The sequence below is a fragment of the Mus caroli genome, unplaced genomic scaffold (assembly GCF_978045245.1).
Source record: "Mus caroli unplaced genomic scaffold, Mus_caroli_1 scaffold_13, whole genome shotgun sequence".
NCBI lineage: Eukaryota > Metazoa > Chordata > Mammalia > Rodentia > Muridae > Mus > Mus caroli.
In genome coordinates this window covers 48,741,770-48,813,858 of record NW_028227268.1, presented here as the reverse complement: position 1 = coordinate 48,813,858, position 72,089 = coordinate 48,741,770, and the positions used below count along the sequence as shown (strand labels likewise).

The following is a 72,089-nucleotide window of genomic DNA, read 5'->3' as shown; positions in this document are numbered from 1 at the left end:
GGTTAACTTCCACAATGTCAGCAACTGACAAAGGGAGAGCTTGGAGTGTATGAAACCTGTGTGATGAAACAAGAATCAGATGCTCACATCATGGTCATTGGCCATAACTCCAAAAATAAAACTATCCATATCTCCATTAAAAATACATTTGTGTCATACCATCCCCCAGGGGATGGATGTGTCCTGGCTTTTTATGTTCTGAGAAAATTGGGAATTGTGACAGAGGAAAAGCAGAGGTCAGATAAGGACAAGTTGCTGAGAAACAAGTACATCGGTGTATGGAGATAGGTCAGGTGAATGAGTGTCTTAGGGTTTTATTGCTGTAAACAGACACCATGACCAAAGCAACTCTTATAGAGACAACATTTAACTGAAGCTGGCTTATTTGTTTAAAGGTTCAGTCCATTATCATCAAGGTGAGAATATGGCAGCATCCAGGCAGGCATGGTGTAGGAGGAGCTGAGAGTTCTACATCTTCATCTGAATGCTGCTAGCAGAATACTGGCTTCCAATCAGCTATGATGAGGGTATTAAAACTCACATCCAGTGACATACCTGCTCCAATATGGCCACATCTTCTAATAGTGCCACTCCCTGGGTCAAACATATACAAACCATTACATTCTACTCCCTGGCCCCCATATGCTTATTCAAACATGAGTCTATGGGGAGCATACCTAAAGATAGCATAATGCAAAATACATTTAGTCCAACTTCAAGAGTCCCCATAATCTATAGCAGTCTCAACAATGTTAATTTCCAAGTTTAAGGTCTCTTCTGACATTCATACAGTCACTTAACTGTAATTCCCAAAGCAAGACAGGAAACCATCTGTGCAAATTCCCAACTCTGCATCTCCATTTCCGATGTGAAAGTGGTCTTCAGATCATCAACTCTTTTTTCATCTTTGTTAAATACAACAAAGTTCTTTCTCCTGGGATGGTTCCACTCCCTGTTAGAAATTTTCCTCAGCAAATAGCTCTTGGTTCTGGCATCTGGAACATCTTGAGGACTCCAAGGCAACTTCAACATTACATTTTCTTGTTCCATCATCTGGAATCCACACATGATCTTTTGGGCTCCTCCAAAGGGCTGTTATCACTTCTCTAGCTCTGCCCTCTGTTTCACTCCAAGCTTAGGTTGATCCACTCCACTCTCATTGCTGATCTTGGTGATCATCCCATGGTATTGCCATCTTCAATATACTGGGGACTTCCACTTCAACTGGGCTTCACCAATAGCCTTTCATGGGCTCTCTTCATGGTGCCAAGCCTCAAATCCTTTGTATGACTCCTTCAGTCCTTGGTCATCAACTGCAACAGAGGATGCAACTTCTTCATTGGCATTCCATGGCTTCTCACAATGCCAAGCTTCAGCTGCTTTTCATAACTCCTTCCTGCCTTCAAAACCAGTATCACAAAGGTGACTCTTATGCATTATCAAGTACAGCTGGAGCAAGAGGTACAATATCTGGAACACAGCTTCTTTGTGCTCTCAGAAAACACTTCCCAGAATATTTCCCCTAAGTGGTGATGGTCTCTCTCTCTTTTAAAAATTAATTTATATATTTATTTATTTACACTCCATATTTTATCCCCCCCCCCAGTCCACTCTCCAACTGTTCCACATCCCATACCTCCTCTCCAACCCCTATCTCCACATGGATGTCCCCAGACCCATCCCACCTGAAATCTAAACCTGCTAGGTCCCTCAGTCTCTTGATTATTAGCTGAATCATCTCTGACCGTAGACAGACCAGGAAGTCCTCTACTGTATGTGTGATGGGGGCCTAATATCAGCTGGTGTATGCTATCTTTTTGGTCATCTAGTGTTTGAGAGATCTCAGGGGTTCAGATTAATTGAGGCTGCTGGACCTCCTACAGGGTTGCCCTTCTCCTCAGCTTCTTTAAGCCTTTCCCTAACTCAACAAAAAGTGTCAGCTACTTCTGTCCATTAGTCGGGTTCAAATATCTGCATCTTTCACCTGATTGTTGGGTCTTTAGGAGTGCAGACATCTTAGGTCCCTTTTATTCTTTTTTATTAGATATATACTTTATTTACATTTCAAATGTTATCCCCTTTCCTATTTTCCCCTCTGAAAATCCTCTATCCCCGCCCTTTCCATGCTCCCCAATCCACACACACCCATTTCTGGTCCTGGTATTCTGCTATGCTGGGACCTAGATTCTTCACAGGACCAAGGGATTCTCCTCCCATTGATGACTGACTAGGCCATCCTCTGCTACATATATAGCTAGAGCCAAAAGTTCCACCATACGTTTTTTTGTTTTTTGTTTTGTTTTGTTTTTTGTTTTTTGTTTTTTTGTTTTTTTGTTTTTTTGATTTGTGGTATAGTTCCAAGGAGCTCTGGGAGTACTGATTACTTCATATTGATGTTCTATGGGGATTCAGTCCCCTTCAGCTTCCTAGGTATTTCTCTGGCTCCTTCATTGGGGACCTTGAACAGATGACTGTGAGCTACATTCAACAGATGACTGTGAGCATCCACTACTGTATTTTCCAGGCACTGGCAGAGCCTCACAGGAGACAGCTATATCAGGCTCCTGTCAGCAGGCTCTTCTTGGCATCTGCCTAGTAACTGGGTTTGGTGGTTGTTTACAGGGTGGATCCCCAAGTGGGGCATTCTATGGATGGTTGTACCTTCAGGATCTGATCCGAACTTAGTCTCTGTAACTTTTTCCATAGGTATTTTGTTCCCATTCTAAGAAGGAACAAAGTATCCACACTTTGGTCTTCCATCTTCTTGAGTTTCATGTGTTTTGCAAATTGTATCTTGGGTATTCTAAGTTTCTGGGCTAGTATCCACTTATCAGTGAGTGCATATCATATGTGTTCTTTTATGATTGGGTTGCCTCACTCAGGATGATATCCTCCACATACATCCATTTGCCTAAGAATTTCATAAATTCATTGTTTTTAATAGCCTGGGTAGTACTCCATTGTGTAAATGTACCACATTTTCTATATCCATTCTTCTGTTGAGGGAGATCTGGGTTCTTTCCAGCTTCCAACTATTATAAATAGGGCTGTTATGAACATAGTGGAGCATGTGTCCTTATTACACGTTGGAACATCTTCTGGGAATATACCCATGAGAGGTATTGCTTGATCTTCCAGTAGTACTCTGTCCAATTTTCTGAGGAACTGTCAAAACGATATCCAGAGTGTTTGCACAAGCTTGCACTCCCACCAGCAATTGAGAACTGTTCTTCTTTCGCCAAAACCACTCCAGCATCAGCTGTTACCTGAATTTTTTATCTGATTGGTATGAGGTGGAATCTCAGGGTTGTTTTGATTTGCATTTCCCTGATGATTAAGGATGTTGAACATTTTTTCAGGTGCTCCTCAGCCATTTGGTATTCCAGAGTTGAGATTTTTTTTAAGCTCTGAGCCCCATTTTTTAATGTGTTATTTGATTTTCTGGAGTCCACCTTCTTCAGTTCTTTATATATATTGGGTATTAGTCCCCTATCTGCATTAGGATTGGTAAAGATCCTTTCCCAATCTGTTGGTGGCCTTTGTGCCTTATTGACTGTGTCTTTTCCCTTACAGAAGCTTTGCAATTTTATGAGGTCCCATTTGTCAATTCTCAATCTTACAGCACAAGCCATTGATGTTCTATTCAGGAATTTGTCCCCTGTGCCCATATCTTCGAGGCTCTTCCCCACTTTCTCTTCTATAATTTCAGTGTCTCCGGTTTTATGTGGAGTTCCTTGATACAGTTAGATTTGTCTTTGGTACAAGGAGATAAGAATGGATCAATTTGCATTCTTCTACATGATAACCACCAGTTGTGCCAGCACCATTTGTTGAAAATGCTGTCTTTTTTCCACTGGATGGTTTTAGCTCCCTTGTCAAAGATGAAGTGACCACAGGTGTGTGGGTTCATTTCTGGGTCTTCAATACTATTCCATTGGTCTACCTGTCTGTCAGTATACCAGTAGCATGCAGTTTTTATCACAATTGCTCTGTATTACAGAATAATGTCAGGCATGGTGATTCCACCAGAGGTTCTTTTATCCTTGAGAAGAGTTTTTCCTATCCTAGGTTTTTTGTTATTCCGGATGAATTTGCAAATTGCACTTTCTAATTCGTGGAAGAATTGAGTTGGAATTTGATGGGGATTGCATTGAATCTATAGATTGCTTTTGGCAAGATAGCCATTTTTGCTATATTGATCCTGCCAAGCCATGAGCATGGAAGATCTTTCCATATTCTGAGATCTTCTTTGATTTCTTTCCTCAGAGACTTGAAGTTCTTATCATACAGATCTTTCACTTCCTTAGTTAGAGTCACGCCAAGGTATTTAATATTATTTGTGACTATTGTGACTATTGTGAAGGGTGTTTCCCTATATTCTTTCTCAGCCTGTTTATCCTTTGTGCAGAGAAAGGCCATTGATTTGTTTGAGTTAATATTATATCCAGCTATTTCACTGAAGCTGTTTATCAGGTTTAGGAATTCTCTGGTGGAATTTTTAGGGTCACTTATATATACTATCATCATCTGCAAATAATATTTTTACTTCTTCCTTTCCAATTTGTATCCACTCGACCTCCTTTTGTTGTCAAATTGCTCTGGCTAGTAATTCAAGTACTATATTGAATATACAGGGAGAAAGTGGGCAGCCTTGTCTAGTCCCTGATTTTAGTGGGATTGTTTTCAGCTTCTTTCCATTTACTTTGACGTTGGCTACTGGTTTGATATACATTGTTTTTATTATGTTTAGGTATGGTCCTTGAATTCCTGATCTTTCTAAAACTTTTATCATGAATGGGTGTTGGATTTTGTCAAATGCTCTCTCAGGATCTAATGAGATGATAGTGTGGTTTTTGTCTTTGAGTTTGTTTATGTAGTGGATTACATTGATGGATTTCCATATATTAAACCATCCCTGCATCCCTGGAATGAAGCCTACTTGGTCAGGATGGATGATTGTTTTGATGTGTTCTTGGATTCGGTTAGTGGGAATTTTATTGAGATTTTTGCATCAATATTCATAAGGGAAATTGATCTGAAGTTCTCTCTTTGTTGGGTCTTTATGTGGTTTAGATATCAGAGTAATTGTGGCTTCGTAGAGTGAATTGAGTACAGTACCTTCTGTTTCTATTTTGTGGAATAGTTTAAGAAGAACTGGAATTAGATCTTCTTTGAAGGTCTGATAGAACTCTGCACTAAACCCATCTTGTCCTGGGCTTGTTTTGGTTGGGAGACTATTAATGACTGCTTCTATTTCGTTAGGGGATATAGGACTGTTTAGGTCATTAATCTGATCCTGATTTAACTTTGGTACCTGGTATATGTCTAGAAATTTGTCCATTTCATCCAGGAAGTTTTTACCATTGATGAGTATGAAGTGCTTCTCCTTGTCTTTTTTGATAACTTTGGAATGGAAGTCCATTTTATTCAATATTAGAATGGCTACCCCTGCTTGTTTCTTTGGACCATTTGCTTGGAAAATTGTTTTCTAGCCTTTTACTCTGAGGTAGTGTCTTTGTTCCTGAGGTGGATTTCCTATAAGCAACAACATGTTGAGTCCTGTGTATGTCGCCAGTCCATTAGTCTATGTCTTTTCATTGGGGAATTGAGTCCATTGATATTAAGAGATATTAAGGAAAAGTAATTGTTACTTCATGGTATTTTTGTTGTTAGAGTTGGGGTTCTGCTCTTGCAGCTATGTTGTGTTATGTTTGTTGAAGGATTACTTTCTTGCTTTTTCTAGGGTGTCAGTCATTTCCCTCCTTGTGTTGGATTTTTCCCGTTATTATCCTTTGAAGGGCTGGATTCATGGAAACATATTGTGTGAATCTTGCTTTGTCATGGAATACTTTGGTTTTTCAATTTATGATAATTGAGAGGTTTGCTGGGTATAATATCCTGTGCTGGCATTTGTGTTCTCTTAGGACTTTTATAACATCTGTCCAGGATCTTCTGGATTTCATACTCTGCTGAGAAGTCTGTTTTAATTTTGATAGCTTTGTCTTTATATGTCCCTTGACCCTTTTTCCTTACTGCTTTTAATATTCTATCTTTACTTAGTGCATTTGTTGTTCTGATTATTATATGTCGGGAGGAATTTCCTTTCTGGTCCAGTCTTTTTGGAGTTCTGTAGGCTTCTTGTATGTTCATGGGCATCTCTTTCTTTAGGTTAGGGAAGTTTTCTTGTATAATTTTGTTGAAGATATTTACTGGCCCTTTAAGTTGAAAATCTTCATTCTCATCTATACCTATTATCTGTACATTTGGTCTTCTCATTGTGTCCTGGATTTCCTGGATGTTTTGAGTTAAGATCCTTTTGCATTTTCCATTTTCTTTGATTGTTGTGTCCATGGTTTCTATGGAATCTTCTGCACCTGAGATTCTCTCTTCCATCTCTTGTATTCTGTTGCTGATGCTCACATCTATGGTTCCTGATTTCTTTCTTAGAATTTCATTCTCCAGAGTTGTCTCCCTTTGTGATTTCTTTATTGTTTCTACTTCCATTTTTAGATCCTGGATGGCTTATTCAATTCTTTAACCTGTTTGGTGGTGTTTTCTTGTAACTCTTTAAGGGATTTTTGTGTTTCCTCTTTAAAGGTTTCTAGCTGTTTATCTGTGTTTTCCTGTATTTCTTTAAGAGAGTTATTTGTTTCCTTCTTAAAGTCCTCCATCATGGTCATGAGAATTGACTTTAGATCCATATCTTGCTTTTCTGGTGTGATAGTCTATCCGGGAGTTGCTATGGTGGAAATATTTCGTTCTGGTGCTGCCATGTAACCTTGGTTTCTGTTGCTTCTTTTCTTACTCTTGCCTACTGCCATCTAATTATCCCAATTACTTGCTGTCCTCAATATATCTGATTGGAGCCTGTCCTTCCTATAATCCCAGTTGATTCAGGACACCTCAGAGTCCAGCTTTCTCTGGGATTCTGTGATTCTGGGCTCCTGTGAACCTGAGATTCTGGATTTGTCAGAGTTCTTGGCAGTCAAGCCTCTGAGTCTCTGACATCCTGGTGTGACCAAGTTCCTGTTATCCTGGGATCCTGGAATCCTAAGATCCTGGGTGTGCTACAGCTCCTGGAAGTAGTGTCTCCTGTGGGGACCGTGGGGCTGTCTGGTGTGTTCGAAACCAAGGTATACCAGCACTGATCAGAAGGAACCCAAGCTGCTGGTTAGGCAGGACTCCCTTGTCCTTGCTCCTGCTTTCACAGACCCATCACAGTTGGTTTGCAACAGATGTTGTGTTCCACTCACCAGTGATCCTAAGATCATATGGAGAGTCCTCTGGGGACCATGGGACCATCCACTGAGTTTGTGCCCACAGTCCCTAGGTCCCTTTTTTGTGAGTGCTCCACAACCTCAGTAATAGTGTTAGGCCCTAGGACAACCCCTTGAGCTGGATCCCATTTTGGGCCTGACGGCTGAACCTTCTTTTCCTCAGGCTCCTCTCCATTTTCATCCCTGTGGCATGGTAGGGCATCATTTGGGTATATGCCCAAGAGTGGTATAACTGAGTCTTCAGGTAGATTTATTTCCAATTTTCTGAGGAACCTCCAGATTGATTTCCAGAGTGGTTGTATCAGTTTGCAAACCCACCAGCAATTGAGGAGTGTTCTTCTTTCTCCATATCCTCTCCAACATGTCATCTGAGGTTTTGATCCTTCTTCTTAGGTATCTTAGTCAGGGTTTCTATTCCTGCACAAACATCATGACCAAGAAGCAAGTTGAGGAGGAAAGGGTTTATTTGGCTTACACTTCCATACTGGTGTTCATCACTAAGGAAGTCAGGACTGAAACTCAAGCAGGTCAGAAAGCAGGAGCTGATGCAGAGGCCATGGAGGAATGTTCTTTACTGGCTTGCTTTCTCTGGCTTGCTCAGCCTGCTCTCTTATAGAACCCAAGACTACCAGTCCAGAGATGGTCCCACCCACAAGGGGCGTTTCCCCCTTGATCACTAATTGAGATGCCTTACAGTTGCATCTCATGGAGGCATTTCCTCAACTGAAGCTCCTTTCTCTGTGATAACCCCAGCTGTGTCAAGTTGACACAAAACTAGCCAGTCCATTAGGCTTCATATGGTCTATGAATTGAATATTGGGTATTCTGAACTTTTGGGCTAATAGCTACTTATTAGTGAGTATATACTGTGTTTGTTCCTTTGTGACTGAGTCATCTCACGCAGGATGATATTCTCAAGTTTCACCCATTTGCTTGCAAATTTCATGAAGTTGTTGTTTTTAATATCTGAGTAGTATTCCACTGTGTAAATGTACCACATTTTTCTGTGTCCATTCCTCTGTTGAGGGACATCTGGGTTCTTTCTAGCTTCTGGCTATTATATACAAGGCTTCTATGAACATAGTAGAGCATGTGTCCTTATTACATGTTGGACCATCTTCTGGGTTTATGCCCAGGAGGGGTATAGCTCAGGTAGTACTATGACAAATTTTCTGAGGAACCACAAGACTGAAAGTGGTACTACCAACTTACAATTCCACCAGCATTGGAAGAGTGTTCCCCTTTCTCCACATCCTCGCCAACATCTGCTGTCAAGCTGAGTTTTTCATTTTAGATATTCTGACTGGTATGAGAATAGTTTTTGCTATCCTGGGTTTTTTTTTAATTCCAAATGAATTTGAGAATTGCTCTTTCTAACTCAATGGTAGGCATAATGCTGGAGTTTTTAAACCTTTTAGTGTGTCTTCACCTTTGGAACATTAGTAAACTTTGAATAGATCTCCTATAAAAAAAAAAAAAAAAAAAAAAAAAAAAAAAAACCTTGTTCCTTATTTCAAGACATGAGCGCCCATTTATAAAGTTGAATATCAGCTTCAAAAACAGAGCCACTGTTTTCAAAAAATCTCAGGTGAGTTCTAGAACCTTTTCCATGAGAGAGTCTTATCTTCTATTCAGGTCATGAATTGTGGGAGCTTTAAGAGCTGTGGATATGATTGAGTAGTGAGGCAAATCTACCTCATTTATAAAGGTAATGCAGGGACCTGCACAAGCATTCACCATAAGAAAGAAGACAAATCAATGCAGGGGATAGAATTACTAAACTGCTGTTGTTACATCAAGGGCAAATCACCTCCAATAAAAATAACAGGACTTTTTAGGAGCACTGGAAATTGTGTTCTGGCAAACAATGGTTGTAAGAATTGGTAAATTGTCAGGAATAAGACAAAGTATCTGACAGATTAACTCTATGGAACCAGAAGAGCAAACATTGAGTCTTTAGACCTTATTTCAAAGAATAAGGAAAAAGTTAAGGTGAGTAGCCTGAAGAGATAAATAAGTTGGGAGAATGGTTACCATACGAACATGAGATTCTGAATTCAGTCCATAGAACACACATGAAAATTGTATATGATGGTACACATCTATAATGCCACCATTGAGCAGGTAGAGAAAACAGTATACTGAGTTCACAGCTATGCAGGCCTTCACTACTTTATGGGTTCTACTCCAATGAGAGGCCCTATCTCAGTATGAAGAAAGTTGGACATCACCTGAGGAATGAACCCCAGATCCTCTCCTGATCTGTATAGGCATGTGCACACAAGTGCACGCACACATGTTCGAATTTTCACACATGTACACACACACTCAAAGGATTGCATGAAAATAAAACTGTTGTATATATAAAACAATATGGTGAAGGCACAACATATTAATTGAGAAAAGTCATACTAAGATTAAAAGAAAAAAAAACAGGAAAATCACAGACCAATAAATCTTCATGGTGAACACATATGCAAAATAATTCTAACCAGTATACTAGGAAAGTGAGTGGCCAAACAATGACTGGTCTAACTTGAGGCTAAAGCTAGAAGTGGAAGCTCATGCCAGAAACTACCTGATGGCCAGCAGCTGAAAACAGGATGGCTCACAGACCTAGGATAAAGCCAAACATGACTGAAAAAAAATTAAAGTAAATAAAATGATTAATAATGAGATTCTGCTATACTCATGGATTCATCATCAAAGAGGCTTCCTCTAGCATTTGAAGGAAACTGATGCAGAAATTCAAAGCCAAACATTAGGCCAAGATCAGGGAACTCCATAGGAGAGTGAAAGGAAGAATTATAGGAAATCCAGGGGTCAAAGATTCCACAAGAAAATGACCTACATAATCAATTATGCTGGGCTCATAGGCAATCACAGAAACAAACTACAAATGTAGAGTCTGCATTGGTCTGTTCTAGATCCTCTACATACATGCTGTGGTTGTTTATCTTGAAGATTTTGTGGGACTCCTAACCGTGGGAAGGGGTGTTTCTGATCCTCTTGCCTGCACTTTGGTCTCTTTCCGTCATACTCCATGCCTTGTTCAGTCTTGATATGATGGTTTATGGCTAGGCTTATTGCACCTTGTTATGGGCTTAGATTTTTCAAAACTTACTTTCCTAAAGTTTCTCAAACTCTTTGACTACCCTTTTAGACTTCCCTCCAAAGGTAGGAGAGAGAAGATGGAAACTAGAACAAGGGGAGGTGGACCTGTTTAGAAGTAGTTCTCTAGGGTGATTCTAATCACAGTTTGCTAGGATACAACAATCCAGTTCAAAAGCTTCACTAAACATGAACCAACAATGTGGCACAATACAGTAGAACCCACCAGGTCTCCACTGAAATGGCACATGTCAGTGGACATTTGGTGGGATTCCTAACCGTGGGAAGGGGTGTGGAATGACAAAAACAAAACAAAACAAAACAAAACAAAACAAAACAAAACAAAACAAACAAACAAACAGAAGGCAGCAGTTCTCTGTCATGCTTCTCTTAAGGAAATGAAGATCAGTGAAGTGCTAGTTATGTAAGCACCCTGTCACTGTCCATTGAGTCCCACTTATATTCTCTCCAAATATCACATGTCCTCCCACAAGGGTCTTGCCTCAACAAAACACCACATGAGTATGCATCACATGATACAAACAGAAACTTACACTTCATATCCCCTTTTTGTTTAAAATTTGTCCTTTACCCTAACATTAATAATCTATCTATAATAAAAATAATGATAAGAACCATAAAAGTATAACTTTACATCATACTTTAAATCAACAGCTTATGTACAATTTAGTCTAATATTACAACCTTAAATTTCTATTAATACACAATAATTGACACAAAACAACCTTGAATTCCTATCAGTAGAGAGTAATTCAAACAAAACAAACATATTTCTAACAATATACAACAATTTAAACATACCACTTCAGATGATAACAGCAATAACACATTAAACAACTAAAACCATTTATCCCAACTTAAGGGATCAGAATGACTGTATTGTTATAATTACTTCATGCTGAATTGAGCAAAGAGTTTCTGTTTGGGGCACAAGGGAAAAACTGGTTAGATTGAAGCAGGGGGTTTGAGGGGAAAACTTGCTGTAGCATTTGCTGCCCAGTCTGTTTTTATCCAGCTTATGTGTTGTCTGCGTAGTCTTTGTGTTGTCTGTCTAGCCTATGAGTTGTTAATCCAGTCTATGTTAGGAAAGCTAAACCCTTATGTGGATGATAGACTCATAAATGTATGGAATGGATCTTTGATCACAATGGGATCTGTCATTGCCATTAGATATAGAAGCATTTCTATATTTTAAACTGTTTTGCACATAAAGAGGAAAGTAGCTTAACTTACATATTGTCTGTATTGTTTCTGATAATTCTACTATACCATGACTGTGGGATTTAAGAGTTTAGTAATGAAAATAGCCAGTGCTATCATAATTACATGGAAACAATAATAATAATAAATATCTTAAAATAATATTCAATAAATGTACAGTTTTAAATTCTATGAGCTATTGTTAATGTGTGTGTGTGTGTGTGTGTGTGTGTGTGTGTGTGTGTGTGTGTGTTTAGAAGTGCTTACATATATCACTGAACAGGATAGGACATCATAATTGAATAAACAAACTAAAGAATAAAAGAAGACTATGTGGGAACAGAAAAAGTTCAAGATATGCATGCTTCCATTGAAGATCACACTGAGGCTCAAGTGGCAATGTTCTCTCATGTACTGGCTGGTTTTGTGTGTCAACTTGACACAAGCCGGAGTTATCACAGAGAAAGGGGCTTCAGTTGAGGAAGTGCCTCCATGAGATCCAGCTGTGGGGCATTTTCTCATTTTATCATCAAGAGGGGAGGGCCCATTGTGGGTGGTATCATTCCTGGGCTGGTAGTCTTAGGTTCTATAAGAGAGCAAGCTGAGCAAGCCAGTAAGAAACATCCCTTCATGGCCTCTGCATCAGCTTCTGCTTCCTGACCTGATTAAGTTACAGTCCTGGCTTCCCATGGTGATGAATAGCAATGTGGGAAATGCAAGCTGAATAAACCCTTTCCTCCCCAATTTGCTTCTTAGCCATGATGTTTCCTGCAGGAATAGAAACCCTGACTAAGATGCCCCAGCAGTGAGAAGCACTAGAGGCAGGATTGTATTCACATGGAGATGGTGTGTGTGTGTGTGTGTGTGTGTGTGTGTGTGAACGTTGCTCCTCCATGTAATATGGGAAGTCATTGTACCACACATTCTTCAGTCTCTGAAACAGAACCTTCTATATCTCCTTGAAATTATCACAAGAGTAAAGAAAGCAATATACTATAAATGGATTGTTTACAAGGTCACATATAAAACATACATGAGGTATTAGCAGCTTCTAGCTCTCTTCCTTCTTTCCTTCATCTTTGAGAAGTAAATTAAATTGAATGGTGCCTGGTTACTGATGAATTTCGAATATTAAGGTAAAAGTTATTTTTTAAAAATGCCATTGTTGAACAAAACAATCCTCCCCCCGGATTTGCTCAGGGTCAAGAATAGTCAAAAGAATAACATGATTTGGAAAAGAATTAAAGGAACTAGGGAAAAAATATGTCAAACTCACTGAGGGGAAATCTGTAGAAGGAAGTTGGGTTGTGGAGATATTTGACTGTTATTGGATGCAATAAATTCATTACTTAAATGACTTTAACTGAAACATCAGTGAACATTAAAGCCAGGCTAAAAATAATAAAAGGTTACCATAACTGAAGAGAAAAAGAGATTATAATAGACAGTACCTCGTTCTCTCTTCATTTCCAAATTGTTTATTCAAGGTAAGGCAAAAGATGTTGCCAGATATCAAAAATAATCTTTTCTACTTTGACTTCTGCATCAAACTTTTTCTCTTTCACATACTCAACAGTTACATAGCATGGACTTCCTTGTAGGTCCTATGATGATGGATAATATCTGATATAAAATATTAATATCAATACATTTATTAGATAAAGTTAAGTAACAATCTCAAATGTCACCATTACAGAGAGATTTTCTTACTGCCAATTATTCTTATTAGGGCTCTCTTCATGTCTCTGTTCCTCAGGCTGTAGATGAAGGGGTTCAGCATGGGAGTCACCACTGTGTACATCATAGCCATGGCAGACCCCTTTAGACTGAAATTATTACCTGATGGACATAAGTAGAGACCAATAATTGTCCCATAGAACAGAGACACCACAGACAGATGAGAGCCACAGGTAGAGAAGACTTTGTGGATGCCTTGAGTAGATGGAACCTTAAGAGTAGAGGAGATGATCCTTGCATAGGATATAACAATGAGCAGGAATGGAATAACAATGATGAGCCCTCCCATGATAAGTATCATCAAATCATTAACATAAGTGTCTGAGCAGGCCAGCTTTAAGAGAACAAATATGTCACAGAAAAAGTTGAGAAGCACATTGTTCTCACAAAAAGACAGTCTTACTGTGAGCAGAATTTGCATTGTGGCATGTGATGTCGTCAGTATCCACAACAGTAGCACTAGACAAGTGCAGACCTTAGGACTCATGATGCTAGTGTAATGCAGAGGGAAGCAGATGGCCACATAGCGGTCATAGGCCATGGCCACAAGAAGAAAGCTTTCCATATCTCCAAAAACCATAAAGAAGAATATTTGTGCCAGGCAACCTCCATAGGGGATGGATGGGTCCTGACTCTGCATATTCTGTAGCAATTTGGGCATTGTGACAGAGGAAAAGCAGAGGTCAGAGAAAGACAAGTTGCTGAGAAACAAGTACATTGGTGTGTGGAGATGGGAGTCCAGTTGAATGAGGACAATGATTAGCAGGTTTCCCAAGATGGTGGTGAGGTACATGGCCAGGAACAGGGCATAGAATAGGTGTTGGTACTCTGGAGGGATTGGCAGGCCAAGGAGGAGGAACTGGGTGATGACAGTTTTGTTGTTCATTACCCTTCTTCTTCTTCTTCTTCTTCTTCTTCTTCTTCTTCTTCTTCTTCTTCTTCTTCTTCTTCTTCTTCTTCTTCTTCTTCTTCTTCTACTCCTCCTCCTCCTCCTCCTCCTCCTCCTCCTCCTCCTCCTCCTCCTTCTTCTTCTTCTTCTTCTTCTTCTTCTTCTTCTTCTTCTTCTTCTTCTTCTTCTTCTTCTTCTTCTTCTTCTTCTTCTTCTACTTCTCCTTCTTCTCCTCCTCCTCCTCCTCCTCCTTCTTCTTCTTCTACTTCTCCTTCTCCTCCTCCTCCTCCTCCTCCTCCTCCTCCTCCTCCTCCTCCTTCTTCTTCTTCTTCTTCTTCTTCTTCTTCTTCTTCTTCTTCTTCTTCTTCTTCTTCTTCTTCTTCTTCTTCTTCTTCTTCTTCTTCTACTTCTCCTTCTTCTCCTCCTCCTCCTCCTCCTCCTCCTCCTCCTCCTTCTTCTTCTTCTACTTCTCCTTCTCCTCCTCCTCCTCCTCCTCCTCCTCCTCCTCCTCCTCCTCCTCCTCCTCCTCCTCCTCCTCCTCCTTCTTCTTCTTCTTCTTCTTCTTCTTCTTCTTCTTCTTCTTCTGTATACTAATGAGAAAATATCAAGATCTCTTAAACTTTAAAATAAGTACATATCTAAGATATATGTTCTACAACAATGGATGTGAGAGGTCATAATAGCCATGATCACTGTAAACATTACAATCATTAATTATTTTTCTCAACTTATCTTTTACAAGTTTTTATTTCCCATCATTTCCAAGACGCTTCTATGCCATTTCTATAAAGTTTCAAAATGGACTAGTGATTTTTCTCCTATTTCCTGCTCTCCCTGGGTAACTAGATTGTTTATTTACAATTCATTCTATGTTATTTTGTATATTGATGTTCTTGAAGAATTTGTATAAGATTTATCATCATAATTTTATACAAATTCCAAGAAAATCTCACATGCTCCAATGTGTTATATTACCATTTCAAATTCATACTTACATGTCCCTGTAACATGTATTTCTGCTCCACTGTTAAATAATCATCTTCTATTTTGTTGCTTGTGTGACAGGTATCAGAAGCTCAAAAACCCCAAGTGAAATTCATGTCTTCATTTTGTTGTCTCCCAAAGTATTTCTCACTCTTCCACCTCTCCAGTCTGATAGAGTTAAAAGGAACAATTTCAGTTTTAAGTCAGAGCTATGTGAATTTTAATCCATTCATTCTTTTTCATACACTGAACTGCTGTCATGCATTACTCAGTTACTCCTCCATTGTCCTATTTCATCTATTTCTCTATGGGAGATTATATTAGTATATGAGGATCATATCTTGTCATTACTGAATGCAGAAGCAGACTCAGTTCATGTCCATATTCTGATGTCTCCTGACTCTTCTTTATCATGCTTCATTTACACTGTGGAATTCAAACAGAGGAGTTCCTTCACCTCTTTTTTAAATTTATTTTCAGATTATCACTGTTGCTATGAGTATAAGGACAAAGCTCCTCTCAGAGACACATTGTTCTTTCACTATCTCACAGGTTCCAGCGTTACATCTCACGTTTCCAAAAGCTTTTTTTCTCCTCATTTAATTCTCCAGTTGATCTCCTTATGTCCCACAGTTTTTTTAGTTGCTCCTTCACCCTTCTCCTGCCTTTAGCTCCCTGCTTTGTTTTTCCTTCAACCAGCCATTCTCATATATCAGGTTTATTGCTTATCACATAGTCAGCTAAATTTATTGTGTATCTCTATACTACATAAGGCATTCATCTATGTTCCCTAAAAACTATATGTATTCCACACAATTAATACTTCAGTCACTGCTTTAAGCTATCTTCATACCAGTTGTAAACTATATGTAGGAAAGATCACTTGTGCCTTCAATATGGTTCTTTACACTCATTCTTAATCTCCAACTAGGATCAATGTTCATCATGATGCTGGTCATGATACATAATTTGGCCAGTGAACATTTCTTATCTGCTTCTCAAACTAACAGTTTGCTTTAACTTCAAATGTAGAAACATTCCCATTTAAATAGAAAGTCGTGAATACTTAGAAATAAATTCTAAACTCCATACTGTTTGTCAGAAATCTAATGCACTTCTGAAGTGTCAGGGTTAATCATTTGCAATCTCAGTAATACTGCAGACTACAAATAATACCCCTATGTTTGAATCCACAGGCTATCATAGATATTGGTCTAGAATGCAGATAGAATTAACCATTTTATGAATTATTAAAAAAAGAAGCAACAAGTTACTTTGGAATTTTCACTTGAGTTATACCTCGATGTCTGTACTGTACATGATGGTGAATTTATACATCAAGTGTGTTAAACACTATTACTAATTTGGAAAAATCCTGGATGCTGTACAGATAATCTCTGAATGGACTGCACATACATTAGCAAAAATTTATGAACATGAACACATAAAGGTAACCATCATCTTCCGAAGGATATAGTTCAGTGTTTAAGACCCCACAAATGAAAGTATACTAATCAATCCTTTAGTACTACAGCACTGAGCTCTACCTCACAGGGCTGTTCCTGTGTGGAAATGGTATGCTATAGAGAGAAAAAAGGACATAATGAGTGATTGGAATGAATACATCAATAGGAATGGGCTACATGATGAACATGAAACAAATACTAGCATGGTATGTAAGAAGTCTTGGATGACAGAGAAAAGAAGAAAGTTATCGTACCTGGAAAACTGCCATACACAACACAGGAATTCCAACTGGCAGCAAGACACCTGCCTATTTTCCTGACTGTACCTAGCTCTGCTGAAGCTGAGTTCATTTCTGGTTCATGACCCTGCTCACCTTTATTTTATTTGCAGACACAGGACTAGCAGCCTCTGTATTCATCACCTATGTGCATCATCTCTACTCACACCCCACCTCTGCTGCCCTGCATCCCAGAGGAGTACAGATTTGATATAACTCATTAAAAGACATAATAATTGCCCAGGACCTTTCTGGGACCAATTTACCTCAGAGATCTGTAGTGGAAACCAATTTTACTCATTGATTATTGTAGTAGTAGATCTTCCCAAACTAGACACACAACATGTATTTATAATAATTGAGCTGTGTTTTCATTGCCAGAGCAAATTTGGATTGGAGATTTACTGCAGCAAAATGGCATCCAATGTAGTGATTTGAATTTAACTAACCTAAGATAAAAATTCATATTGTTAGGCTGTAGCAATATGGATTTGAAGCTGACTGGGTTTGAGGGGCCTACAGAGAATGGCAGAGAGGCATCTACACCATAGAGAGTCTTTCTGTGTTTGCTTCCCTGTATCCTACCCTCCCCACCCTGCTTCCACCACCTCCAAACAAGGACACTGACAATGTGGGTCTTTTTACAGTCAATTTCTCCCTGTGAATAAACAATTGGGAGACAAAGGTACAAAGGGCTCCATACCAGGTAATTCCTTGATATAAAGAGGGAAATATAACCTTTTGATACTTAAAGATGATATAAAGATATACTGCTCTAATAAGTCTTACAGGATACTCATGTTCTCTCTGTCTAACATGGGTTCCACAGGAATTTTGGGTTTAAATCCTGGTTTGACAACCTGCATCTTATAAACAGGTATAGTACTTAAAGATGGGAAATTTCACCTCTGGTTCATAACTAGATAGGGAATATTAGTCACTGACTCCAAGTAGAGAGAGCAGTGATAATCACGGGCTATGAACAGGTACTAATTAATTAATAGAAGTCTGTGGCTCCTGGTAGAGAGCACAACAGATAGATCATATAACATTATGGCTGCTCTAGGAAGATAGCTTAATAATTAACAATTAACAGGAATTTTGGGTTGAAATCCTGGTTTGACAACCTGCCTCTTATAAGCAGGTATAGAAAGGAAAGGAAAGGAAAGGAAAGGAAAGGAAAGGAAAGGAAAGGAAAGGAAAGGAAAGGAAAGGAAAGGAAAGGAAAGGAAAGGAAAGGAAAGGAAAGGAAAGGAAAAAAGAAGTGTGAATCAATTGTTTTAAAGATTGTATGATAAAGTCTGCAGGAGACTCATATTCTGTCTAACATAGGCTTCACTGGAATTTTGGGTTAATATCCAGACATAACAAATTAGAAAGGCCTAAATAAGCTAAAATGTATGTGATTTTGAGTATTGTGGCTTTTTTATTTTTCCTCTGGGACAGAGGGCAAGCTGGTTACTAGCTGAAGGATAAGCTGATTTGGGGAAAAGGTTTTGTCTTTGTGTTTTTGGAAAAAGTGATTAAGGTATCTACACTTTCCAGAGTTTTATGGATCAGATTTGATAGAGGGAGACCCCCTGAAGAACAGATTCCAGAATCAAACAAAAAGGTTTTCTTGATGATACTAAAATTTTGTTTTGAAATTTATATATTACAGAATATACAGCATTGGGCAATTTCATCATCAGACACACTGAACTGACCTGTCACAACTTCTGCTGTCTTGGATTTGCATCTAGATCCAGACAGGACACAGACATCAGAGACTAATACAATCATTGGTATGGCCTTCTTAAGGCCAACCAACTCCCCCATTTCCCTACCCTTCCCCCTCCCTTCAAAAATATCTCAATGCCCATATTCAGCTTGAAGAAGTTATGAAGAGTTGTTGTCCCAGTTCCCTAAGATTTGGGGCTGAGGAGGGTTATTATAGGTTGTCTTTGATACTAAAAATTTTGAAGTACAGGGCTTGGACCCAGTCCTTTTACTGATGAAATTATAAACAGATCTGAGATGTTCAAGCCTGTGAGTTATGGATAAAATAAGAAACTCATGGCTCTGAGTTTATTGTTAGGGTGTTTTCAGTTATTTTAATCAGATATGACTGAGATAGGAAACAGAGAACAGTCCAGATTACTTAACATAGATAGTTGGTTTTCAAAAATGTCAGAAGTTCACAGAATATGACATTTAATGTTATTTATTCACTTGTTATTGAGACTAGTCTGCTCCTGAAAGCTTTCCCTATCTTGGATTCAAAGAAGAAACTGAGCATCTTTGAGTTACTCCAGTTGTGGCTAAACAGCCACTAGGCAAGAGTTGCCTCATTTCATCTACAGACATAATATGTCCAATGAAAGGATACAATTACAGGTTAAGACAGCTTGAATCTGCCGAGACAGAGGCTAGTCCTTAATATTCCTGTTTCTCTAAGTCTGTCAGATGACCCTGGCCAGTAGGGTGAAGAAAAATGCTCCAACGTGTTGAAGTAAGGGACTGTCCAAGTGTTCAGCGGTCTCTATAAATTGGGCTAAGTTGTGGAAGCCATTAGGCTTCCTTTATATTTTCAGTTAATATCAGTCATTCTTGGATTTCTGATGGGGTTGAAAAACTACATAGTCCCTAGCCAACCCAGGCATTTTATTTTGAGAGGAATAGATTTGAGAGGATGGTTTTCAGATGGCATTCAATCTAAAGCCAAGACATAGCCAGGTGTAGAACTATATATATAGTCTTTTAAGTAAGGATAGATGACAGAGGTTCTATTTAATTAACAAAAACGATGAACTGAGTGTTAGGTCACTTGTACTTTATAAACTACAAAATAGTAATAGTTATGTTCAATTGTATCTGAGATAAAATAGTCTTTTAATTGGACAGAAAGGGGGGAAGTGTTGTGGGTAGCCCTGGGACTAAGTATATTTGATGTTCATTCCATTCTCCTGTGAAGGGCTGCAAACAAGGAATGAGTCAGCACTCACATGATTTCCTGTAAACCTGCTTCCCACCTTAATTTGTAAAATAAAGGAAAGCTGATGATTGGGCAAATAAAGGAAAGGTGGAGCAGAAGGTGGGGAGAGAGAGAAGAAGGAGAAAATGGAAGCTGGAGAGGTTGCAAAGGAGGAGGGAGAAGAAGAAAAGTGGAACAGCAGCACATGGCCTGGAGAAACTGCAAGTTCTAAGGGGCCTCATAGTTGGAGAAGATAGTAATGTAGTGGTGGATCTGCCCAATCTAGGTGCACAGCATGTATTCATATTGAGTTGTGTTTTCATTGCTGGGGCATATTTGGGTTGAAGATTTTTGCAACAGATTACTATTCGCTACACTTAAAAGAAAGAAGAATTTAAATAACAACAAACAGCAATAATAATAAATAGCAGCAACACGACAGCCAGCCATGGGAAGATACATATGCATTCCATGTTCGGTAACCATTATGGCTTCTGTTGACCAGAGTTGATTTTGTTAGCAGGAAAAGGGAAGAAGGGTGACTGAACCCCCCCCTCCCTTATTATCAGGAATTTTCTAATTATTAATGACTCAAAATGTTTTACAAAACAAAAATTTTCACAAGACACCGTCAGTAGTTTTTATATTTTTTGGATGTGAGCCTCGCCTTTACCTGCTGAGCCATCTTTCTAGTCCATCCAATAGTAGTTCTTAAGCACAATAAGACCATAGAAAACCCCACACACTGGGAAGCTTCCAAGGACTGCATCTCAATGCAACATGGTGAACTACCTGAAATAAGGCTCAAACAGATATACATCCTTCTTGAAAAATTTAAACTTCATCATTCAACCTTCTATGTGTGTCAATGTGTGAAAAAGCAGGAATATGGCAAACAGGGGGCATGTTTAAGATTTCTGCAAGCCAATAGAAAGGCAGCCCATGTTTCCATGCTGTTTAATCATTTTGTTTCTTACCAGTCTATGAAAATATTAATTGTACCTCTGACACCATTATCCAACACCTCACCATAGATGTGAGATTACTTTATAATTCCATGTTGTATGAGTTCAACATTTATCACAAGGCCATTGATGGCATTTGTAATTCCTTCCTTCATTATAATTTCCTAAACTTGGCTGTCACTGGTTGTATGAATTTCTGTATATAATAATGAAACACAAATATTCAAACCCCAGGTACTATTGCTCTTTATTGATCTAAACTGGTTCTTCGAGATGACTAACTTTCCCTTTCAATTATTTTTTGTTGATTAACTTTTGTTTATAAATGTGGATATAGGAAGTGTAATATAAGAATGTGTTCAGACCTTTAGACACAGTGCTAACTGCTCAGTCTGTATAGAACAACCAAATTTTCTTGCCTGTAAATTAGTTTTAATTACGCAAGAAGAATGATACCATGTACTCTGAGTTTTGATTGACATGAGAAACAAAAGTGATTGGATGGTAGACTAAAGTTACAACTTGAGTTGCAAAGAACTATGATCTTCATTACATGATTGTAAATAAATCACTGTAGTATTTTCTTTTTGTTTGGTTGGTTTTTTATTGGACATTTTCTTTATTTACATTTCAAATGTTATCCCCTTTCCTCACCCGCCCCCTCCTGGAAACACCCTATCCCATCCTTCCTCCCCCTGCTTCTATGGGGTGTTCCTCCACACTCCCACACAATTCCACCTCCACATCCTCAGTTCACATACTCTGGGGCATATATTGAGCTTTCATAGGATTAAGGACCTCTCCTCCCATTAATGCCTGACGAGGTCATCCTCTGCTACATATGCAGCTGAAAGCATGTGTACTCCTTGGTTGATGGCTTAGTCCCTAGGAGCTCTTGGGGGACTGTCTGGTTAATATTGTTACTATTCCTGTGTGTTTGCAACCCCTTCAACTCCTTAGGTTCTTTTTCTAACTCCTTTTTCATGACCCTGTGCTCAGTCCAATGGCTGACTGCGAACATCCACCTCTGTATTTGTAAGGCTCTGGCAGGGCCTCTCAGGAGACAATCATATCAGGCTCCTTTCAGCATGCACTTCTTGGCATCCACAATAGTATCTGGGTTTGATAATTGTACATGGGATGGATAGTCTCTGGATGGCCTTTCCTTTAGTCTCTGATCTACACTTTATCTCCATATTGGCTCTTGTATTTTGTTCTCCTTCTAAGAAACACCCATTCTTTGGTCTTCCTTCTTGAGCAGCATATGATCTGAGAATTGTATCTTGGTTATTTGGAGGTTTTGGGCTAACATTCACTCATCAGTGAGTGCATACCTTGTGTTTTCTTTTGTGATTGGGTTACCTCACTCAGGATGATATTTTCTAGTTCTATCCATTTGCCTAAGAATTTCATGAATTCATCATTTTTTAATAGCTAAGTAGTATTCCACATGTAAATATACCACATTTTCTGTATCCATTTCTCCATTGAAGGACATCTGGGTTCTTTCTAGCTCCTGGCTATTATAAATAAGGCTGCACTGAACATGGTGGAGCATTCAAAGCATTTGCATTGCAGTTTCAAACCCATAATCTCCCAAAGGATTTCTGTGTACATTCACACAAACTGTTGCCTCCAACTATCCATAGGCAATTCCACTCTAATTTATGCTCTTACAGCTTTTCCTATTCTTGGCATTTCATTTGGATATAAACTCTTCATTATAGGCTTATACTTTTCTTTTTTAAATTTTGTTATGTTTGTTTTGGTTTCTGTTTTTTTTTTCCTCTTTTTTTATTGGATATTTTACTTATTTACATTTTATATGTTATCCTCTTTCCCAGTTTCCCTTTGGAAACCCCATATCCCATCCCACTCCCCCTGCATCTATGAGGGTGCTCCCCCATCCACCTATACCTGTCACCCTGCCCTGGCATTCTTGTACACTGGGGCATTGAGCCTTTATGGGACCAAGGGCCTCTCCTCCCACTGATGCCCAACAAGGCCTACCTCTGCTACATATGCAACTGAAGCCATGGGTCCCTCCATGTGTACTCTTTGGTTGGTAGTTTAGTCACTGGAAGCTCTGTGAGATCTGGTTGGTTGATATTGTTGTTCTTCCTATAGGGTTACAAACCCATTCATCTCCTTCAGTCCTTTCCCTAAATCCTCCAATGGAGCCTCTGTGCTCAGTCTAATGTTCAAGGATCAGCACCTGTATTTGTCAGGCTCTGGCACAGCCTCTCAGGAGACAGCCATATCAGGCTCCTTTCAGCAAGCACTTCTTGGCATCCACAATAGTGTCTAGATTTGGTGTCTGTATATGGGATGGATCCCCAGCTAGTGCAGTCTCTGGATAGCCTTTCCTTCAGTCTTTGCTCCACACTTTGTTTCCATATTTCCTCCTGTGAATATTTTGTTACCCCTTCTAAGAAAGACTGAAGCATCCACACTTAGGTCTTCCTTCTTCTTGAGCTTCCTGTGGTCTGTGAATTGTATCTTGGGTATTCTGAACTTTTGGGCTAATATTCACTTAACAGTGAGTGCAAACCATGTGTGTTATTTTGTGGACTGAGTTTCCTCATTCAGAATGATATTTTCTAGTTCCATCCATCTGCCTACAAATTTCATGAATTCATTGTTTTTAATAGCTGAGTAGTACTCCATTGTATAAATATACCACATTTTCTGCATCCATTCCTCTGTCGAAGGACATCTGGGTTCTTTCCACTTCTGGCTATTATAAATAAGGCTTCTATAAACATAGTGAAGCATGTGTCCTTATATTATGTTGGAACATCTTTAGGCTATATGCCCAGGGGTGGTATAGCTGGGTCCTCAGGTAGTACTATGTCCAATTTTCTGAGGAACCTCCAGACTGATTTTCAGACTGGTTATACCAACTTGCAATCCCACTAGCAATGGAAGAGTGTTCCTCTTTCTCCACATCCTCGCCAGCATCTGCTGTCACCTGAGTTTTTGATCTTAGTCATTTTGGTGTGATGTGGAATCTCAAGGTTCTTTTGATTTGCATTTTGATGAATAAGGATGTTCAGCATTTCTTTAGTTGCTTCTCAGCCATTCAAAATTCCTCAGTTGAAAATTCTTTGTTTAGGTCTGTACCCCCATTCTTAATAGGGTCATTTGGTTCTCAGGAGTCTGACTTCTTGAGTTCTTTGTATATATTGGATATTAGCCCTCTATCTGATGTAATATTGTTAAGGATAAGGGTTCTCAAATGTTTTAACATTCCCTCTAGCCCACCATCCACCAGTGGAAAGGAAAGATGAATAGAGCAAAGGAGGATGTGGACCTGTTTATAAATAGTTATTTGGAGCAAATACAATCTGGCTTGTCAGGGTATCAGCACACACCAATCAGCAGTGTCAGGTCAATTTATTTACAAATGTCATTCACAAATCAGCAACAGCGGTTGATCCAGAGAGAAACCTCAAGGCTCTGCCAATTTCCTGAGTCTACAGAAGCCACAAAAAAGCCATCAGAACAACATATGTATTTTCTTGGTGCATTTCTCTCTATAAAGTCATGGCAAAGGATACCAAGCAAAGAATGGTACAACATGCCAGTACCACAATGACTTTAGTGAAGATCAGCATCAGCAAATTCCAATGATGACCAGCAAACAATGATATGGGATAGCAATACAATACAGCAGTGTCCACTGCATGTTGGGTTAAATTTATATTCTTTCCAAACATGTGTTCTCTCAAGTGCCTACTCTAACAAAATATCATAAGCCTTTTCTCAGGCTGTTTCAAGGAAAGAAAAAAAACACATGTCTGTTCCCAGTACAGCATTCTCCCACATGTCTGCTTCAGCAAAAACTCTCTAAAGACAGATTTCAGAAAAATATCAAATAACACAATCGAGTGTCCAAAGAAACAGAAATTTCCACTTCACTTCATGGTTAGCTTCTTCCTTTTAGCATGTTGTCAGGATATGCCTGTATAGTTCTTGTGACAATGATTGACTTTTTATTCTTAAATAATATGTCATTGTACAGATGTGCTGTGGTTATTTACATAGTGATTCGTTGTTGGTTCTTTCTACTTAGAGACAAAGATAAGTAGCATTTCTGTGAATATTAATATACAACCATTTGTTTGAATGATTGTATGTATGTACCTAGTCATATGATAATTATGCATTGAAAGGAGATTTTGTCATTTTAATTTTTAGCTAAATTTAAATGAAAAATTATTCTTATTTATATTAGCCTACAAGGGAGTTCAATTCTTTAGGACATTTTTATTTCTACTTAGTTTGTTAACCATCTACTCTATGCCCTTTTCATCCCAATGATCTGCTCCCCATTTCTTCATTAAACCTGCTGGAATTAGGTATTCACGCTTACACTTTCAAATTACATGTATTCTGTTACCCTTGTACATGTCTCCCAAAGGTCTCTATTTTCCCCTTCTCATGAGCCATTTTTATTCTTTTCTTTTACATACAGTCACTCATGAATACAAATATGTAAAGATTATTAATGGGGTTAGAGAGATGTTTCAGTGCTTAAGAGTACTTGTTAGTCCAGAGTCATTTTAGATCACTAATAGGACAGCTCATAAACATTTATAACCGCAATTCTGGGAAATCCAACACCCTCTTTTGATCTCTGTAGGCACTAGTAATACATGTGTTGCACTATTTACATGCATAAAGGTACAAAGTCTTATACACTCAGAATGAAAATAAAAGGCTCTTTCATATTAATGGTTTGAATTATGCTACTTAGGTGAAATTATTAGGTGTCATAGGTTCTTTTCCAAGCTCCAGAACTTTGCCACCACCAGGTAGTTGGCTCCACAGATACATGTACAACACAACTTTTGTACCTGAGTTAATTCCATGCACATAGGTACATATTTTTACTTCATTAATGATATTTATCTAAGATGAATAAACTTCCTTTTAATAGCAAGTAGAGCATCAATAAACATCGGCATGCAAGTAGTACTGGAGAAGATGTAAGATGTAAAATCTCAGAATTTGAGACCAGCAGCAGTAGAGCTAACTCTCTCCTTGTTTCTTTGCCTGCTTTTGGGTTCTTAACCAGGACCCCAACTAAGTGATAGTCACATAGCACAGCATTAGTAATAAAAACTGCATGGTATTTGTATAGAGACAGACAGGTTTACCAATGAAATAGAATTGAAGACACACAAATATACCCACAGACCTATGGACATTTGACCTTTGACAAAGAAGCCAAAACCATACAGTAGGAAAAAGAAAGCATCTTCAATAAATGGTGCTGGTCTAACTGGTGGTCTGCATATAGAAGAGTACAAACTGATCCATATCTACCACCCTCTACAAAGTTGAAAAACCAAATGAATCAAAGACCTCCACCTAAAACCTGATACACTGAATCAAATAGAAGAGAAAATGGGAAAGAGCCCTGAATGCATTAGCACAGGGAAAATTTTCCTGAATACAACATCAATGACTCAGGCTCTAAGTTATGAGACCTTATAAAACTGAAAAGTTTCTGTAAGGCAAAGGAAGCTGTCAATAGAAAAGAATGGCAACCTAGATATTGGGTGAAGATATTCACTAACCCTTTATTCGATTGAGGGCTAATAGCCAAAGAACTCAAGAAGTTAGATTCCCAAAAAATAACCTAATTTAAAAATATGGTACAGAACTAAATAGAGAAATCTCAACAGAGGGATCTTGAATGGCTGAGAAGCACTTTAAAAATGTTCAACCTCCTTAGTCATCAGGAAAATGCAAATCAAAATGACCCTGACATTCCACCTTATACCATTCAGAATGGTATCAAAAACTCAAGTGACTGCACGTGCTGGAAAGAATGTGGAAAAATAACAGAGGTCCTGTACACTCTGGAAATCAATCTGACAGTTCCTTAGAAAACTAGACATAGTTCTACCTCAAGAACCAGCTTTTCTGCTCCTGGGCATATACCCAAAAGATGGTCCACCATACAACAACAAATACACATGATCTGCTATATTTATAGCAGCTTTGTTTGTAATAGCCAGAATCTGAAAATAACCCAATTATCCCTCAGCTGAATATTGGATACAGAAAATGGGGTTCATTTACACAATGGAATACTATTCAGCTATTAAAACAAGGGACATCATGAATTTTTTTGGCAAATAAATGGAACTAGAAAATATCATCCCGAGTGAGGTAACCCAGACCCAAAAGTACATGTACTCCATGATAAATAGATATTAGCCAAAAAGTTCAGAATATCCATGAAACAACTCACAGACCATAGGAAGATTAACAAGAAAGAAGGCCCATGTATGGATATCTCAAACCCACTTAGACTAGGGACCAAAATATTCATGAGATGCAGAGGGAGGGAGGAACCAGGGTGGAAGAGGGAAGGGAGGATGGGGAAAGGGGGCCAGACTCAGGTATGAGGGAGACAGGAGGGCACAGGGAGGACCTCTAGAAAGTCCTAGAGTTTGAGATTTGAGAGGATACCAGGATTCAATGGGGATGAGATTAGCTGAAATGCCCATAAATGAGGAGATGGAACCTGAAGACCAACTCCAGTAGGTAAACATGGCCCCCAGTTGAGGCAAGGGACCACTTACCCATCTTCAAAATTTATAACCCATATTTATTCCTGTCAAAAAGAAATGCAGGGACAAAAATGGAGCAGAGACTGAAAGAAAGGCCATGCAATGACCAGCCAAAATTGGGATTCATCCCATACATGCACACCAAACCCTGACACTATTAATGAGGGCATATTGTGCTTTCAGACCGGAGTATGGCATGACTTTCCTCTGAGAGGTTGTACCAGCAGCTGACTGAGACACATGCTTGATACTTTGAGTCAACCATTTAATTGATATCAGAAACCCATATGGAAGATTTAGGGAAAGGACTGAAGGAGCTGAGGGGGAATTGCAACCCCATAAGAAGAACAACAGTGTCAACTAATCCAGACCCTCAGAGCTCCCAGAGACTAAGCCAAAACCAAGGAACATACATGGGCTGATCTATGCCCCTGGGAACATATGTAGCAGAGGACTGCCTTGTCCAGTCGCAATGGGAGAAGATGCACTCAATCTTGTGGAAACTTGATACCTAGGGAAGAGGGATGCTGGTGTGGGTAAGGAGGGGTGGGTGGTCAGGTGGGGGAGCACCCTCTCAAAGGTGGAGAGTGAGGGGGTGAAAAACTCAGGGACAGAGGACCAGGAAAGAGGCAACTTTTGGGGTTATTTGGGCACTTTACTCTACTTTTTGTTTGTTTTCTTTAAAGGTATTTTTAAAAGGCTTTAATTAATTGTTTAATATGTGCATTACAGAAAACAAAACACAAGAAGGCAAAAACAAAGTCAACCAGTCACAAGCATCTCAGTCCAATGTGTCACTCTAGATCCTGCAAGCATACATATACTTAGGTAATTGAGATTATACAGTATGTACCATGCTTTTGCCACATTGTAACTATTTACCAACTAAAAACCCCATGCTACACAAGGATTTTGATAAACAAGAATATACCATGCCATCTCAATCTGTCAAAAAAAAAAAGTCATCCTGTCTTCCTTGGCAACTGAAATTTCATAGAAGACAAAAACAGCAGACACTTTATTCTTCAACTCATAGGCATCTCAGTGGCCAAGGACAAGGCTCAGAGTTTGTAAACTCTTCCTGAGCCAGAGAGAAATGCAGGGGTAGGGAGAGGGGAGGGGGAGTGGGGAGGGAGAGAGTCAGGCATACACAGAGACATACGCACCATGGATGAAGGAGAAAAGGGCTACACAGAACTTTTATTTTTACTCAAAGGTTTTTGTAGCTTTTAGACAAAAAGTTCTCTATGTAAGAAAAAAAAAATACCTCATAGATAAAATGTTACCCAAAAAGAGAGTTACAAAAGGATGTCCATAGTAAGTTTAAAGCAGTGTTTCATTCTATAATCTCATTATATAGACAAAGCAACTGTTTCACATGCCCTTGCTTTATCATAGTGCACACCTGAGTCCTCATCCTTGGACCTGACCTAGAATGAATGTTTTTCCTTGATCACACATCTGTCTCATGCCTATTTCTATTTTTAGTGCAATTTATAAAAGCTCATTTTATTACTTATTATGCAGTCTTTACTTACTATTTGATGAGGAAGGGGACATTGTATTCTTGATTCTCATTTCATTACATCTTTGGGGGGAAAAACTAACACCATCTCCTTAAACATTCTTCCTAAAATTATTTAAATCAAATCAGGAATCTATAACATCATTAATTCATCTAAACAGTGTTAATTCTTGAAAGGTCATCTTCATGTTGATCAGCAGGAAATTTGTCCTAAAGGGTGGGCTGATGCCCAGGAATCATTGGGCTATGTAATAGTAGCAGGAAAGGCATATCAGCAGCAAAAAGCAAGCCTGGGACAAAGTCTCTAGGGCTGTGCATCTTCAGAGTACACCCATCGCAGCCATGCTAAATGGTGAGCCTTATCCAGAAAATTTACTTGCTTGCTATAGCCTTTCCTAGATGCCTCTGTCATATATAATATGTATATAACATAAATTACATATATGTATAAGTATATGCATACACATACATATAAATTACATGCACATTAACTACATGAGAACTACAATACTAAATATTATAAAACAAAAATCAATAAAAAGGTAAAAGTCAAAGTTCTATGATAAGCTATTATCCACTTTTGTAAATGTGTTGTGGTGTGTGTGTGTTTGTGTGTGTGTGTGGTGTGTGTGGTATGTGTGTGTGTGTGTGGTGTGTGTGTGTGTGTGGTGTGTGTGGTGTGTGTGTGTGTGTGTGTGTGTGTGTGTGTGTGTGTGTTGTGATGTGTGTTTACAGAAGAGTAGTTATGTAGATCGGTGTGTGGGAGATGACATCAGATTTCAAGAAACAGGATAAAGTATGAAGAGAAGACTGTGTGGGAAGAGATGAGCTCAAGGAGTGCATATTTCTATTAATGATTACACAGATGCTCAAGCAGATATGTACCCCAGGCAGTGAGAAGCCCTTAGAGGCAGGACTGGCTTCACATGAAGATGATGTGGCAGAGGGTAGTAGACAGTAGACTATAAACAACTGGATTTGTGTGTCATCAAATACCAAGGACAACTGAGGAAATGAATGGACCAAAGTTATTCCATGCAATAGTCTCATAAAATATTAAAGGGAGGGCTGGTGAGATGGCTCAGTGGGTAAGAGCACCCGATTGCTCTTCCGAAGGTCCGGAGTTCAAATCCCAGCAACCACATGGTGGCTCACAACCATCTGGAACGAGATCTGACTCCCTCTTCTGGAATGTCTGAAGACATCTACACTGTACTTACATATAATAAATAAAAAAAAAGTTTAAAAAAAATATTAAAGGGAAAAAAACTATTCTTTCTACAGCAATGAGACAAAAAAGTGGAATTGCTTTATGGTTTCATACACATTCACACATTGCCCCTTCCTGTGAGACAAGAAGTCATTTAACTTCATGATCTTCAGTCTAAGGAACAGACTCTTCTCTATCTCTTTGAGACTGTCACAAGGGTATGAAAAAAAGCTGTCCACTAGAAATGTACATTTTACAAAGCAAAATAAGAATACACATAAATCTTTCTTCTTTCCTAAATCTTAGAGTAGTCTTAGTGGTCTCTAGTTATTAATCAATTCCAAATTAAAACGCATTATACAAATTGCAAATGTAAAAAATGATTCTAACAAATTTGTTCAGCATTAAGACTACCCAGAAAATATAACATGGGCAGAAAGTATATGGGGACTTAAGAGAAAAATATAATGTCAAAATCAATATGAGAGAACCTGTAGGAAAGACTAGAAGGAAGCTGGCTAGTGAAGAGGTTTCATTAATATACAGTGTCATAAACCCATTAATTAAATTAAATCAACTGATACATATGTGCATACAAAAATCAGGTTAACATGATAAAATTTTGTAGTAACATAAGGGAACAGAGATCATGTAACACAGTATCTAATCCACTGTGCATTTATAGGACTGTTTATGCAAGTTAAGGAAGAAGTTGAAGACAGATATCAAAGACAGTAATGCCTACTTTGATTACTGCACCAATCCTCTTCTTGTTCATGTATTGAACAATTATGTAACATAGACTTCCTTGTAAGTACTATGATGAGGGACAATATCTGATATAAAATATCAATACATTTATTACATAAAATTAGATAACAATCCAAAGTACTGCCATTACAGAGAGATTTTCTTACTGAAGATAACTCTTATTAGGGCCCTCTTCATGTCTCTATTCCTCAGGCTGTAGATGAAGGGGTTCAGCATGGGAGTCACCACTGTGTACATCATGGCCATGGAAATCTCCTTCACAGTAGAATTATTACCTGATGGACATAAGTAGAGACCAATAATTGTCCCATAAAACAAGGTCACCACGGACAGATGGGAACCACAGGTGGAGAAGACCTTGTGGATGTCCTGAGAAGATGGAACCTTGAGAATGGAGAAAAAAATCCTTACATAAGACATAACAATGAGTAGAAATGGAATAATACTGATGATCCCTCCCATGATAAATATCATCAACTCATTAACATAAGTGTCTGAGCAGGACAACTTCAGAAGAGCAGAAATGTCACAGAAAAAGTGAAGAATGACATTGTTCTCACAAAAAGACAATCTAGCCATGAGTAGGGTATGCAGCAGGGCATGGGATATTGTCAGCATCCAGAGTAGTAGCACTAGTAAAACACAAAACTTTGTGCTCATGATGCTGGTATAATGCAAAGGAAAGCAGATGGCCACATAGCGGTCATAGGCCATGACCACAAGAAGGAAGCTCTCCATATCTCCAAAAAACATAAAGAAGTACAACTGTGTCAAGCAGCCTGCATAGGATATCGTTGGAACTTGGCTCTGCATGTTCTGAAGCAATTTAGGTATTGTGACAGAGGAAAAGCAGAGATCAGAGAAGGATAAGTTGCTGAGAAACAAGTACATGGGTGTGTGGAGATGGGAGTCCAGTCGAACAAGGAGAATGATTAACAGGTTTCCCAGGAGAGTGGTGAGGTACATGGCCAGGAGCAGGGCATAGAACAGGAGATGATACTCTGACGAGATGGGTAGACCCAGGAGGAGGAACTCCAAGATGAGAGTTTGGTTTTTTCCAGCCATGCTTCCAATGACTTTTAAAAAAAATTACATTTCCTTAAACTCCCAGTGGTTGAGACTGTATGAGATCATCGATCAATTCCACTCTTTTATCTCACTTGTTTATTAAAAAGAATTTTCCTTTATTGTTCACATTCTTTAGTTTTTATATTCTTTGCCTCACTATGTCATTGAATAAACTTGGTCTATTTATTGCCTCAGTTGTCCTTGGTAGATGATAACATACAAACCAAATCTTGTACAGTCTGTTGATACTTCCACCCAACATCCATATCCACATTTCAATGAAAAAGGACATGGATTGTGACATACAAGATACGTTGTATACTCTACATTAACTAAACTTATGGTCATCAAAGTAATTATAGACTCTACATTCAAATATGTTGTCTTTATACTTATGTTGCCTTAGCATTTTCTACTTTTCTAGTTTTGACTTATCACATTTAATTGCTTCTGGTATGAAAAATGTATTGCCATTACAATTTCCTGCCTGAGACATATACTCAAATTTAAGGAAAAATTTATATTCAATCCATAAAGTTACCCTTCTTCAAATTCCTCACAATATAAAGTCACTAAACTTAGCCTTTTAAAATAAAATTTTTATACTCTGTGTTTAGCTGCAGAGATGCAATCATGTATTTATCGAAAATATTCATATGATTCTGCTGATAATGATGTAGGAAAATAAACACAATGAACATTTTATAAAGTATCAGTTAATTTTAATACCTCCCTTGTTTCATGTTCAGATATCCACAACTAACAAGACAGTTTTTATAGGAACTGGTTTAAGTCTTAAAAGCAATTTTGGTCAAATTATAGTTCTAAGTATTTTTATGAAGGTATTTGACTACGTTTTAAAATTTAAGTTAGTTATTAACATATCACAGTGAAGTAATTGACATTTCATAATATGGCAAGCCTCATGGTGAGCAGTTAATAGATTAAACAAAAAAGAAAACTACAGAAATATAAGGGAAATTCTGCACCTAGCTTCTCAGAATTATTGGTATTCTGTGAGTTAGTGGGTCCCATATTTTATGAAGGCTTACAAAAAGAGATCACAAAGCAAAGATCACTTCTGATGGCTGCTGCTGCAGAACTAATGGACTTTAACTCTTCAGTTGTAAAACTCGTAATTTCTACCTGAATAGTAGATGAGGCTGTCCCAGGGAAATGGTTCTAGCATTTATTATACAATCTGTTTACCTGGAACTCTCTGGAAACTTTGATTCTGGTTTTAAATCTGATACTCAATTTTATAAATGGACACTCAGGTGATATGAATATTCTTGTCCATGGGTTGAAGTAATGAGCAAGTACATGCAGAACTTGAAATTGTAGATTTTTGAACATTTTTTATAGAATTCTCTTTGAAGTTTACTAATCAACCAAAACTAAAGTCTTACTAAATGAAGGCCTAGGCACGTCAGCATTGCCCCTTCTCTGAAGAGTTGTTATCAGGTTGAAATGGGAAAAATGAGCAGTAAGTAAATATAATAAAGTCCTCAATTAACAAAGTTATTATTAATGTAATTGTGGAAAAATTATTTCTAAAATATTTCAAAGTGTTACAAAGTATAAAAGTGGCAAAAAATTATGTCATACCTGAAATTTGCCAGTGATGCTATCATAAAACTGGAAATGTAAGATCTGTAGTTTGGAGGACAGAAAGATACATCCTGAAAATTTATCTAGAATGGTAGAAGGTGTATTATGGTGTCTGCTTCAGATTCTGGCCACCTTTATTCATTATAAGAACAGGAAAGAACATCCTCTGCAGCCAACATCTTCTTACATGTCCCCTTCTTGCCATTTATGGACCCAAAGGGCTCTGCATCCCTGAGGAACCCTGATCTTGTGCAATTACCCAAGACCTATATAGGACCAATTTGTCAAAGCCCTGAGGTGGGGGCAGATGATAGTCACTGATCACTCCTTCATGTACTTAGTGGGAAGGTGTAAATAGAGAGAAAATCGGATGCATACTTAGCCTTCGCCTGTTTATGAAATGGACAGGAATTATGTGTAATACAGTCTTTACTAAGGCAAATCTATTTAAAAACCAGTGAAGGAATGTGAATGCTGTTTTGAGCTAGATTATGAATTTGTGAGAATGGAGTTGTTCAGAGCATTCTTTTGTTACTCTCTAAATTCTCTTGGCATGTATAGCATGCCTTTTCTTTCATTTCTTCTTCTTGTTTTCCTTCTTATAAATATAGTAGTTTAATATATACCATATTCTTTTTTAACATTTTATTATATTTTTCTTTATTTACATTTCAAATATTATCCCCTTTCTTAGTTTCCTCTCTGAAAATCCCCATTCCCTCCCCCATGCCCTCTACCCTATCCCCCTGCTTACCAACCAACCCACTCCTGCTTCCTGGACCTGGAAGTCCCCTACACTAGGGAATAGAGCCTTCACAGGATCAAGGGCCTCTCTTCCCATTGATGACTGACTAGGCCATCCTCTGCTATGTTTGCAGCTGGAGCCATGAGTCCCACCATGTGTACGCTTTTGTTGGTGGTTTAATCCCTGGGAGCTCTGGGAGTACTGGTTAGTTCATATTCTTGTTCCTCTTATGGGGCTGCAAACCCATTCGGCTTATTGGGTCATTTCTCTAGCTCCTTCATTGGGGACCCTGTGCTCTGTCCAATGGATGGCTGTGAGCATCCAATTTTCTATTTGTCAGGCACTGGGAGAGGCTCTCAGGTGACAGCCAGGTCAGTCTCCATTCAGGAAGCACTTGTTGGTGGCCACAAAAGTGTATGGGTTTGGGGATTGTATATGGGGCAGATCCCCAGGTGGGGCAGGCTCTGCATGATCATTCCTTCAGTCTCTGCTCCACACTTTATCTCTGTAACTCATTCCATGGGTATTTTGTTCCCCCTTCTAAAAAGTATTGAAGTATCTACACTTTGGTATTCCTTCTTCTTGAGTTTCATGTGGTTTGTGAATTACAGTTCTGGGTATTCTGAGCTTCTGGGCTAATATCCATGTATCAGTGAATTCATATCATAGGTGTTCATTTGTGATTGGGTTACCTCACTCAGGATGATATCCCCCAGTTCCATCCATTTGCCTAAGAATTTCATAAATTCATTGATTTTAATAGCTAAGTAGTACTCCATTGTGTATATGTATCATATTTTTGGTATCTATTCCTCTGTTGAGGGACATCTGGGTTCTTTCCAGCTTCTGGTTTTTATAAATATGGCTGCTATCAACATGGTAGAGCACGTGCCCTTATTACATGTTGGGGCATCTTCTGGGTATATGCCCAGGAGTGGTATAGCTGGGGGTTCTCAGGTACTACTATGTCCAATTTTCTGAAGAACTGCCAAACTGCTTTCCAGAGTATTTGTACCAGATTTCAATCCCACCATCAAAGGAGGGGTGTTCCTCTTTCTCCACATCCTCATGAGCTACTTCTGTCACCTGAGTTTTTGATCTTAGCAATTCTGACTTGTGTGTGAGATGGAATCTCAGGGTTCTTTTGATTTGCATTTCCCTGATGACTAAGGATGTTGAACATTTCTTTAGGTTCTTCTCAGCTATTTGAGTGTCCTTAGTTGAAAATTCTTTGTTTAGCTCTGTATCCCATTTTAATAGTGTTATTTGGTTCTCTGGTGTCTAACTTCTTGAGTTCTTTGTTTATATTCGATATTAGTCCTCTATCAGATTTAGGTTTCGTAAAGGTCTTTCCCAATCTTATGGTTGCAATTTGGTCCTATTGATAGCTTCTTTTGCCTTACAGAAGCTATGTAATTTTATGAGATCCCATTTGTAAATTCTTTATCTCAGAGCATAAGCTATTGGTATTCTCTTCAGGAAATTTTGTCCTTCCTAACTTTCTTTTCTATTAGTTTCAGTGTATCTGGTTTTATGTGGAGGTCTTTGATCAACTTGGAATTGAGCTTTCTACAAGGAGATAAGAATCAATTGATTTGCATTCTTCTACATGCTACCCGCCAGTTGACCCAGCACAATTTGTTGAAAATTATGTCTTTTTTTGAGTAGATGGTTTTAGTTCCTTTGTCAAAGATCAAGTGACCATAGGTGTGTAACTTCATTTTTCGGTCTTCAATTCTATTCCATTAATGTACCTGCCTGTCACTATACCAATCCCATGCAGTTTTTATTAAAATTGCTCTGTAGTACCACATGAGGTCATGAATGGTGATTCCACCAAAAGTTCTTTTATTGTTGAGAATAGTTTTCACTATTCTGTGTTTTGTTATTCCAGATGAATTTGCAAATTGCTCTGTGAAGGATTCAGTTGGAATTTTGATGGGGATTGCATTGAATCTGTAGAATGCTTTCCGAGAGATAGCCCTTTTTAATATGAATCCTGCCAATCTATGAGCATGGGAGATCTTTCCATCTTCAGAGATCTTCTTGGATTACTTTCTTCAGAGAATTGAATTTTTATCATATAGATCTTTCACTTGCTTAGTTAGAGTCAAACCAAGGTATTTTATAGTATTTGTGATTATTGTGAAGGGGGTTGTTTCCCTAATTTCTTTTTCAGCCTGTTTATCTTTTGTGTGAGGAAGGCCACTGATTTGTTTGAGTTAATTTTATTTCCAGCTAATTTGCTGAAGTTGTTTATCAGGTTTAAAAATTCTCTGGTGCAATTTTTGGGGTTATATAAAATTACTATCATATCATCTGCAAAAAGTGATATTTTGACTTCTTCCTTTCCAATTTGTATCCCTTTGATCTCCTTTTGTTGTCTAATTGCTCTGCTAGGACTTCTAGTTGTATATAGAATAGGTAAGGAGAGAGTGTACAGCCTTCTCCAGTCCCCGATTTTAGTGGAATTGCTTCAAATTTCTCTCCATTTAGTTTGATATTGGCTAACAGTTTGCTGTAGATTGCTTTTACTATATCTAGGTACAGGCCTTGAATTTCTGATCTTTCCAAGACTTTTAACATGGATGATTGTTATGATGTGTTCTTAGATTTGATTTACTAGAATTTTATTGAATATTATCACATCAATATACATAAGGGAAATTGGTCTGATGTTTTGTTTCTTTGATGTGTCTTTGTGTGGTATAGGAATCAGAGTAATTGTGGTTTCCTAGAACGAATTGTGTAGAGTTCCTTCTGTTTTTATTTTGTGGAGTAATTTGAAGAGTATTGGTATTGGATCTTTTTTGAAGGTCTGATAGCACTCTGCACTAAACCCACCTGGTCCTGGGCATTTTTGGTTGGAAGAATATTAATGACTGTTTCTATTTCTATAGGAGATATGGAACTGTTTATATCATTTATCTGATCCTAATTTAACTTTGGTACCTGGTACCTGTCTACAAAATTGTCAATTTCATCCAGGTTTTTCAGTTTTGTTGAATATAGGCTTTTGTAGTAGGATTTGATGATTTTTTGGATTTCCTCAGTTTCTGTTTTTATGTCTCCCTTTTCATTTCTGAGCTAATCTCACTAAGGGTTTATCTATTTGGTTGATTTTCTCATAGAACCAGCTCCTGATTTGGTTTATTCTTGGTATAGTTCTTTTTGTTTCCATTTGATTGATTTCAGCCTTGAGTTTAATTCTTTCCTGCCTTCTACTCCTCCTGGGTGTATTTGATTCTTTTTGTTTTAGAGCTTTCAGATATGTGGTCAAGCTGCTGGTGTATGCTCTTCTATTAAAAACCACATTCAATTCCTCTTCCACCATAGGCTCATGACCATATCATAAAGCACAGCACACTTAATTCAACTTTAATAGTCCAATGGTTTTTATGCTCTCAATACAATTTAAAAATCAAGAATATTTTCTGAGACTCAAAGGAATCTCTCAACTGTATCCTTCTATAAGCTAAAAATTAAAATAATATAATCCTAAGGTATAATGTAATAGAATATTCATTAACATTAAAGGGGGGAGTAAGGAAATAATAAATTTTAGACCTAAAAAAAGACCCAATCCCAGAAGATCAAAACCCAAATTCTACAACTCCATTTCTGTCTTCTGGAACTATATGATCAAAAGGTTAAGATGGCTCTAGTCTCCAGCTTTTATGTTTGCAATATATAGCTCTTCCTTGGGCTATTTCTAATTACTATGTAGAGCTGTTTTTGGCCAGTGTCTCATAGTTCTGGCATCTTCAACATATTGGCTTCTCTTCTAAAACCCAGGAATCCATTTCACAGCTTTATTCAATGGTTTCTTGTCCTCTCAGCACATACACTTCACTTGCTGTCTGTTTTTGGTGGCTCCCTGAAACCATGGAAGAACACTTTGTGAACCCTTCATTCTCAAGTCTTCCATGTCTCTAATAAAAGCACAGTATATCCATATCTGTGTATCCATATCTGCCAACCACAGTTATAAGCTTGGTTTGGAGCCTGGCCTTTTTGAATCACCCATATGCTCTTTTACAAATTGGAAACTTAGGTGGGATGGGTCTTGCCATGTGATTACTCTTAACATTGCTCCAGTACAGAGAAGGCCTCTTCTTAACCGTGCTAATCTGTTTAACAACTACGGTTTCTTTTCCAGCCCTCTTAAGGGTTCTTTTCACTCCAAGCTGGGCATTTTTGTTTTGTTTTATTTTTTGCCCAAATCGCTCCTTTTATATAAATCCTACATATGTGTTATAGATAATAATGATTCTACCAACTCAGAATTATGGATTATTGATAATTTCTCTATGAAAGAAATTAGTCCATCAATTTAAATATTACTCTCAGCCATGTTACCAGGACAAGGGTGAAAGTCAGCCAGATTTTCTGCTAAAACACCATGCAATCTACACCTAGACCAGTTGTTAATATTGTTCCTGTCTGAAATATATTGAGCTGTTGCTTCATAATCTGCATTGCTCTCAGCATGATTGTCTTCCAGGGTCCTACTTGAATGGTCCTTTTAAGGTCTACTTACATTCAGCCACTTTCATAGTCTAAAGTTACAAACTCTTCCACATTCCTAAAAAAATTAACAAAATAAACCAACACACCAACCAACCAACTGATCAATCAATAAAAAAAAACATGGTCCAGTTCTTCAAAGCAACACCTTACTCTCTGATACCAACTTACATATTAGTTACTTTTCTGATGGTATGATAATGTGCCATGTCTGAGTCAAATTTCCAAAAGAAGTTTATCAGATGTGGTTGCTCAGGTAACTAGATAGAAAGTGACATCATAAATCAAGACATGTAATAAAAGACAAAGGTCACTCTTGGGAAGCACATAAAGAGTTCAAGGTTCTTCATATTGGATTTGTTGCCACAGGACCACACTTGGGGTTATCTTTGGGACAATTAAGAACAGCAGCAGGGAGTCCTGAAGCTATAGGATACTAATGGATATGTAAGGGCTAACAAAGGGATATAAAGTGATCAAATGGGGTAGGTTGGTTGCCATAAGAAGAGGTAGCAGAAGAAATAAATCCAACATAAATGAAGGCCCATGCCATCCTGATGCTAAGATTTTAAAAAGAATATGGATATTTTCTTTCAGGAGTGAGAGAAAATGAAGAGAAATTGTATAATAATCACATTTATTCCTCAAACATGGGTTCATATCTTTAAACTGTGTGTTATGGGAGGTTGTTGAGCTCCACATTCCAGGTGCAAAACAAATAAGGTTACCTTCCCTACTTGACTTTATATGAAGAATAAAAATACATATCTATAAAGTTTTTGAGTTCAAAATCTAAAAATACAAATGAACATGGAATAGAATCCTTAAAAATCTAAATTATTCACCTCTAGCTCAATGTCTCAATAGTGTAGCAAAATTACAGCCCTTGGGCATAAGATAATTCCTACAAAATCTCAACGCTGTAGTGACAGTTTTACAAAAGTTTATTTAGGGCAAGGCCATCTTGGAAAATATTACATAGCAATGAAAACAAATTAGAATGAGGAGAGCATTTAGATATAAATTTGTATGCAGTTTTCTATAGGATGCTATATGTGGGAGACATTATTATATATCATGGATGATGAGATTTCTGTCTGTTGTGAATATTGAAATCAGGTCATGAAGCATATTTTAAAAGTGAAACATAGGAGAAAAAAAGTTCAGAACACAATGATATGATCCCAGAACACATATTAATGATGTATGGAATTGAAACGTCATTTAGAAAAGTATAACATAAGAGTTCTTGTGGGCAGAGTTTTGACTAATTATGAGTTCATATTTACTCATTCCATCTTTGCCTTTTTCATGTCTAACCAGACAACACTAGGTAGGAGAGAAAGAAGGCTAGAGGGAAAGGGGGGATTGGATTTCCTTAGATTACATCTTGATGATTAGGGTCATTGGGTTCCCTGGGACAATTTTGATCTTCTTTCTAGAATATGCTTATTGTACACATGTATATGTTTGTGGTTTGTTTATATGTATATATGTGTGTTACATCATCTGTATATTATTACTAACATTTTTTGTACATTTTGCCTATTTACATGTTTATTGTACATGTATATATGTGTGTGGTTTATGTGTATATATCCAGTCAGCAACCAGCAACCAGCAAGCAACAAACAGCAAAAAAACAAGAGCAGGGGAGGCAGCAACAGCAGTGGCAGCAGCAGCAGTACTTGTAGAAGGAACAGCAGCAACTGCATTTGCTCTTGGGGTCTAGTAATTGTATACTACTCAATTACTTCATAAAATCATCTGAAATGTAGTGATCATAGTCAAAAGATAGTTTTCTTTTGAAGCACTCTTTTTAGGGCCCCCTTCATGTCTCTGTTCCTCAGGCTGTAGATGAAGGGGTTCAGAATGGGAGTTACCACGGTGTACATCATAGACATGACAGTGTCCTTTAGAGTAGATTTATTAGCAGATGGACATGAGTAGAGGCCAATAATTGTCCCATAGAACAGTGACACCACAGAAAGATGAGAACCACAAGTGGAGAAGACCTTGTGGATGCCTTGAGTTGAAGGGACCTTGAGAATGGAGGAGATGATGCGTGCATAAGACACTGTGATGAGTGAAAATGGAAGAATAACAACAAGCCCTCCTATGATCAATATCACCAACTCATTAATGTGAATATCAGAGCAGGACAGCTTCAGGAGAGCAGACAGATCACAGAAAAAATGGGGGATCACGTTGTTTTCACAGAAAGACAACCTAGTTAAGAGCAAAGTGTGCAACATGGCATGGGATGTGGTCAGCAACCAGGACAGCAGCACCAGACTCACACAGAGCCTGGGGCTCATGATGCTGGTGTAATGAAGAGGGAAGCAGATGGCTACATAGCGGTCATAGGCCATGGCCACAAGGAGGAAGCTCTCAAGATCTCCAAAAAACAAAAAGAAGTACATTTGTGTCAGGCAGCCTGCATAGGGGATGGAAGGAACTTGGCTCTGCATGTTCTGCAGCAGTTTGGGCATTGTGACAGAGGAAAAGCAGAGGTCAGTGAAGGACAAGTTACTGAGAAACAAGTACATGGGTGTGTGGAGATGGGAGTCCAGTCGAATAAGGATGATGATTACGAGGTTCCCCAAGACAGTGGTGAGGTACATGGCCAGGAACAGGGCATAGAACAGATGCTGGAACTCGTGGGGGATGGGCAGACCCAGGAGGAGGAACTGAGAGATGGTAGTCTGGTTGTTGTTTCTATGCATGATCTTTCTGTAGTATCTATAAAGGTAATAGTAGGCTTCCTATGAATATAGAATTAAAATAAACATATATGGAAGACAAATGCTTTACAATAATCTTATATTCAACACATATCTCTGTATTCCCAATAGCTAGACTTTCTATAACAATGAATTCTTTGGTTTCTTATATGTGTTTTAATATTTCATCCTTTGCCGGGCGTGGTGGTGCACGCCTTTAATCCCAGCACTCGGGAGACAGAGTCAGGTGGATTTCTGAGTTCGAGGCAAGCCTGGTCCACAAAGTGAGTTCCAGGACAGCCAGGGATATACAGAGAAACCCTGTCTTGAAAAATCAAAAAAAATATATATTTTATCCTTTAAATTCTCCTCTTATCTGAGATACAAAATATGTTGGCTTTCTCTTATTTCTGAGTTGGTTATGTGGCCTCAGTGATTATGTTTTGATTCACTTCTGCAAATTTCTTGCATTTCAATGTTCTTTAGGCCTTATTGAAGATTGTCTTATTTTATTATTATAAATCTTAAGCAATGAGAACTTCAGTAATGGCTTACATTACAACTTAAGACTCAGGTTGGATTTCTTTCTACCTTATCCTCAGAACTCTGATTTCTAAGGATGAATGAATTTTCCCTAGAATGTGCTGCAGACCTTGTAAATACAGCAGATTCCACACAAAACTCCCATATTCAGATCCTTCCTCTGCTATCCCATCATTCTTCACTCTTCCATATCACTCAAAGTAATCTGTGATCAAAGATGAAATCTGACAGTTTTATTTCATTCATTCATTTCTTTCACTATTGTACTCCATAATTAAATACTATAGTGATCTGTGATCAAAGATGAAATCTGACAGTTTTATTTCATTCATTCATTTCTTTCACTATTGTACTCCATAATTAAATACTATAGATGCTGAAGTTCATATTTTAGTTATCCTAATTGTTACTAAGAAATTATTATCCCACTTGAACTATTGAATCCACATCTCAATTTACTCTGATTCTGAACCCACAAAGCTCTTAAAAGAGCTTTGTTTTGCTCTTTACACGTAAAGTGAAAAATCAAATCATTTTTCTTTTCTAACCAATTGTTTGTTGGATTATCAGTGCTTGGATGATAAAATATAAATTTCTTTCAGGGACACACTTCACACTGATGTCCCTAAGTTTCCCTTCCTCCGCAGTCACATTTAGTCATACAAATACTCTGTATTATATTCAGCTGTATATATCCAGCTATGCTGGATTTAGGGTATATTTTACAGTGTTCTGCCTTTCACAACTGATATTCCATCTGCCTGACAGTTTCTTCCATTTGCTCCCACTCTCCTGGATTGACATTTATCCTTCAGTATCTCTGGCTTTCTTAGATAAGTCTCCCAAGTCTGTCTAAAGCAGATGAGAACTACTAGCTTTTCCTCACTGGGTCTGCTACTCATCATACAGCACCCAATGCTTCAGTCTGACTCCAACAGATTGTAGATTCCATTCTGGAAAGGCATGTCTGCCCTTGACCTGCTTATTGACTGCATTTACCCAACACAACATTAATATTATTATCTGCATTTTCCAATAGAAAATGCAGTCATTGTTTTTAAAAGACTTTAACATTCTATGAAATTACAATATCTAACACTGTTAATTCTTTCCTGACAAGACTTTCTTGGGTTAGTCCTTTTCTTCTACTTTTGACTTTCTGTTATAATTTGCACACATGGACAATATCATAGACCTCTATGTTTGAGACTAACTCATGTTACCAAATCAAATGATATTCTGCACATAGTTCCACTTCATTTCATATGATGTCATTGATATCAGCATGCTAAGAAAAAATATGGTGACAATTTTAATAAGTGTGGAAATATTTCTATGCTAGTCTGATGTGACCTTCTCCAATATGCATGGCCCAAGTTCTCACTAATTTTATGTGTTATCTCTGTTTTTTTCTTCTACTAGTATTGTACACATTATGCAATTGGACTAACATTTACCTCAGTTCACTTTGAGTGGGTCAAATTACCTGGCATAATGTAATGTCTTTATAAACACAACTAAAGGCACTGATGAAAAATATGCCATCTTCCAAAGAAGAAAATACTCTGCTTGCTGAGTTCCTTTAGTTTCAAGACCATAGTTTCCAGATGTGTCCTGAATATCAGTCCACATACAGTTTTCAGATTGGCCAGTTTCTAATTCAGGGATTTGATTTATTAAAAACTGACCTTAATTTATACTTTCTATTGCAATTATTTTCTACCTTTAAGCCCACTTTATGTGAATATCCTATGGCTGTTTTCGATTTCTGAGATAATCTAACTTCATTAAAACTCACTATAGATTAAATCTTATAAAAAAAAACATGAACCTTGCAGGAAAACTGACTGCTTATATCTTCCCCTTAAAGTGATTAATTTGTCTTGATTAACAAGTTTTATATTTCACAGTTATCTGTCAACATTAAGGGAAGGAAAATGTCTACTGAAAACTCGGATACAGATTGCCAGAAGTATAACTTCTCATATAACTGAGATGATAACATTTCTGTTGTTGAGTGTGACTAGGAATCACAGATAAGAAAGTTGATGTGCAACTGTTGCATGAAGTACACAGCTTCATGATTCCCAGAGCTGTGGGAATCCAAGTTCCCTGGCTACAGATAACCTAAGGATCAACTAAGATGGTACTTTTAAAATTTAATGTGAGTGAAAATTCACCACTATGTTTATTAAAATGTTGATGTTACTTTTTGATTACAATATTACATTTTTAATTCACACCCAAAAACAGGGTATTGTGGTTTTAAATGGACTTAGCCACCTTTTAATTGACAGATTATTAGGTTTGTTTGGTTTTTTTTTAGAAAAATTAAAGTTCTATTTCTGATACGAAATTTACAGTTCATTAGTGTCTTCAGGAAAATTGAGAGATATGACATTAATTCATTATTTTTTCAAATTTCTTCAGATAAGTTTAAAATAAAAAAGTTTAAGAAGTACTGCATAAAACCTGAGTGGACTAGAGAGTTGTGGTTACACTGAAGTGATAGTGTTTGTTAAGAATATAATATTTAATGATATAAATGAATATTATCATAAATATATCTATGGAAAACTTAGCATGCTTGTAGAAGGTAGGAAAACTTGAAAGACAGAGAGGTATCAAACAGAGAAATATCAATTCCAAAACTACACTCTGAAGACTATCATACAATTCGGGAAAACTCGACCATCCTTCTCAACTTACCTGGGATGTATTCAAGTGACTCTGGGACACCGGCCTAAGCCCCTATTCCTATATTAATTGCAGAACTGTGAAGTAATTCCTCTATGTTTATAATCTGTGTATTATCCCTCCTCATGTCTTCCACAATACCCAGCCCTGAGCCAGAGGGAACTTGTTCTCTGGGGTCCAGACCCTGGAATAACTCACTAAAGACACATTAATTAGCCAGAATCATTCTGGAACAATTAAGGGTCCTGCAACTGTGAGAGATCAAGCCTTGATGACATCTAGCTCTGTTTATGGGAAGGTGGTAATGGCACGGAACTCATAGGTGGATGTGTAGTCATTGATTCCATTGGAAGTTGACAGGTATCTTTCATGCCCAGAACATATTTTATGGAATGTTAAAGGTGCATTTGGAAGATTCCTAAAGTACTCAAGCACAATACTCTGCATGACTTAAATATATTAAAAGTATGACAGTTCAACCTAAAACGTTCAGATTTTGTGGCATCATACTAAGAGAACTGCATGCTTTTGGAAAGATTCCCAGATTACCCACTCTCCTTACAACCTAACTTGCTGTAAACAGGCCCTAGGAGAGATACACATGCTACTAACAAGTATCTGCTGTATATGAGGCAATTTCTATATATGTCAATAGATAAAAAAAAAATTAACTCCTTCAAATCATGTTAAATTATTTTTCAGGTAAATGTATTTTTAAAGTCTATGGCTCTTTACCTTTCCAGGTGAAACTTCACATTACCCTGTCCCACCACATATACCTACCATTGTTCACAGGTCCATAGATCACATATTAACTCCTGCTCTCAGTCCTGTAGCACTTGGCTCTCATCATCTGATTCAGATGCTGCAGAGATGCTTTATCTAGTGTTATACTGGTTATACTGAAAATTTTCATTCCAGAGGAATCTAAATGTTTATTTGTTTTACAAACATTGGATTATATATTGCACTTACATTTGCATGAAAATACTATATGGTATCTCTAAATTATCCAGTATTTTAAGTCCTAATCTCTATTCTAGTTGTGCAAAAAAAAATCCAAGACATTTTTATTGATTAATATCATTCATCTCACATGGAGTGACAACCCTACTTTTTGTGTAATATTTTACAGAAGTATTATGTTTTGATTGGATATTTTTCCTCAAACTCAGATGTTGAAGGGTTTGTTGCAAATGCAGTGTTCAAAGGGCTTTGCAGACATGATGGTATCTTTACAACCCTGACCCAGTCAAGAGATCCATCCAATGATGGGTCACAATGTGATAGCATTATGGAGAGATTGGAGAAGCTAAGATGTAGCACATGTTTGGAGGAGGTAGACCACAAGCAGTTTTTGAAGACTACACTTGTTTCTGTTGCATCATCATCATCACTACCACCACCACCATCCTCTCTCTCTCTCTCTCTCTCTCTCTCTCTCTCTCTCTCTCTCTCTCTCTCTCTCTCTCTCTCTCTCTCTCTCTCTCTCTCTCTCTCTCTCCTTCCTGGTTGTCATGAGTTCAACAGTAGTTTTCTCCCATATGCTTCTATTGATGTATAACTTTAATGTGAGATCAGGAATGTTAAATCACATGGCCAAAGACAGAAACATTTGAAAACATGTCTAGAATAGCCTTTTCTTCTCCTCCTCCTCTTCTCCTCCTCCTCCTCCTCCTTCTTCCTTCTTTATTGTTTAGACTTTATTTATATTGGTTGTTTTATTTATTTTTTAATTGGATATTTTCTTTATTTACATTTCCCGTCTGAAAACCCCCTATCCATCCCCCTACCTCTGCTTGTATGAGGGTGTATCCCCACCCACCTACCCACTCCCACCTCATTGCCCTGGCATTTCCTTACACATCGAGCCTTCACAGGACCAAGCCCAGGACCAAGCTTGCCTGACAAGCTACATATGTGAATGGAGGCATGTGTCCCTCTATGTGTACTCATTGGTTAGTAGTTTAGTTCATGGGATCTCTGGGGTCTGGCTCGTTGATATTGTTATTCTTCCTATGGGTTGCAAACCCCTTCAGCTCCCTCAGTCCTTTCTCTAAGTTTTCCATTGGGGTCCCCATACACAGTCCAATGGTTGTCTGTGAGCATCCACCTCTGTATTTGTCAGGCTCTGGCAAAGCCTCTCAGAAAATAGCTATATTAGGCTCCTGTCAGCAAGCATTTCTTAGTATCCACAATATTGTCTGGGTTTGGTGTCTGTATATGGGGTGGATCCCCAGATGGGGCAGTCTCTGGATGGCCTTTCCTTCAGTCTCTGCTCCACACTCTGTCTCCATATTTCCTTTAGACAGGAGCAATTCTGGGTTAAAAATTTGGAGATGACTGCCATATCTGGGGATCCATCCCATAATCAGCTTCCAAACACTGACACCATTGCATACACTAGCAAGATTTTGCTGAAAGGACCCAGATAGAGCTGTCTCTTGTGAGACTATACTGGGGCCTAGCAAACACAGAAGTGGATGCTCACAGTCAGCTATTGGATGGACCACAGGGCCCCCAATGGAGGAGCTAGAGAAAGTACCCAAGGAGCTAAGGAGATCTGCAATCCTATAGGTGGAACAACAATATGAACTAACCAGTACCCCCCTGGAGCTCGTGTCTCTAGCTGCATATGAATCAGAAAATGGCCTAGTTGGCCATCAGTGGAAAGAGAGGCTTGGAGAGTTTAAAGACTTATCTGATTTCTACTTTCAATTTCTGATTCATGCTTCTTATTAAAAACATGAGATCATTACAGAAAACCAAAATCAATGAAAATGCCAAGAACAAGTGATCCTGGGGCACCCAGTTCTAACTGATAGATACAGCTACAACACAGCTCCTATACTGAAGTAGCCTCTAGGATAATCATGAAAGACAAGATAGAAAAATTGTAATATACAAAAAACAAAAAACAAGATTATGTCTGTTAGAAATGTCAGAGAAGCTATACCTATAGAGTCTCATCAACATGGCTCAAACAATGACAACAGATATGCTAACATGGGAGAGGAAAATCCCATGGAGCCTCAATTGTATAAAAATAACTATAGGTAAGTAAGGAATACTGCGAATGAGTAATAAAATAGCCTTACCCAGGGATTATGTCCCTAACTGGTTATGCAAAACCAAGTACTCAGCCCAGAAATTATATACATAGAAGATAGAAGTATCTGGACTTTTTTGTTTGTTTGTTTTATGGAAAACAATATTTTGTAAATGTTGGCAGTGATTTTAGTTCAAGGCTATAAGTTTCATATGGTTTCTCTGGCCTCTTCTTTAAAATATGCTGCGAAGGACTGGTCTAGAGAACACTTGACCACCTCCACTTCTCCCCCTCCGTTATTCTTCCGTTGGAAGTGGATGTTGAGTAAGTCCTCCCCAGTCTCCTCATCTATACGAATGCCTTCTAATCCGGTCAGAAGCACTGTCTTCTTGGACACAGCTGAAAACACCTGGTACTTTTCTAAGCGTCGTTCTATAAATGGAGACACAGCAACGCTATGGCACTTCTGATTCATGTAGAGAGGGTAGGTTCTCTTTTTCAAAACCTTGTCAGCAACGCCAGTTTCCACAAAAGTGATGACAGCGCTTCTGGACTTCCTGTCATAATCCACGCTTTCCACTTCACCGCGCCATTCCTGGACTTACAGAAGCTCAGCTCCAGTTTGTCCCTTGTCTGCTCCTCAGACAGCTCATCGGGAATTCCCATAACATTGATCTTCATTTTAGAAATGTCCACATGAACCTGGAATCTGACGCCTGTGTTTAGTGGAACTGGGTGTGCAGAGACCTTCACTGGGGTGCCTTCCATCTGTACGACATGATTCCCCATGGATATCACGTTCTGTGCGACTTCTTCCTTCTCAAAGGTGATGAGCTCTTGGCCTTTCTGCAGCTCGTAGAGAATTTGTGAGCTCACTTGAAATGAACAGGAGCTATTTGAGAAATGGCAGCCATCCTCAGGACCCTCCACTGAGGTGAATTTAAGCTTCTTTTCTGGTACATTCTCCTTAATTTGGAATTCTCTGGCATCCGACTCCAATTCAGCTTCGAGTTTTTTGATCTCCTCGCCTAGCTCTTTGTTTTCATTCATAATTTCATGAACCAATCCCATCATTGTCTGGGCTCCACTCTTCCCCTGCAAGGTTGTCTGACAAGTCACCAGGACTGTGAAATCTCTGTATCTGGACTTATTAGGTTATATACACACACACACACACACACACACACACACACACACACACACACACACAAACACTCATGTGCAAAAATGCATATATATATATATATATATATATATACATATATGTATATATGCATTTTTGTATATACATATATATGTATATATGCATTTTTGTATATACATATATGTATATATATATATATATATATAGAGAGAGAGAGAGAGAGAGAGAGAGATAATACATATTTTGCAATTAAAGGGCACAAAATTCAAAGAGGACAAGGGTTTGTATTGGAGTATTTGAATGAAGTAAAGAAAGGAGGAAATAATATGTAGTTTTATTTTAATTTCAATAAATAGAGCAATTACTATAAAATAAGTATGAAAGTTCCTCAAAATTAAAAACAATATTACAGTATGCTGTAGCTAAGTGTCATTCCTTTTGAGTAAATATGTTCAAAAAGATTTGACATACAACAGATGTATCTACACCTCTATACTCATTGTGCAAAGAGTAACAAAAGTTAAGGTATTGAATCAGTATATATATTATAAATGTCTAAGAAGTACAACCACTCTTTACATTTCTTTGACATTCATACACACACACATATATATATGCATATAATCTATATAATATCTATATAACTGTACTATCTACATCTATGTCTATGTCTACATGTCTGTCTCAGTCTCTATCTTTGTCTCTGTATCTGTATCTATATTTACATCTATGTCTATATAGAAATATAGCTATAGCTATGTAAATATATCTGTATAAATATCTATATTTATTAAGTTATTGAACATACCAATGTACATGCTATATATTTCTAAGTGATACAATCTTACCTTGGGTTTCTTTACCATATCTTTCTCTTTTTCAATATCTCTATCTGTATCTCTATATGGATAGATAGATAGATAGATAGATAGATAGATAGATAGATAGATGCATCAATCCTGTAGTATTTAATATATATATATATATAGATAGATAGATGATAGATAGATAGAATATTTGCATCAAAATTTATGAAATTATAAACCTTCATGCTAAGTATAATAAGGCACACAAAGAAAACCTAGTGATAGAAGGGGTTGCTATGATAAAAGTACAATAAATTCACATCCAGAAATGTTATGAGAAACTCATCACTTCGGATAATTACTACATTCCAATAAGAATTAATTTTCCATCTTCTAAAAAACTAATCAAAGGTACAAAGAAAAATAAACCCTACTGTTAAATTATATCTGAAAGTGTATGAAAGAGCAAAAATTTAGATTTGATTTAAAATTATACTCAAGAATTTGAAACACATATAAATATACACATACTTATACAACATATACACATATATACATTATATATCATATACATCATATATGCATATACATAGAGAGATTGAAAAGGATACATTTTCTCATTCTTTATTTTATAAAAATTTTTAAGAATTGTTAATTTTTAAACAATTCTTAAAGATTTGACAAGAATATAAAAGAATTATTACAACTACATTTGAAAACTCCAAGAAAATATGAATATACTATACAAGCATAAAATAGAATAATAAAAAATCAAAATTGTAAAAACAAAATTCAATGAATAGAATGACAAATAACACTGGAAATGAGAAACTCAGTAAGCCAAATAAAGTCCTCAATTGAAAGAATCACCAACAGAGTGGGTGAGGTGGGAAATGGAGTGTGAGGGCAAGAACAAAAGGCATAGGATGGGAATTGCTCAATAAAGGCCAACTGAGAATTTAAAATACATGAGTAAAACATGGGAGAAATCTAGGACACCAGGAAAGAAAAACCCTTTGAACTGTAGGAAAAGAAGAATGAGAAGAATGCCATGAAAAATACATAGAATATACTTTGAACAAATCATGAAATACACATTTTCAAACATGGAGAAATATATGCTCAACAATATACAAGAAGCCTACAGGATCGCAAAGACAAAGGACCAGAAAGAAAACATGCTGTGACTTAATAAAAAGTTAAAATATTAAAAACACAGAATAAAAGATCAAGTCACTTGGGAAAACTCTCCCATAAGAATTACACCTGTTTATTGACAGAGACACCTAAAGACATAAGGTCCTGGAAAAATGTGTTTTAAGTTTTGAGAGAGCATATCCTTCAGCTCATAATACTATACCCATCAAAACTATCTATGAAAATTGAAAGAGAAATGAAAAGTTTCCATTATGAAAATAGCATACAGCTGGGCGTGGTGTTGCATGCCTTTAATCCCAGAACTTGGGAGGCAGAGGCAGGCAGATTTCTGAGTTCGAGGCCAGCCTGGTCTACAAAGTGAGTTCCAGGGAAGCCAGGGCTTTACAGAGAAACCCTGTCTCAAAAAAATGCCATATCCAGGGATCCATCCCATAATCAGCTTCCAAACGCTGACACCATTGCATACACTAGCAAGATTTTACTGTAAGGACCCAGATATAGCTGTCTCTTGTGAGACTATGCTGGGGGCCTAGCAAACACAGAAGTGGATGCTCACAGTCAGCTATTGGATGGGTCACACAGCCCCCAATGGAGGAGCCAGAGAAAGTATCCAAGGGGCTAAAGGGAACTGCAACCCTATAGGTGGAACAACAATATGAACTAACCAGTACCCCAGAGCTCTCATCTCAAGCTGCATATGTATCAAAAGATGGCCTAGTCAGCCATCAGTGGAAAGAGAGGCCCATTGAACTTGCAAACTTTATATGCCCCAGTACAGGGGAACGCCAGGGCCAAAAAGGGGGAGTGGGTGGGTAGGGGATTGGGGGGTGGGTATGGGGGACTTTTGGGATAGCATTGGAAATGTAAAGTAGGAAAATACCTAATTAAAAAAAATATAAATAAATAAATAAATAAAGGAACTGTGGAAAAAAAGAAAGGAAAGGAAAGGAAAGGAAAGGAAAGGAAAGGAAAGGAAAGGAAAGGAAAGGAAAGGAAAGGAAAGGAAAAGAAAAGAAAACGAAAGAAAGGAGCATAATTGATTTTTGTGACCACTATGTCAGCCCTCATAAAAAGATAACTAAAAACTGAAGAGAAGAATAAATACAGCGAAGCTGCCAAAAGTCAGTAAAAATTCATTATAATTAATCCAAAAGAGGTCTAAGTTAACAAAAATAAATAAAATGGCTATTTCTTTTTTTTTTAATATTTCTTTTTCTTTTTTTTTTTAAAGATTTATTTATTATATGTAAGTACACTGTAGCTGTCTTCAGACACACCAGCAGAGGGAGTCATATCTCATTACGGATGGTTGTGAGCCACCATGTGGTTGCTGGGATTTGAACTCTGGACCTTCAGAAGACCAGTCGGGTGCTCTTACCCACTGAGCCATCTCACCAGCCCCCTAAAATGGCTATTTCTAAGCGAAATATTTTACTAATAACTGCATAATAATGCATTAATGTTCTTGATTCCCCCCCCCCCAAAAAAATGGCATAGTTCAGCAGTCTGTATTAGGAAACAGAAGCTACCCCATGCAGCCTCCAACAAACACACTTTCCCACCAAAGACAGATTACACTGTAGAGTAAAAGACAGAAAAATGTCCTCCAACCTCCTCTACTATCCCTCTACCCATTCTAATCCATACCTTATTTTTCTCTATGTATTTAGAAAGCAAAGAGGCAAAAAATAAACAGTACAAGAAGCATTAAACATGTAGGAATACATGCACCCACACACATACATAAAACCCATAAGTCACAAAATCAGTAACTAAAATATATAAGCAAAAGAAAAAAACCAAATAACCCAATCAAAAAACGGGGTATAGAACTAAACTGAGAATTCAAAACAGAGGAATCTTGAATAGCTGAGAAATACTTAAAGAAATGTTCAAAGTCCTTAGTGATCAGAGAAATGCAAATCAAAACGACCCTGAAATTCAACCTGATACCAATCAGAATGTCTAAGATCAAAACCTCAGATGACAAAAAATGTTGGAGAGGATGAAGAGAAAGAACATTCCTCCATTGCTGGTGGGATTGCAAACTGGTATAACCACTCTAGAAATCAATCTGGAGGCTCCACCTAAAATTGGAAATAGATATACATGAAGACCCAGCAATACCACTCTTGAGAATATACCCAAAAGGTGCCACACCTTGCCACAGGGGCACATGTTCCAGTATGTTCGTAGTGGCCTTGTTTATGATAGCCAGAAGCTGGAAACAACCTATATGCCCCACGACAGAAGAATGGATGTAGAAAATGTGGTTAATTTACACAATAAAATACTACTCAGCTATTAAGAATAAGGACATCCTGAGTTTTGCAGGTAAATGGATGGAACTAGAAAGTATCATCCAGAGTAAAGTAACTTAGACCCAAAAGGACACACATGGTATGAACTTACTAATAAGCAAATATTAGCCAAAAAAAGTACAGAATGCCCAAGATATAGTCCACTGTAGCCATCCAGCAGTCATGGACTAACTGGGTTTTCTTGAAAGGGTGTCTGGAAATGAAAAAGATATGGGGGCAGGGTTAGAGAAGAATAAAGCCAAGACAAGGTTCTGGATCAAGGCTCCAAGTTTAATATTCAGCACTGCATTTATATAGGACAAGCCCACAGACCCCATCCTTTGTTTCAGCTGGATTATATTGCAAAGGAAGGACAGCAGGCAGACTATTCTTCTAAGTTCCTGTAGAAACTTGCTCATGCAACCAAGGCAGATGACTCCACCTAAAGCATGTACAACCAAAGCAGTATTGTGCTTAAGTACTTTAGAAATCTTCCAAATGCACCTTTAACATTCCATAAAATATGTTCTGGGCATGAAAGATACCTGTCAACCCCCAATGGACTCAATCACTACACATCCACCTATGCCATTACTATCTTCCCCTAAATGGAGCCAGATGTCATCAGGAGTGGATCACTCACAGTTGCAGGATTCCTAATTGTTCCAGAATGTTTCTAGCTAATTAATGTGTCTTTAGTGAGTTATTCCAGGGTCCAGACCCCAGAGAATAAATTCCCTCAGGCCCAGAGCTGAGTATTGTAGAAGACATAAGCAGGTATAATGCACTGATTATGAACATAGAGGAATCACCTCATAGATCTGCAACTAATATGAGAACAAGGCCTCAGGCTGGCATCTCAGAGTTGACTGAATACATCTTAGGTGAGTTCGGAAGGATGCTTTTGTTTTCCCAGATTGTATGATAGTCTTCAGCATGCAGTTTTAGATTTGATATTTCCCTGTTTGATACCTCTCTGTCTTTCAAGTTTTCCTACCTTCTACAAGCATGTTAACTACTGTTTTCCAGATATATTTTGATGATGATATTCAGTTATATCACTACATATAATATTCTTAACAATTGCTATCACTTCAGTATAACAGCTCTCTAGTCCACACAGGTTTTATGCACTACTTCTTAATTATTATTTATTTTAATGTTATCTGAAGAAATTTCAAAATAAATGGATTGATTTCATATCATTCAATTCTTCTGAAGAAACTAATGACCTGTAAATTTCATATTAGAAATGGAACTTCAATTTTTCTAAAGAAACTTATCTGTTACCATCCGGGGATCCATCCCATAATCAGCCACCAAACACAGACACTATTTCACATGCCAGCAAGATTTTTCTGAAAGGACTCCTGTAAGGATAAGTCAGTACCTGGCAAATACAGAAGCAGATGGTCACAGTCACCTATTGGGTGGAATATAAGGCCCCCAATGGAGGAGCTAGAGAAAGTACCCAGGAGCTGAAGGGGTCTGCAACCCTATAGGTGGAACACAATATGAACTAACCAGTATCCCCAGAGCTCGTGTCTCTAACTGCATATGTAGCAGAAGATGGCCTAGTCAGCCATCATTGGGAAGAGAGGCCCCTTGGTCTTGCAAACTTTATATGCCCCAGTACAGGGGAATGCTAGGGCCAAGAAGGGGGAGTAGGTGGATAGGGGAGCAGGGTGGGGAGGGTAAAGGGGGCTTTCAGGATAGCATTTGAAATGTAAATGAAGAAAATATCTAATAAAAAATTGGAAAAAATTTAAAAAGAACAAAGAAAACAGAAAAAAACAGCAATGCCCTGTCTTTGGGTGTGAATTAAAAATGTAATATTTTAATCAAAGAGTAACATCAACATTTTAGTAAATATACTGGTGAGTTTTCACTCACATTAAATTTTCAGACATCATCTTAGATGATTCTCAGGTTACTGTAGCCAGGGAACATGGATTCCTATGTCTCTGGGAAACATGAAGCGGTTTACTTCATGCAGCATTTGCACATCAACTTTCTCATCTATGATTCCTAGTCACACTCAACACCAGAAATGCTATCTTTTCAGTTACAACAGAAGCAAACTTCTGACATATTCTGAGTTTTCAGTACATATTTTCTTTTCCTTGTTACCCTTAATGTTGGCAGTTAACTGTGAAATATAAAATTTGTTAACTAAGATAAATTAGGCATTTTAAGAGAGAGACATAAGCAGAGAGTCTTTCTGCAAATCTTTATGGGTTTTTTTTGTCAGTTTCAATATATAATGGGTTTTATTGAAGTTGGAATATTTCAGAAATCCAAAGCAGACATATCCACACATAAGTGTGCATGAATGTGAAATTGATTGTAAGAGAGAGAAAGTGTAGCTAAGGTCGCTGGATTAGGAATTGAACAATCTGAAAACTGTATGTGGACTGATATCCAGGGAAGACCTGGAAATTGTGGTCTTGCAACTAAAAGCACTCAAACACTTAGCCAGAGTGTTTTCTTCCTTGGGAGATTGCAGATTTTTCATCAGATTTTTCATCAATGTCTTCAGTTGTATGTAAAAGGCCATCACATTATGCCCGGTAATTTGACTCACTCAAACTGCACTGTGGTAAATATAAATGAAATTGCACAATGTGTACAATACTAATAGAATGAACAAGCAGAGTTGACATATGATATTAATGAGAACTTGGGACATGCATATTAGAGAAGGAGGTCACACAAGACTAGCATAGAAATATTTCCACACTTACTGAAATTGCCACCATATTTTTTCTTAGCATAGTGATATCAATGACATCACATGAAATGGAGTATAATGATGTGCAGAGTATCATTTGATTTGGAAACAAGAGTATGTCTCAAAAATAAAATTCTATGATATTGTCCCTGTGTGTAAATTACAACAGAAAGTCAAAACTAGGGGTGATGGACTAACCCAAGAAATTCTTGTCAGGGAAGACTTAACAGTGGTAGAGATTCTACTTTCACACATCACTGCTGTCTTTGAAAAAACATATCCTACTGCACAGTGGAGCTAATATTAATGATGTATTGGGTAAATGCAGTCAAAAAGCAGGATTTCCCTGTTGCAGGTCAAAGGCAGACATGCCTTTCCAGAATGGAATTTACAATCTGTTGGAGTCAGTTATAAGAAGTTGACTGAAGCATTGAGTGCTGTAGGGTGAGTACCAGACACAGTGGGGGAAAGCTAGTAGTTTTCACCTACTCTAGACAGATTTGGGAGACTTATCTTAGAAAGCCAGAGATACTGAAGTGTAAATGGCAATCCCAGAGATTGGCAGCAATGAGAAGAAATTGTCAGGCAGACGGAATATTGTTTGTGAAAGGCAGAACACTGTAAAATATACCCTAAAGACCAACATAGCTGTAGATTATAATACAGACTATTTGTATGAGCAAATATGGTTGTGGAGGAAGCAAACCTTAGGGACATCAATGTGAAGTGTGTCCCAGAAAGAAATTTTTATTTTATCATCCAAGCACTGAGAATCCAACAAACAATCAATTAGAAAAGAAGGATGATTTGATTTTTCACTCTATATGTAAAGAGCAAAAAAAGCTCTTTTAGAAATGTATGGGGGTTCAGAATCACAGGGAGAATTGAGACATGGATTCAATAGTTCAAGTGGTGTAATTGTTTTTCTATGTTAGTAATAATTAGGATAAATAATGTGTACTTCATATCAATAGCATTTAATAATGGAGTATAAATAGTGAAAGAAATGAATGAATGAAATAAAACTGTCAGATTTCAGCTTTGATCACAGATTCCTTTTAATGATATGTTATAGGGAAGAAGGATGGGATAGAGTAGGAAGAGGATGAATGTGGGGATTTTGTTTGGAATCTGCTCTGTTTACAAGGTCTGTAGCACAGTCTAGGGAATATTCATTCATCCTTAGAAAACAGAGTTCTGAGGATAAGACAGAAAGAAATCCAACCTGAGTCTTAAGTTGTAAGGTAAACTATTCAACTATATGAAGTTCTCATTGCTGAAGATTTATAATTATAAAATAAGACCATCTTCATTGAGACCTAAGGAAAATTAAAATGCAAAAAACTGACAGAGGTGAACCAAATCATAATCACTGAGGCCACATAACCAATTCAGAAATAAGAGAAAAGTCAATGCATTTTGAATCTCAGGTAAGAGTAGAATTTAAAGGATGAAATATTGAAACACATATAAGAAAACAGAATTTATTGTTATAGAAATTCAAGCTTTTCATAACAGAGATAATGTGATGCATATGAGATTATTGTAAAGCCCTTGTCTTACGTATATGTTCATTTTATTATATATTTACAGGTAGATTATTACACTTACAGATATTTCAGGAAGATAGATCATGCCTGGAAAGAACCAAACTGTCATCTCCCAGTTCATCCTCCTGGGCCTGCCCATACCCCCAGAGCACCAGCACCTGTTCTATGCCCTGTTCCTGGCCATGTACCTCACCACTGTCCTAGGGAACCTCGTCATCATTGTCCTCATTCATCTGGACTCCCATCTCCACACACCCATGTACTTGTTTCTCAGCAACTTGTCCTTCACTGACCTCTGCTTTTCTACTGTCACAATGCCCAATTTCCTGCAAAACATGCAGAGCCAAGTATCATCCATTCCCTATGCAGGATGCCTCGCACAATTGTACTTCTTTTTGTTTTTTGGTGATGTTGAGAGTTTACTCCTTGTTGTCATGGCCTATGACCGTTATGTGGCCATCTGCTTCCCTCTTCATTATACCAGAATCATGAGTCCAAACCTCTGTGTGAGTATGGTGCTGCTGTCCTGGGCACTGACAACATTATATGCCATGTTGCACACTTTGCTCTTAACTAGATTGTCTTTCTGTAAAAACAATGTAATCCCCCATTTTTTCTGTGACCTGTCTGCTCTCCTGAAGCTGGCCTGCTCTGATATTCACATTAATGAGTTAATGATAATGATAATTGGAGCACTTGTTGTTATACTTCCATTTCTACTTATCATAGTGTCTTATGCGCATATTGTCTCCTCCATTCTCAAAGTCCCTTCAACTGGAGGAATACACAAGGTCTTCTCAACTTGTGGTTCTCATCTGTCTGTGGTGTCACTGTTCTATGGGACAGTCATTGGTCTGTACTTATGTCCATCAGCTAATGACTCTACTCTGAAGGATACTGTCATGTCTATGATGTACACTGTGGTGACTCCCATGCTGAACCCCTTCATCTACAGCCTTAGGAACAGAGACATGAAGGAGGCTCTAAAACGAGTGCTTCAAAAGAAAACTCTCTTCTAACTATGGTAACTACATTTCAGATGTTGTTATAAAGTAATCAAGTAGTTAAAACAAAACAAACAAACAAACAAAAACTAGACTCTCAAGAGCTGATGAAGTTGCTGTTCCTCCTGCTGCTGCTGGTGCCAATGCTGGTGGGGCAGTTGTTGTTGCTTCTGGTGGTGATGCTGCTGCTACTGCTCCTTTTACTGCTGTTGCTACTTGCTGCTTCTTGCTGGCTGGTTGCTGGTTGCTGATAGAACATATCCTAAAACAAATATCAAAGTTGTTCCAGGGAACTTGATGTCCCTAATCAGCAGGAAGTAGTCTATCAAAATCAATGCCCTCTTTTCCCTCTAACCTTCTTTCTCTACCTAGTGTTATAAGGTTATAAGTGAAAAGGACAGAGATGCAATGTATAAATAGGAATGTGTCCTCAGATCTTATCATTGTGTTAAGAATATTTTTGAGGCTGTAGCATCATTTTTTAAATATGCTTCATGACCTCTACTACTCCCCCTTTAATGTTAATAAATATTCTGTTACATTGTACCTTAGGATTATATAATTTTCTTTTTTTACCTTATAGAGGCTAAAGATGATATATTCCTTCAAGTATCAGAAGACACTCTTAACTTTATAACTATATTGAGACTGTTAAAGATATTGGACCATTAAAGTCGGATTAAATGCACTGTGCTTTATGATATGGCTATAAGACTATGGTGGTAGAGGAATTGAATGTAGTCACTTTAATATAACTGTCCTCTGAAGACTCAGGGTTGAAAACTTTGTACCCAGCTGTTTGCAGGGTTTCATAAAAGCAGTCTTGCCAGAGGAAGTATCACTGGTGTCAAGCTTGGAGAGTTTAAAGCCTTATCTGCTTTCTAGTTACTTACTCTGATTTCTGCTTCTTGTTAAAGACAAGAGATCATTACAGAAAACCAAAATCAATGAAAATGCCAAGAACAAGTGATCCTGGGGTGCCCAGTCCCAACTCACAGATACATCTACAACACAGCTGCAGTACCTAAGGCTCTAGGATAATTACAAAAGAAAAAATAGAAAAATTGTAAGATCCAAAGGAACAGAAAATGAGATTATGTCTGTTAAAAATGTCAGAGAATCTACATCTATAGAGTCTCATCAACATGGCCCAAACAATGACAAAAGACATGCTAACATGGGAGAGAAAAACTCCATGGGGCTTCAATGGTATAAAAATAACTATAGGTAGGTAAGGGATACTGAGAGTGGGTAATAAAATAGTCTTCTATTCGGGTAATATGCCCCCAACTGGTATTCAAAACCAAATAATCAGTCCTGAAATTATATCCATAGAAGTATATAGATTTATTGGGATATATTTAACAATTAAAAATTAAGGCACAAATTTCAGAGAAGACTTGGGGTTGCATTGGAGTATTTGAATGAAGTAAAGAGGAAATAATTTGTAGTATTATTTTAATTTCAACAAATAGAACAATTACTAAAAATGAATATGAACATTTTTCCAAATTAAAAACAATATTACAATATGCTGCAGCAAAGTGTCATTCCTTTTGGGTAAACATGTTCAGAAGGATGTAAGTTAACATACAACTTATATATCTATACTTCTATACTCATTGTACAACAAGAAACAAAGTCAAGATATTGGATCAGTCCCTATTTATGCAGTTCTAAGAAGTAAAACCTCACTTTGTGTTTCTTTGACACCATATGACATGTCTACATCTATGTCTACATGTCTGTCTCTATCTTTGTCTCTGTATCTGTACCTATATTGACATCTATGTCTATATGCATGGCACTGCTATAGATGATGGAAATATATCTAGCTATGTCTATAACAATATGTGTTATGTTGAACATACTAGTGTATATGTTTTATATTTCTAAATGATACAATCTTACTTTGGGTTACTTTATTATCTCTCTTTCTCTATGTCTATATCTACCATTATCTCTAACTCTATCTCTTTATCTGTATCTATATATGTGTCTCAGCCCTGTTGTGTCTAATCTATATATGTATACCTAACACACACATGTATATATTTACAGAAAGAGATTGATTAGGATGAATCATTTTATAAGTTTTTATTTTATAAAAATACTTAAGAATTGTTAATTTTTACATAATTTTTAAAGTTTAACAAGAATGTAACAGTGTTAACTATACTTAACAACTCAAAGAAAACATGAATATGCACAAGCCTAGAATAGAATAATAATTCAATAAATAGAGTGACAGAAGAAAATTCAAACAGAAATAACACTGGAAATGAGTCACTGAGTAAGTCAAATTACATCCTCAGTAAAAGCCTCCCCCACAGAGTAGGAAATGTGGGAAATGGAGTATCAGGATTGGAACACGAGGCAGAGGATATGAGTTGCTTAATAAAGGGCAGCTGAGAATTTTAAATGAGTAAAACATGGAAGAAATCTAGGACCCCAGGAAATAACAACCATTTGAACTGTGGGAAAAGAAGAATGAGATGAATGTCATCAAAATGCATAGAATATACTTTTAATAAATCATAAAATAAATATTTACAAACTTGGAGAAATATATGCCCATCCAAGCACAAGAGGCCTGCAGAGCCCCAAAGACACAGGACCAGAAAGGAAACATGCTGTGACATAGTTAAAAGTTAAAATATTCACTTATACTCTGCTCCACACTTTGTCTCTGTGACTTTTTAAGTAAAAAGTTAAAATATTCCTTTATACTCTGCCCCTCACTTTGTCTTCTTCCATGGGTATTTCGTTCTGCCTTCTAAGAAGGATCAAAGTATCCACATTTTGGTAGTCCTTCTTCTTGAGTTTCATGTGTTTTGTGAATTGTGTCTTGGGTATTCTGAGCTTCTGGGCTAATAAGCACTTATCAGTGAGTGCATATCTTGTGTGTTCTTTTGTGATTGGGTTACCTCACTTAGGATGATATCCTCCAGATCCATCCATTTGACTAAGAACTTAATATATTCATTATTTTTAATAGCTGTGTACTGCCCCACCTGGGGATGCATCCCACATACAACCACCAAACCAGACACTATTGGGGATGCCAACAAGAGCTTGGTGACAGGAGCCTGATATAGTTGTCTCCTGAGAGGCTTTGCCAGTGCCTGAAAAAGACAGAAGTGGATGCTCACAGCCATCCATTGGATGGAGCGAAGGGTCTCCAATGAAGGAGCTAGAGAAAGTACCCAAGGACCTGAAGGGGTTTGCAGCCCTGTAGGAAGAACAACAATATGACTTAACCAGTAACCCCAGAGATTCTTGGGACTATGCCACCAACCAAAAAAAGAAAAAACACACACACACACATGGTAGGACTCATAGTTCTAGCTGCATATGTAGCAGAGTATGGCCTAGTCAGTCATCGATGGGAGGAGAAGCCCTTGGTTCTGTGAAGGTTCTATGCCCCAGTATAGGGAAATGCCAGGGCCAGGAAGCAGGAGTTGGTGGGTTGGTGAGCAGGATGATGGGGAAGAGGATGGGGGTTTTCTGAGGGAAAACCAGGAAAGGGGATAACATTTGAAATGTAAATAAAGAAAATATCTAATAAAAAGTTAAATATTAAAAACACATAATAAAAGATCAAGTCACTGGGGAAATCTCTCCCATAAGAATTACACCTGTTTATTGACAGAGACACCTAAAGATATGAGGTTGTGGAAAGATGTGTTTCAAGTTCTGTGAGAGCATAACTTTCAGCTCATATTACTCTACCCATCAAAATTCTCTATGAAAATTGAAAGAGAAATGAAAAGTTTCCATTATGAAAATCACAGCACTGATTTTTGTGACCTCTATGCCATCCCTCATGGAAGGTTAACTGCAAATAAAAGAGAAGGATAAATACAACAAAGTGGCCAAAGGTCATTAAAAATTTATTGTAATTAATCCAAAAGCAGTCTAAGATAACAAAAAAAAAATCAAGAAAATGACTGGTTGTAAGGAAAACATTTTACTAATAATTGCATATTAATGTTCTTGATTCCCCCAACAAAATGGCATAGTTCAGCAGTCTGTATTAGGAAACAGAAGCTACGCTATGCAGCCTCCAACAAACACATTTTACTACCAAAGACAGATTACACTGTAGAGTAAAAGATGGAAAAATGTCCTCCAACCTCCTCTACTATCTCTCTACACATTCAAATAAATACCTTATTTTTCTATATATATTTAGAACACAAATAGGCATAAATATACAGTACAAGAAAGATATAAACATGCAGGAATAGATATACCCACACACATGCATAAAACCCATAAAAATCACAAAATTGGTAACTAATATGTAAGCAAAAGAACACTAAAATAAAACATGAACAGACAATTCTGAGATTAAAAACAAGACTCAAAAAATACCATTTAGTATATTTTGTCTAGGCCATCTACTCCTGGGCATGGAGTCTGCCCTTAAGTGTGGTTTGTATACACAGAAAGACTCCATTGGAGAAAAAGATTTTTTCCTGTGAGAGTAATAATCAATAGCAGATAGTTTCTGAGTTAGGAATGAATAATGATGTCAGCTTCATCTTCTCAGCTCTGGGACTGCTATCTGATTTGACTTGTGTGGCCCTAGGTGTGCCAGGGCAGTCACTGGGCATTCACATGTGCACCCATCCTGTTGTGTCTGGAAGGCACTGTGACCTTGGTGTCTCCCATTCCTACTTTCTTTCTTTCTGCCTCCTCTTTAGCATAGTTCTGTGAAGGCAAATAACAGAACTTTAATGGAGACACACATTTAGGACTGAATGTTCGAAGGCATATCAACCTCTGCACATTGTACAGTTGTGGGTCTCCACATTTGTTTCCATATGCTGCATGAGGAGGCTTCTCTGACAAAGGCTGAGCAAAACACTGATGTATGGGTATAGCAGAATGTAGTTACAGGTCATTATATTGCTACATTTTGCTAGCAGAACAATAGTATTTATTTTCTCCTAGGTCCTTGGCATAAGTAGTCCTAGTTTCTTAGTCATCTGATCAGTGTCAGGTTTGGATTGCATATCCTAGAGTGAGCCTTAAATCCAATAAAATAGTGGCTTGTTGCACATACAAGTGTTATTCTACTATTGTAATACAATATCATGTAGGCACATCACCATTGTAAGTCAATGGGTATATAGCTGGGTTGGTATTTACTTTTCTCCTCTATTATTATGCAGAGTATTTTCTAGTAGCCTGAACATATTCAGTGGACAAAGTTAGTTACCAGCTTGATTCCCATATTCAGTTAGATATTTGTGTATTTTTTGGCAATAGGACATTATCATAAGTTTGTAGAGAAACTTCCAGTGTCCTGAATATGTTATATCTATTCTAGTCATTGGCTAAAGGAGCACCACTGAAATGCACAAACAGCCCAGGCTATTGCCAAAACTATTGGTTTCCCCTTAAACCTGGTGCTACATACTTAAATTCTTCCAGTTACAATGCAAAAATCCAAGAAAAGAACTCCAGTCCACCTCTCCCACTGTCTAAAATGATTCTATCAAGATGGACAACAGAACTTAGTATTTGTATATATGTTACGGAGATCTCCTATGACACATTTCTCTGTGACCTAGAGAAGTACCAGTTGATGAGAGCCAAATGCAAGGAACAGACACTGGAAGCAGAAGTTACAAATGTCATCTATGGGTCATCATAACATCTACAATGGGAGGTGTTATGATGGTGAGATAGGCTGTTGAAGTTTGCCTAGAGAGGTAAGGAGACAAAAGCAACAATGAGAATGAAGATCAAGGTTCTTAAAATATATTTATCTAACAAATAATTTAACATTATGTGAGGGAGTTTTTAAATTTTATTGACATATATAAATATTAATTCATATACACATGATTTTTGTTAGTAGAATATATGTCTCTTCTAGGGCCTGTTTATACCAAGTTGTATTGGTATAATACCAATATTATATTGATAGCACTCGCCTGAAATCTTTCCAAAGCATGTGCTTTTCCTCAAAATTGATGGATTGTTGTGTGAGTTTTTATCCTTCCAATATATTTTATATACATTTTATATGCTGGTACTTAAGTATTTTATGGGTCTTCCAACAACACGTTCACTCTCCAAAAAGTAGGTTCTTGGCATATGAAGTTAGTGCCAGTTCCAAGGGAACCAAAGACTTCACATACATCCATAAGTTTTATGCCATCTACATCTTCACAATAAATACATTCAGAATTGATCAGATTTATAACCAATTCACTAGTACAGGACCCTTAATTGGTCCTAGAAGGTGCTAATTACTTTTATTAATTATCATTCTGGGTTATTCTAGAAGCTGGACTCCTCTGGGAACAGGTTCCCTTAGGCCCAGGAATGAATAGACTGGCAGGTATGAGCAGGGAATGTACACAGAGTATGACCATAAAAGTGCTACTTTACAAGTCTGCAGTTAATAAAGGTAATAAAATCTCAGGATGGCCTCATAAAGTCACTTGAAGAAATCCTAGGTGAGTTTGGAAAACTGGTGACTAACTGCCTTTATTGTCCTTCTAACACAAAAGCCTAGTTTTCCCAGGTTATAAGATGTTCTGCAGTGTTGAGTTTTAAATGTGATAATTTCTCTATTCTATGTCTTTCTGCCTTTCAAGACTTCCTGTTCAAGTATTTCCCTATTGGTATGCATGTATGTTGTTTTGATAATATTAGTTAATATCACTGCATGCTATATTCTCTCCTGACTCTATCACTTCAATATAGCAAAAGCTCTGTAGTTCATACAGGTTTCATACAGTAGTTCTTAAACTTTGTTTTATTTTAAAACCATCAAAGAAGAGTTCAAAATTTTGTATAGATCTTCCCTCAAGAATGCACTTCTATCTTTCTGAAGGACATAATAAACTATAAATTCAAAGGTAACTCAGTCAATTTACCACAGCAAGTAACTTTCTCCAGGTGTGAATGGAAATGTAATGTTTTAACTGAAGGATGATATCAACATTTTAATGAAATATCCTGGTGAGTTTTCACTCACATTAAGTTTAGAAACACAGTCTTAGATGATTCACAGGTTTACTGTATCCAGGGAACTTGGAGTTTCCTGGATCATGGAGAAACAAAGCTCTTGTCTTCTTCACAGAACATTTGTACATGAACTTCTCATCTGTGGTTCCTACACACCTCAGTACATGAGATGGGGGTCTTCACAGCTTTATGGCAAGAAAACATCTGGCAAATTCTGTATGTGTGTTTTCAGTAGATACTCCCCTTCATAATATCACTAGCTAACTTTAAAATATAAAAAATTATTAATTAAGATGAAGCAAACAATTTAGTTTGGGTACCTCAACAGTTGGTATTTCTGCAACTCTTTTGTTTCATTTGTCAGATTTAAGGCATAGTGATAATTATGGAAATCACAATATTCCATAATTCCAAAGAAGCCATACTATAAAAGCACATAAATGTAGATAGAGATAAGGATTAGTAGTGAGGGAGACAAACAAAGAGTAAATTAAGGTTCATATTCATAAGTCAGCTCTCTGGACTAGAAAGAATGAGCAATACAGGCTCTGTAAATCAGGAAATCAAGCCTATATCCAAGGCATTTCTGGAACTACAGGCTTGAAACTGAAAGTACTTGGCAGCAGAGCCTTCTTTTCTTGGGTGACTACAAATTTTTCTTTTAATGCCTTAAATGTCTATATGAAGTCAACCACATAATTCCAAGTTATTTGAGAGACTCAAAGTGGACTAAGGTAAATGTTAACCAAATTGCCAAGTATGTAGAAAATTAATATAGGGCAAAGTCAAGTCAACACATTAAATTAATAAGCACTTGGGACATGCATCCTGGAAAAGAACCTCGCAAAAGAGGAGAGAATAACTGTTTCTACTATTTCTAAAATTTCCACCTTATTCCTAGCCTACTTATACCAAATGAAACCACATGTAATAAAGGATGTAGATGGTTAGGTTATCATTCCAATTGGTAGCATGAGTAAGTGTCATACATGAAGCTCTATGATATTGTCCATGATTACAAATTTAGATACTTTAATATGATAACAGATAATCAAACCCAGGGGTAAAGGGTTAAGACTAGGAATTCTTGTTGAGGGAAGAATTGATAGGAGTAGTTACTCTAGTTTGAAAGCACACTGGTTTCTTTAAAAGTGAACGAGTACTTTGCTAAGTGCAATGGGCAGCTGATAATATTTATGGCATATTGGTTAATGCAGTTAGCAAGCAGGGTATCAATATTGCAGGATAAAGACATACATGATTTTCCAGAACTGAGCTTACAATCTGTGAGAAGTTCATTATAAACGTCTGATCAGGGCTTCAAGTACTGTAGGATAAGTACTAGACATATTGGGAAATGGCAGCAGGTCGCTAGACAGTCTTAGGAGATTTATCTTAAAGCCACAGGTACTGTGCCTGATGGATAAATGGTAATCCAGGTGAATGGCAGTAATGAAAAGAAATTGTTAGGCAGATGACAGTCCATGTCAGAAACTCAAAGCATTGAGAGACAGCCATTAAAATCCATGATAGCTGGACAATGTAATTCAAGTGTATTGTATGACCAAATGTAGCTGTGGAGGAAGGGAAGATGTAGGTACATCAGTGTCAAGTATGCCCCTTAAAGAAAATCAGATTTTATCATGCAAGCACTAAAAATTCAGCAAACGAGTCATTAGCAAGAACGGATGACTGGATTTTTACTGTACGTATAAATATCAAAGGAAACTGAAAAAAGTGTTGAGGTTCAGAATCAGTGAGGTGAAATGAGGGGTGGTTCCAATAGTTCAAGTGAGATGCTATTCTTCTCTACAGTAGTAATTTTTAGGACAATCTTTTTTTTTTTTTCTTTTGGTTTTTTGCGACAGGGTTTCTCTGTATAGCTCTGGCTGTCCTGGAACTCACTTTGTAGACCAGGATGGCCTCAAACTCAGTAATCCGCCTGCCTCTGCCTCCCATGTGCTGGGATTAAAGGTTTGTGCCAGCCGGGTGCGGTGGAGCACGCCTTTAATCCCAGCACTCGGGAGGCAGAGGCAGGTGGATTTCTGAGTTCGAGGCCAGCCTGGTCTACAGAGTGAGTTCCAGGACAGCCAGGGCTACACAGAGAAACCCTGTCTCAAAAACCAAATAAATAAATAAATAAATAAATAAATAAATAAATAAATAAATAAATAAATAAATAAAGGTTTGTGCCACCACCTTTGGCTAGGACAATCATTAATTAAAGGAAAAATGAACTTTGAGATTTATAGAACATACAAAATGGGGCATAGATAGTAAGAGAAATAAAAAATAATATAACACTCTCAAATTGCTCCATTGCTCATTGACTCCTCTCTGAGACAAGAAACTCAAGGGGCATGGCAAAGGGGAGAAACAAATCGAAGGTAGGGGTTTATTTGAACTTTGCAAAGGTGCAAGTTTTATTTGGAATTTGTTGTGAGTGCAATGCCTGCACCACATTTTAGGGGAAAAATATCATTCATTTTTAAAAATCAGTTTTTGAGGATAAGATAGAAATTCAACCTAAGACTGAAACAGTAATCTATGCCATTCAAGAACATGAAGTTCTCATTGGCATAGATATGTAATCATAAAATAAGACCATCTTCGCTGAAGCCTAGAACTTTGAGATTTGAGAAACTGACAGAGATGAACCAACTCATAATCACTGAGGCCAACTAACTAACTGACAAATAAGAGAAAAGCTGATACATTTTATACCTTAGATTAGAGTAGGATTTAAAGGATGAAATACTGAAGCATGAATAAAAAAAAAAAAAAACAAAGAATTAAATTTGTTAACTCAATAGAAACTCTAGCTACTTAGAATATAGAGAAAGTATGAAGATATGAAGACTATGAGATAATTATAAAAACTTTTCAAATTGGTTCATTTTATGTAAAATTGTGGGGTATCTCACTAATTTGCTCATAGATATTACAGAAAGAACATGCCTGGAAACAACCAAACTATCATCTCTGAGTTCCTCCTCCTGGGCCTGCCCGTTCCCCCAGAGCACGAGCACCTGTTCTATGCCCTGTTCCTGGTCATGTACCTCACCACCATCCTGGGGAACTTCATCATCATCGTTGTCATTCACCTGGATTCCCATCTCCACACACCCATGTACTTCTTTCTCAGCAACTTGTCCTTCTCTGATCTCTGCTTTTCCTCTGTCACAATGCCCAAGTTGCTCCTGAACATGCAGAGTCAAATTCCATCTATCCCTTATGCAAGCTGCCTGGCACAAATGTACTTTTTTCTTTTTTTTGCAGACCTTGAGAGTTTCCTACTTGTGGCCATGGCCTATGACCGCTATATAGCCATCTGCTTCCCTCTTCATTACACCAGCATCATGAGCCCCAAGCTCTGTGTGAGTCTGGTGTTGCTGTCCTGGTTGCTGACCATGTCCCATGCCATGTTGCACACTTTGCTCTTAACTAGGTTGTCTTTCTGTGAAAACAATGTGATCCCCCATTTTTTCTGTGATCTGTCTGCTCTCTTGAAGCTGGCCTGCTCTGATATTCACATTAATGAGTTGATGGTATTGATCATAGGAGGGCTTGTTGTTATACTCCCATTTCTGCTCATCATAGTGTCTTATGCACGCATCATCTCCTCCATCCTCAAGGTTCCTTCAACTCGAGGCATCCACAAGGTCTTCTCCACTTGTGGTTCTCACCTGTCTGTGGTGTCACTGTTCTATGGGACAATTATTGGCCTCTACTTATGTCCATCAGTCAATAACTCCACTCTGAAAGAGACTGTCATATCTATGATGTACACAGTGGTGACTCCCATGCTGAACCCCTTCATCTACAGCCTGCGGAACAGAGATATGAAGGGAGCCCTAAAAAGATTATTTCAAAAGAAAACTATCTTCTGACTATTATAATCATCTTTCGAATATCTTTATAACATTATCAAGTAATTTTACTGATACTAATATTAGCAATTCTGATATTTACTTTTTAAGGGTAGGCTACTTTTAAAGACATATTCTAGTAATTATTCAATATATAAAATGTGATTTTAACTATGGACCCTACTCTGCCTTCATACCCTTTTGATAATAGAAAACCACTGCACAAGAATTCTTAAACTATAGTTTATATATCATTTCTAAATGACATCTACATTCTATACTTCATTAAAATCTGTGCTCATTTTGACATTTTGACCAGGATTCTTTGTTTATTTTTATTTTTATTGTTAATTGTTTTATTTATTTACATTTAATATTAAATTCAAAATGTTGCCCTCCTTCCCATTGCCCCCTTGCAGAGTTCTTTACTCCATCTCCTTTCCCCTTCTCATCTGAGAGGGTGACTTCATAAAGACATTGAAGAGATCCTATACTAGCAATGTAACAGCATACTTGAAAGAAGCAAACTTAACCAAGAGGAGTAGACAGCAGGAAATAGCACTAAATTATACCAATTAGAAACAAACACAACATTACGAAGAATTTAAAAATTCAAGAGTTGGTTCTTTGAAAACATCAACAAGATAGGTAAACCCTTATCCAGACTAACTAAAGGGCAGAGACAGTATCCAAATTTATAAAATTGTAAAGGAAAAGGGAGACATAACAACAAACAATGAGGAAATACAAAACACCCTATCTTATTTTTAAAAAGCTTATCCTCAACAAAACCAGAAAGTCTAGAAGAAATGAATTGTTTTGTAGACAAATACCACATTCCAAAATTAAATCAAGATCAGGTAAAGTAAACAATCCAATAACCCCTTAAAAGACAGAAGCAGTCAATAAAAAGCTCCCAAGGAAAAAAGACCCAAGGACACTTTGTTTTAGTGCTGAATTCTATCAGGCATTCAAAGAATTGATAATACTCCTCAAACTATTCCACAATTTTATATCTAAATACTCCCCCCATGTCTTTGTTATCATTTATGAGATGCCCTGGCTTAAATCAGTTTTTATAACACTGTCACTATCAGGCTGTGTTTCGTATTTTGCTGTGAATTATGATATCCATGGCCTGTTAATTTTTTTCTCCAGTAATGAGGCAAGAGCTAGAATATTATAGAAAGTTTTGCTTTTTTTTGGATGCTGCTCTTCTGCTCATTTGCACTTTTGAAACATTGAATTTAAAAACTTTATACCTGTTTACTTTCTTCCACATATAAAAGCAAGTAGAAGAAAAAATTGGCTATTCAAACTAACTCAAGTGCTAAGAAAAGGTTACACTCCCTCCTGTGGACTCCCTTTGATAACTTTAAATATTTTGTAACTATGTACTTTGTAAAAATCAAGGCAAGAGAGTAATCAGGCCTCTGTCTGAGGATCTCCAGCACCCAGGCACCTTCTTCTGACCTCCCTAATTATCATAACAGCATTGACAGCCTCTGTAAATGCCACAAAGCCCATCTCCAGAACCCCACCCCCCAAAAGGACCCTTCTCAGATTTGGCAAATTTTAGTTCAAGTCTGAACAGGAAAACTCACCCACCCCTAAGCTTCCCACAGAAACCCACCAATCCCTGAATAGAAAAATCCACCAATTCCTGAGCTCCCCAAGCTCAGGACTTGAAATCTCACTAATTCTTAAACTAAAAATCTCTGCCATGAAAAGCTCCACCCTCTAAGAAATTCTGTATAACCCCTGCCTACTGTCAAAATCCATGCTGTCTTCTCCAGGAGCAGAAACAGCCAACCTTGGACTTGTCCCTCCCAATAAATCTCTTATGAGATTTGCTGCCTGATGTTATTCTGTCATTGAAATAAGCCAAAAAGCAAAAAACTGAAGCAAAGAGGTGAAGCAGAGCTGAGGCTCTTGGTCTCCTCAGCTCAGCTGGGGACACCCTCCCCTGGGAGCTGCACACGTCTGCTGAGGAGGCTTCCTCACAGAGCTATGTGGTTTCTTGGATCCCACATCTCAGGATACCCTTCCCTTGAGACACTGCCCCACCACAAAGCAGTGTGGTTCCTGGGCCCCATCACTCAGGATACCATTCCATTGGATAACTTCTCCCCTCAGAGCTATGTGCTTCCTGGATTTCTGTGTCCCAGGATGCCTACTCATCTGAGCAGGAAGGATAACACCAGGGAAAGACTCATCCCATCTAAGCTTTCAACATGGAAAAGAGCATAACAGTGATGCAAAGAGGCCAGACTCCATCTCAAGCCAACAGCTGAAGTTGGCAGTTTCATTGACACAGTGCTGTCATTAGAAACATGAAAGATTTCAGAGTGAAGAATTCATGGATTATTCCTCCATGGTTTCAGGGAGCCACCAATGACATGTAGCACATGGCAGTGTGGTCTCTGCTTGAAGGCTCTGAGAAAGCAGAGATTGTGTGAGGCTACTGGATGAAGCTATAAAATAATCTTGGGGTTTAGCAGTGACCCTTATATGCCAGAACAATGAGACATTGTCCAACAACAACTATGCATAGGGAGTGGCAACCGCCCACAAAATAAAGCTGTACAGTGCAGGCATAA

At 37.7% G+C, this 72,089-nt stretch overlaps 4 protein-coding genes and 2 pseudogenes across 5 annotated transcripts in view; 2 read left to right on the top strand and 4 right to left on the bottom strand.

Moving 5' to 3' along the window:
- Positions 1 to 13,299: 13,299 nt before the first annotated feature.
- Positions 13,300 to 14,232, bottom strand: LOC110305012 (olfactory receptor 1496-like). Its single transcript, XM_021176752.1, has one exon. It carries the CDS (start codon positions 14,230 to 14,232, stop codon positions 13,300 to 13,302), a length of 933 nt encoding a protein of 310 aa, XP_021032411.1.
- A 16,868-nt stretch (positions 14,233 to 31,100) lies between these two features.
- On the bottom strand, positions 31,101 to 32,039 carry LOC110304965 (olfactory receptor 1500-like). Its single transcript, XM_021176678.1, has one exon. It carries the CDS (start codon positions 32,037 to 32,039, stop codon positions 31,101 to 31,103), a length of 939 nt encoding a protein of 312 aa, XP_021032337.1.
- Positions 32,040 to 40,675: 8,636 nt separating this feature from the next.
- Positions 40,676 to 41,651, bottom strand: LOC110304603 (olfactory receptor 1468-like). The gene is given in 2 exon segments (XM_021176009.2): positions 40,676 to 40,727; positions 40,729 to 41,651. Coding segments are annotated over 2 exon segments (975 nt in total).
- Positions 41,652 to 48,090: 6,439 nt separating this feature from the next.
- LOC110305942 (N-myc-interactor pseudogene) lies at positions 48,091 to 49,008 on the bottom strand (annotated as a pseudogene).
- An 8,701-nt stretch (positions 49,009 to 57,709) lies between these two features.
- On the top strand, positions 57,710 to 58,682 carry LOC110304663 (olfactory receptor 1468-like; annotated as a pseudogene).
- A 9,892-nt stretch (positions 58,683 to 68,574) lies between these two features.
- Positions 68,575 to 72,089, top strand: part of LOC110304404 (olfactory receptor 1468-like) — a 4,270-nt gene continuing 755 nt past the window's right edge. Inside the window, exon 1 of one of the 2 annotated variants that reach the window (XM_085829273.1) lies at positions 68,575 to 69,500. In XM_085829273.1, the coding sequence (XP_085685399.1) occupies positions 68,575 to 69,500 (926 nt within the window). Of the gene's footprint in view, positions 69,511 to 72,089 lie in introns of those variants that run through there. The other variant, XM_021175777.1, reaches the window with a different exon arrangement.

Bases quoted from the DNA above. Each gene is read 5' to 3' on its own strand.
- LOC110305012 (XM_021176752.1), bottom strand. From the start codon at position 14,232: ATGAACAACAAAACTGTCATCACCCAGTTCCTCCTCCTTGGCCTGCCA.
- LOC110304965 (XM_021176678.1), bottom strand. From the start codon at position 32,039: ATGGCTGGAAAAAACCAAACTCTCATCTTGGAGTTCCTCCTCCTGGGT.